The sequence below is a fragment of the Cricetulus griseus genome, chromosome 3 (genome assembly GCF_003668045.3).
Source record: "Cricetulus griseus strain 17A/GY chromosome 3, alternate assembly CriGri-PICRH-1.0, whole genome shotgun sequence".
NCBI classification, from domain to species: Eukaryota; Metazoa; Chordata; class Mammalia; order Rodentia; family Cricetidae; genus Cricetulus; species Cricetulus griseus.
In genome coordinates this window covers 131,730,151-131,802,239 of record NC_048596.1, presented here as the reverse complement: position 1 = coordinate 131,802,239, position 72,089 = coordinate 131,730,151, and the positions used below count along the sequence as shown (strand labels likewise).

At 43.4% G+C, this 72,089-nt stretch overlaps 1 pseudogene; it reads right to left on the bottom strand.

Annotated features, from left to right (window-relative positions):
- Positions 1-63,130: 63,130 nt before the first annotated feature.
- Positions 63,131-63,681, bottom strand: LOC100772821 (annotated as a pseudogene).
- Between the last annotated feature and the right edge of the window lie 8,408 nt (positions 63,682-72,089).

Genomic DNA, 72,089 nt, shown 5'->3' with positions numbered 1-72,089 from the left:
CTCCTAAACAAAACCTATGTAATGACAAACGTAGCTGGTGTGCCAATGTTGATGGGGGAGTGTCCAGGTAGGAGGATGTCTCTGTCAATTCTCTGTCTCTGTGGTCTTTGATGGAGTTGAAGACAGATAATTATGGTTATAGTTTTCTTCAGTTATTATAATAGATAAGTTACCCTTCTTTTTATTTAGACAGAAAAGAGGAGATGATGGGGGAAGTGCTTCTGTGTATGTTTGTATTATTGGATGATAAATAAAGTACTGTTTGGCCAATGAGGCAGCAAGTTAGGTGGGACTAAGAGTCAAGGAGGATTCTGGGAAATGTAGTAAAGAAGTGGTGATCCAGGCAGGAAGTGACATAGCAGGGAGACTCATATATAAGCAAGGACAAGAAGGAAGTCGCCCCTTCTCTCTTCCTCCTGGTCTCTGCTCTGAGCTGCCTTGTGATCCTGGGATGAGAAAGCCAGTGGAAGGCATCCTACATAAGATAAGTCTTATAAAATATACAGATTTATGATATTTAAGACTGAGCTAGCAGATGCGAAATCCTAGTCATTGGCCAAGCAGCATTTGTACCTAATATAAGTCTCTCTGTGTTACTTGGGACCTTAATGTGGCAGCGGGTGGGACTCAGGCGGCCTGGCAGAAAGTACCCACATGGAAGCAAGGCTTGGGCAGCTTTGGAGTAAAGACTTACTGTTACAGGGACATCCTTCTGTATATGTTTGTCATATTGGTTGATAAATAAAGTACTGTTGGCCAATAGGGAATCAAGTTAGGCAGGACTAGGAGTTGAGGAGGATTCTGGGAAATGTAGTAAAGAGAAGTCTTGTGATCCAGGCAGGAAGTGACATAGAAGGCAGACTCAGAATATAAGCAAGGACATCGTTTTCTTCCTCTTCCTCCTCCTCTCTTCTCTAGGAGCTGCTATGTGAGCCCGACAAGAGAGGACGCATGCCACCAGCATCCTCGATCAGATAAGTCTTAATAAAATATATAAATTAATAATTATGGTTGATACTTAAGACAGAGATAGCAGATAAGAAATCCTAGTCATTGGCCAGCAGCATTGTACCTAATAAAAGTCTCTGTGTGTTATTTTGGGCGCCCACGTGGTGGCGGGGCTCGGGTGGCTTGGCGGAAAGACTTACTGTTACAGAGGAGATCTCACAAAGCACCACAACTGGATGAAGAGCAATTAATGGCTACTAAGAGAGGGAGAATCAACCTTGTCCAAGGTGATTGTATGTCTCATCAAGCTGACAATGAAGATAATCTATTGCCCTGAACTAACACCTGAAATGAAAAATGTACTTGAAAACAGTTTACACTAACATCAACTTCTTTGCAATAACTTTAAGTAGGCTCATCACATTCTCTCCCCAGTTGAACTCACCATCAGTAAAAGGAATGTCACTGGACACGGGTTTTGTAACTAGCACCAGTTACACACAGTGAGGTAAGATGAAAGTAGGAGATTGCTGAAGTATGAGCTATGAGAAAAACAAAAAGAAAACACACTCTATCGGAGTAAAAGCTACAACTGACACCATGGATAACTTTGTTGTGGTCACTGGCTGGCACTTTTAGCTTCACAAGGCCTTGAAGAGAATGTGGGTCAAAGAAGAAGTGGTGAAGATCAAACTATTACCTACTCCCAATAAATTTATTGCAGTGGTAGCTCATGGAACCTTTTTGTACACATCAAACATCAAATCAGCTGTGTCCTACTACCACTGAGAGTCTGAACCAATGTCTTAGCTTCTCAGCTTACATAAAACACACAGTACACAGGTCTAAGTGCTTAAATCAGAGGGTCTCAACCTGTGGGTCTCCACCCCCTGGTGGGTCAAATGGCCCTTTCACAGGGGTTGTATATCACATATCCTACATATTAGATAACATTGCAGTTCATAACAGTAGCAAAATTACAGTTATGAAGTAGCAATGAAATCATTTTATGGTTGGGGCCGGGGGTTCATCACAACATGAAGAATTGTATTAAAGGGTCCCAACATTTGAAAAGTTGAGAACCACTGTCCCAAGTGAACGCAGAGCCCCAGAGTCTGATGTGGCTGAGCTTTATATTCTATCAGGACTGTTAGGAAAAGACTAGAAGGAGCCTGAGAGAGGTTGAAGCTCATAATTAAAGCAAACCACTAACCGTGCATTCATCTGTTGACCCAAAGAAGACTCAGGTTCTGGGCACATGAGCTGCACCTGGCTTCATGCTACCAACTATGGGAAAGATACAGGTACGAAGGATGGTTTAAATTCTTGAGATTATCATCAAATGAGAAGTGGCAAAAGGTTACTGGGGTGGCTGTAACGGGATGCAAACATGGGTGTCCCTCAAGTCCAGAGGCCAGAAGGCCAAGGCTCTGGCGGATGGGCTCCTGATGAGGGCCTGATTCTGGTACTGACAATGACCTTCTTGGTTGTTTCTCACTTATTGGAGAGGGCCAGGGGCTTCTGGATGGTTTTCCTTTTCTCTCAAGGATACCAACCCCTTCAGAAGTGTTCCACCTTCATGAGCCAATTTCCTATCAAAGAACCCACTTCCCATCACACGGGGGTGTATGTGTGAGGATTTCCACATAATTAGACCACAATCAACAGTTTGAATTAAGTATTAGGTCAGCCATACAAAATTGCATTTTTTTTTTTTTTTGCTCAAAACATATTACGGGGTATATAGCATGACAGGCTTGTAGAGGTGATGGAACTGTTTGGTAGCTTCCATTTTGGTGGTGTTTGACACTCATGTCAAACCTCTCTGAACCGTATGCCCAAGAAGAGTGACTTCCACTGATGGTAACCTAAAGGGCAGGTTTCAAAAGCAGCTGAATGTAATTGTGTATGGTTAAGTGCTTCGACCGAGACAGCCTATGGGAGAACAGGAAACAGAGATGAGCAGAGATGGACAGTGCCATAAACCAAACCATTTCATCAAAGCCTTGAAAAAACAAAGACTCTTCTCACAGTTACAGCAAAGGTGGGCAAGCAGGTGAGCGCGCTTAGGTCTTGGAGCAGTGGAAGCAGCAGTTATGTAAACTCATAGCATGAAAGTAGCTGGGAGGAGCGGGGGAGGTGGGGTCAGTCCAGAGGACCTAAAAGACTGAAGTAGGTGAGGTTCATTCTCTAGTAACGGCAAGCCGGTAAAGTATTTAAATAGAGGAGTGACATAACTAAACCTATTTTGGAAAGACAGCCTTCGTAAAAGTATAGAAGGGTTAGAACTGGAGAGATGGCTCAGCAGTTAAGAGTGGAGTGTGTATGCTCTTACAGAGCACCCAGCTTGTTTCCCAGCACCCACGAGGCAGCTCATGACCACATGTAACTCCAGCTCTATGGGATCTGATGTTCTTTTCTGCCTGGCCTCCAGCCTACACTTAAAGGCCATATCCACACACCTCCACTCACCCCTCGCCACACAAATATGCATATAATCTTTAAAAAATATTTTCAAAATGTGTTTTTTGGGGTTTGATATGGAAGATACCGGGCTTGAGAAAAATCTGATGAAGGGATCATTATCCATGAGTCTTGATGGGAATGTCCAAAAAAAACTATGGGTGCACCTGTGTACACACACACACACACACACGCACGCACGCACGCACGCACGCACGCACGCACGCACGCACACACACACACACACACACATTTGTTTGAGACTGTGGTCTACGGTACCCATTAGACATACTGAAGGAATATATAACACTCAAAGGCAAGAGGTGAGGCAAGAACATCAACCACACAGTGAGCAGAATTCATTCATAATGTATTTTATGAAACGTGCCTTCATGGACTTGCAGTGAACTGCTGAGTGACTGAGACTAGAGGGGAAATCTAACGAGGCCCAGCCATTTCCAGCATAGCAAGCTGGAAACATTGCATGAGAGAAAGGCGAGAGGGAGAGAGTGGTATCATTATGCTCTGAAAAACAACAACAACAACAAAAAAACCATTTTACTTCAAAGAGTTGAATATTTAACCTCTGCACCTGAGTTCCTCTAGATGGAGACTAGTTTCTATTTTCACGGGCCAAAATATTTCTGGCTAAAGACAGAGAGATAAGGTGAACTACAGAGGACCCTGCTTGCATATAAAAATAAAAAGGAGATGAGAAAACAGTCTTCAAAGCTTTTCTTGGAGTGACTTCACTCTCTAGGCAGGCCTGGCTTTCCATCTCTCATGATGGCCGGAAACTGCCGGAGGCTGGTCTTTCTCTGACACATAGGGAATGACTTAAGAGAGGAATAAAGTTAGTTAAATACACAAACCAAACAGTGATGACTTTTCTAATGTAAAATTTCTTAGCTGGGCAGTGGTGGCACAAGCCTTTGATCCCAGTACTCAGTAGATAGAGGCAAGTGGATGGATCTCTGTTAGTTGAAGGCTAGCCTGATCTACAGAGAGAGAGAGTTCCAGGCAAGGAGAGCTATTCAGAGAAACCCTGTCTCAAAAAAAAAAAAAAAACCCAAAAGAAAATAAAATTTTCCTTCCTTCCTTCCTTCCTTTTTAAACAAGCTAGGAATTTGACTCGAGTGTGGATCACCCTTAAATGAATAGTTTCTCCCTTGTGTCTTCATGGGTCAAGACACTAATGGTTCTTCTGGATTTCTGCTTCCCCCTATTCCCATCTAGTAGTGACCAACAATGAGCATGGGTTAAGGTCAGATCTCCAGCAAAGTGAGTGCAAGTTTCCAGCACGAAGGCTCAGAGGTAAAAGTGCTTGCCATCATTTCTAGCCATCAATTTCTATGGGAGAAACTTTCCCCTATGGATGTAAAGAGCATTACTATCTTCTTCTACTGCATAAGGAACGCACAACAGAGCTCCCAAAGTGGCTCAAACGAGAATGTGTGCCTTCTATTCAACCACAGCACCTGTGTGTCCTGGTGTGCTTGCTAGGAATGCAGATTCCTGGGTCCCATCCAGACTTACTCCATCTGAGACACTGCAGTGGTTTGAGTCTGTGCTTGAACAGCGAGCACAGGTGGCTCTGCTTACACCCAAGTCTGAAAGCCACTGGTCTAGGAAATAAGTAGTAAAGAGTCAAAGAGGTAAGGATGTGGCTCAGAAAACACACAAGCAAATGTAGAAAAGATACAGAAAGACAACAAAAACACCTGTCTTCTAAGCCTGGTGGGGGGGATAGAGAATACCTTCAAACTGGGACCTGGTCTAATTTTAGAATGAATATATATATATATATATATTCTCTTCCATTTTGGTGGTGTTTATACACACACACATGTCAAACCTCTCTGAACCATATGCCCAAGAAGAGTGACTTCCGCTGCTGATATATATATGTATATATATATATATATTTCCATATATACATTATATTAAAGTCTCTGTATCTGTCATATATTATACTAAAAATGTATATACACACACAATTTGTGTGTGTGTGAGAGAGAGAGAGAAAGAGAGAGAGAGAGAGAGAGAGAGAGAGAGAGAGAGAGAGAAGTTGTTCAGAGAACCATTTGCAGGAGTCCACTATGTGGGTCCTAGGGATTGAATTCAAGTCATCAGGCTTGGCAGTCAGAGCCTTTACCTCCTGAGCCATCTTGGCAGCCCTTGTTTCCTATTGTTCTTAAATTTTTTTCTTTCTTTTTAAGATAGTATCTCATGCATCCTCAATGGACTATGAAGCTGTGCAGTTGAGAAGGACCTTGACCTTCTGATCTTCCTGCCTCCTCCTCCTGAGTGCTATAATTACAGGTGTGTGTCACCATGCCCGTTTTATGCGATGCAGGTGACAAAACCCTTCGTGCACATAGTTGAACACTGTAACAACTAAGCTGCATCCCCAGCTCTGAATAGGACTTTCTCTGGTCCCATTAACTCTCCAATGGTTCCAGGGTTTAGAAACTTGGGAATTGAATACTGTGCAGGAAGAAGCAGGAATAACTGCCACACTCTCCAGTGGAGGTGTTGTATTCGCCTGACCCCCACCCCTGCATACAAGGAGGACAGGGGCAACGGTGACCTTAGTTCTCCTAGTGCTGTTCTCAGGACCAGAGACCGAGGTAAATCTTGGAGAAGGCACTTTCTGTTACTGCATGCTGGTTCCACAGTGTGTCTGGAGGGCCCGAGGGGCTGCAGTCTGGCTGGGAAGGGGCTTGCAGAAGGCTTTACAAACATCGGGGACCATTCACTGAAGCTGGGGACCAGCAGTCTGGCATCCTGCACAGGCATCCTGAATGGCCCTCACACTTCTGCCTCCAGGTCCCCTGGAGATGAGCATCACCCTGAAGCTCCTGTCCTGAAGCAGCAAGACAGGAGTGGCTGAGAGCTGACATTTCTGACAGGTCCCCAGGGTCACTGCTGCCTGTGGTCCAGGGCCAGCACTCTAAGGGCTGCTGTACTACACATTATCATCTCTGCTCAAGTCCCTTCTTCACCACCAACCAGCCAGATTAATTGGCACTTTCTTGGCACAGGCTAAGGAAAACTGAGATCTAAAGCCAAAAGACATGCCAACCTGGAGTGCTCATGAGTAAGCTGGATTCAAGCCAAATGTCTCCCAGTAAGACCAAAGACCAAGGAGAAAAAGACAGGTGGAGGGCAGGTGGGTGGTCTGGAGGTGAATGTGGGAAGAGAAAGGTCCCAGGAGTGCAGAAAGCCACAGGGTGATACTCTATCTCACTGCTATGAGTCTGAGCTCCCTGAAATTGGATGAAGAACCAGGGCTATAGGGGTGAAACCCACTCGGTAGAGTACTTACCAGCAATGCAGGGAACTGTGGGGCAGTTCCCAGCACAGTATAAACTGTGCTCAAGGCAAAAGGATCAGGAGTTCAAGGTCATCTTTGACCCCAATTCCAGCACTCAGGCATGAGGTGGGGCAGCGTGGGAACCTCCCACCTTCACCTCCCACCCCCTGCCAGACATCTATACCTTTCTTCCAATTCCCAAGGGTCTATGATTGAAGAATGGTCCATACTCTTCTAATTCAAACCAAGTTTATCCAACATGGAGAAGAGCATGTCAGAGCTGACCAGGCACCAAGCACCAAGCCACCCTGAAGCCTGCTCCTGCTCTAGGGTTTCCAGGGACTCAGGTTGTAGGTCTGATTTAGTTGTTCTGGTCATCTGTATTTTTAAGCACTCCACTCACTCAGTTTCAGCACCTGGCAGTGAACAGCTCACTCCACAGAGAACCCCCACCTGCTCTGCCCATCCCTACGACTATCTCCAGAAGCCCCAGGACCTAGAGCTGTAACCCCACCTTGGGAGGCAGTAGCAGGATTCTATAAATCCATGCTCCCAGTGGCCACCAGTGATGGCTGTCAGAAAATACAAGAGGGGCTGTGCAATTGCTGGTGACATGGCAGCTAGGTCAAGTTCAGTCATGCTGGAGCAGACCCACAAAAGTCAGGGAAGGAGGCACCTGGGAGAAGAACACCCAGAAAAGGGAACCATGATGAAGAGCACTTAGGTCTCCAGACCACTCACGATCTTAACTAACCAACAGAGCTCACTCGGATTCTACCCAGAGCACTGTGGAGCCAAACCCTAACTACACACACGGCACTTGGGGGCCAACCACTGTGGGCCTCTTTATGGGGTGAACACAGCTGCTGAAGTCTTGGGCTCATGAAGGGACATCAGCTTCTCCCTAATACACATACACAGACTCACAGAGATACACACAGATACACATCTCTCACACACAGAGAGACACACATACATGAACATTCACATTCACACATACCCTCACTCACAGACACACAATACTCTCACACACACTCACACAAACACACACCTCACACAAGCACCACCATATCTGCTCTCACCACGAGGGTTCCATGAGCACTAATACCTTTGTCAGCTGTCCTGCTTGCTCTGCTTGTTATCTTTTGTAACCTTAAGTGAGGGCTGGAAGGATGACTGTCTACTGAGTGGTTCAGAAATAGCTAATGGGGAATCATTGGCCTACACGCCATGCTGACAAGTGAAGTGTGTTAGAGATTAACTCCACAAAGGAGAAGAGAAATGGCTAAAAATCAAGGTCTTCTATTAGACTCTCCAGGAGGCATGATATTGTTCCACCTTAAGAAACCAGTGGGCACCTGGCAGTGATGGGGCAAACCTTTAATCCCAGCACTTGAGAGGCAGAGGTAGGTAGAAATCTGTGAGTTCAAGGCCAGCCTGGTCTATATAATGAGTTACAGGACAGCCAGGGCTACATAATAGAAAGGAGAGAGAAAGAGAGAACAAAAGAAACCAGTGGACTAACTACCTAGCAGTTCTTTACTTCTTTCTCAACACGAATCTACCTCAAATAGGTATTAGCCAGCCCCATTACCTCATGCCCCCCTGTAACCACCTGCACTCCCTGTCATCTGGAAAACTCCAGGAGTTACCAAGCTGCATCAAGATAATGCCAAAACATAGCTTCATTTATCATGATTATCATGATAGAGATTTAGCAGGACTTGTTAGGAAGGACTCTACATTAAGATTCAAGCCTTATCTGCTGCCCACTCCTCCTTCACAACTCAGTAAGAGTTTACACAATCCAGAAAGGAACTCAGCAACCAAACACACACACTAAAGTTGCGCTCTAGGTAAAGCACATCCTAAAACATCTCTCTGATCAATAGCACGATTTTAGGTACTAATGATTGTTTCCAAAACAGTCATAAAATTAACTGTGAATGTAAGGTGAGTGCTTGCTCTGTGTGGGCATATTCCAATTTAAGACATTATGTGGTGTTTGAAAGATTTAATTTGTAATCACGGATGTTAAATTTAGTAAGAAAACTATCACCCATGGAAAACTGCCTTGTGCACAATTTTTGAAGCATTTATTTGGTTGGAGGGACTTTTCTACTCTCAAATCTGTGTATAAAACAGTACTGGTAAATTCCAAGTATTTGGAAAGCCTCACTATATTGTAAAATACCAACAAATCATTGTTCAATATATCCCTAGCATTTTGGAAGGTCTCAGAAGGGCAATGGAGTGACCAGCGAGTACATGTTATCCCTGCCCCCATCCCCTACCCCACCCCCACATGAGCACACACAGGATTTAGTGTAACAGTGTAATTGGGGAAGACAACACTGTATTTCCTCAATGGGCAATGAGCAGGCTCACATCTAATCCACCAGAGGCTGACTAACTTCATCCCTAATTAAAAAAAGAAAAAAGATGGTATTATGAAAGTCACATTTACTTCCCATGATGGCAGCTAAGGGGAAACCACCAGATCGTGGGTGCATTTAAAATCCCTACACAAGCACTGTCACACACATGCACTGTCCTCTAGTCCCTGTTGTTTCCCTCGTCTCATGGCTCAGCTCCTGAGCCCACTCAATGTTTGGAGTCATTCAAAAATGGGATTCCTTTTCACAGACCTCACCTTCAACAGATGTAGCCAATAACATATGAGCACCATAAATTAGGTTTAAAAACAACTTATTTCTTTCTTTGAGTACCATGTACAAAGCTAAACTACAAAACCAGGACGAAGTATTACCAGTGAATTCTGATATTATATGGCCCTTTCTTTCCAGGTCCCTCCATAGTCATTTTCTACCTGCCAACACACACACACACACACACACACACACACACACACACGCGCGCGCGCGCGCGCGCGCACACACACACACACACACACACACACACACACACACACACACACACGGCATGCACTCATAAAGAGACATACATGCACACACAGACACTCCCCACATACACAGGCACACATATACACACAACACACCATCTCTACCAAGGCATCTATATAATCCAGAAGGATTATATTTAATCAAAACAATGATATATTTTTTTAATATTTTGTAGGGCTAATTAAACCCCCTTTGGAGAACTCACAAAGGTGCGACACTTAGGATTTGGTCCTTGAAGCTGTCATGGGTGCTACTGTTGACTTCTGTTTCAAGAAATGCCTCATCTTTGAAACGCTGTCTTCGGGACTTGACACGGCCATTGCACTGGTGAACATACCACAGCCGTGGCTACCTGCACTAAGCTGCTGCAAGACAGAGCGGGTCAGCATTCCTGCACAGATGGAAGAGAGGCCCAGAAGGCCCCACCCTGCCTTGAGGAGCAATCAGTAGTGAATGGTAGCTGAAGAGGCAGGGGTCATTTTCCTCAGTGACAAAGTAGGCACTGGCTAAGTACCCAATAAATAACCCCCACACCATGTCCATGCAAACAACTCAGTTCAACTCAGTGGGTCACAAAAACCCAAACAACAAATAGACATAAGGTAGGGTGGGAGGATCTGTAGGAGGAAGGGCTAACGAAGGATGGGGGTGGGATGAAAGAGGATAATGGGAGGTAAAAATGATCAAAATACATTCACATGTGTAAAGTTATCAAAGAGGAAAATTAATTTAAATTTTAAAACTGCGGTGGGGAAGAGGGAAGGAGGAATGAAAGAAAAAAGCTCTTGTCCCTTTAGGACAGAGGATGCCAGCTCAGCTGGCACAATGCCTTGCAGTTGTCACCTGAAGCTCAGTGGGTTTATTACAGTGGGGGAGGTACCCGCCAGTGTGCTAGTGGAGGTCAGAAAGCAACTTCCGGGAGTCAGTTCTCTCTTTCCTTTATCTAGGGGTCAGGGATGGGACTCAGGTTGTCAGGCTTGGTGGCAAACTTTTACACACTGAGGCGTCTCGCCACCGCTGGGTGGCTTAAGATTCTGACTTGGCTTTTTGATGATGTGAACAAAATAAAATGAACTGATTAAAAAAAAAAACATCTTGAATTTTCCTTTGGGTGTGAGTAGATTAAAAGATTATTATGTCTATAATTATATAAATACTACTATTAAAAATACCCACGCCAACTTCTAATTAAGAGAAACAGCTACATGTTATCACTTCTCTCTCTTGAATCCCTGCCCACACCACCACCAACAAAAAAGCCATAAATCAAGTGAAAAACAACCCAAGAGACACAGAGGTAGCAACACTTTCTTAGAAGATGGAAACTGGGCAGAGCAGCGGGGACAGGATGGGGAAGCGGCGGCTGGCAAGGGCACTGGCAGAGAGGTCTCTGCTCCAAGCCTCAGGCTGCAGGTGGGAAGCAGGACTCTCAGTCAGAGACCAAGGCAGGGAAGATACAGGGATGCACAAGGGAGTCTATCGGTGTGTGGCCCCAGGGCCTCCTCAGACCCTGTGCAGGAGCTTCTCTCAGAGCAGGCTTTCGAGTGACATCATGCTTAGCAGTGACAGATTCATACTTTTTTTATGATAAAATGTACCACCCTCACCATTGGAAGTTTACAGGTCCAGTTTGGTATATTCACACTGTGCAGCCGTCATCACCAGGCATCATGGAGATGTCATCTTCCCAAGATTAAATGCTGTTGCCACCGAACACTATCCCCCTTGTCTGTCCCTACATCCCCAGCCTTGGCAATTATTGTTCTATTTTCTAGATTTGTGAATGTGAGAACTCTAGATACCTCATGTAAGTGGACCCACAATTACCTGCTGCCTGTGACACCTGCCTTATTTCACCAATGTTATTTCTTCCAGGTTCATCTCTATTGTGGTATATTTTTCAGAACTGCACCCCCCCTTGCAAAGGTAATATTCCATCACACCAATGGCTTAGTCTGTGTTTATGTATTCATCTGTCACTGAACATTTGCTTGCTCCTACCCGTCAGATACCCTGAATAATGTTGCTGTGAACTTGGGTGTGTCCATAGCTCTTCATGTTCCTGTTTTCTAGTGACTCATGAATGAACAGATAACAGAGGGTCAGAGGTCATTTTAGAAACACTTTACAGCCTTCTATACAGAAACCAACATAAGAAGGAAGGACTCTTGAAAATTACAAACAAAATACCATTAAGTAAAATGTTAGATGGGCTGGAAAATAAAGCCATAGAACTCTTTAGGCAAATAGCATAAAAAGATATATCAGGGCTAAGATATAGTTCAGTTGGCTTGCCTAGTATGCCCCAAGCCCTGGGCTCATTCCCCCAGCATTACATAAGCCAGGAGTGGTGGCTCAGATGTGCACTCCCAGCTCTTTGATGGCGGAGGCAGGAAGAGCAGATGTTTAAGGTCAGCCTGAGTTACACAGCTGAGTCTGAGGTCAGTCTGGGCTACAGGAGACACGGTCTTAAACAGTAAGAATTGATGTAGATGTTCCAAGTTAACTGATTGCCCTAGAAAGAGAAAGAAGGGATTTAATGAAAGAAACCAAGCCATCCACCATGATGGAGGCAAACCAGGTCCACTCTCCCAACCCCAATCCATGGGATCAGTGGAGAAGTCTCGGGCACAGGGCTTCGGGTTGTTGGAAGCGAAGGGTTGAGGCTTCTGACCTTGCATTAGGCCTGTGACTCACTCATCGTACTGAAAGTCTGCTGTGTGCCAGGCACTGTTCTTTTCTGGGTGCTGGTGACACAGAGGTGATAAAACTGGGTGTGGTGGCACATGCCTACAATGCCAGCACTTGGAAGGCAAAGGCAGGAGGATCTGGAGTTGAAGATTACAAAATGAATCTGAGCTCAACCTGGGGTACAGGAGACCCTGCCTCCCCCCGCCTCCAAAAAAAAGTTCCTACCCTCATGGAGTTTTCATTCTAAAGGGAAGGGACAATGAACAAAGATATCATTAGGTAAAACCAGGAGGAAAATGAGCAAGGTGAGAAGGGGAGTGTGTGACCCCAGCTGGCCGTGCGCTAGATGGTGTGTTAGAGCAGAGGTACTTGCTGGGACCAGGGGCAGTGACAACACCAGCCTGGCTGACTGGGCTGGGCTGGGCTACAGAGGGGGAAAGAGAATAGTTGTGAGGACTTTAGAACCAGACCTCCTCACCCAGTTAGCCTGGGGACAAGTGTTTCCTGAGGAGTCCTCATTTGTTCTCGGCCCTCTGGTAGGTGGATTCTTCCCAGAGCTCCCCCAACAACACCTCCAGCCCCAGCAGGACTAAGCAGTTGATTACTATGTGACCAGGCCTATTAGGCCTCTCTCTTCCCTCTGTACTGAGGAGTCAATGCGGTCTGCCAGGGAGTCAAGACTCCAGACAGTGCCCTATTAAGTGTACTGTTCTTTAATGTGGATTTTCATAAGCCAGACAGGCAGAGAAGGCCCCATTATCTTCATGTATGGATGGAGAAACCGAGGCACAGATCACAAGGGCTGCCATGCACACACTGACTGGGTCTGCTTCTGGAGTGGGCACTGGGTCCTTTCTTTTTTGACTCTTCCACACAGGTAGAAGCGAAGCAAATGCTCTTTTTCCTTTAGCACTTAATAACATGTAACTGTCTTGGACTTCTCCATATGCAAAATAGCAGACAGATGCAGGAACTATTAAGGCAGTCCGCATCAGCTCAGAGCAACCAGGGGAGGGCAGGAAACAGAAGCTAAAGGCTGGAATCAGGTCCACCTAGATGTTTTGATGGAATTACTCAATGGCTGCTCGTTTCCTCCCAGAACATACCACTTCAGCCTTTCCTTGCAAACAGGAACTTCCTTTCCTTTGCTGCCTTTAGGTCCCAGCTGTGTCCCAGGTACAAAGGAATGTTTGCCTTGCTGGGCAGAGCCCTGTGATGGTGCAAGATTGGAGGGGTGGCGCATGCCAGCCTGAGGAGTCAGCAGCCAAGGCCTGCTGCTCCTGCTGAGCCAGGGCAGGAGGGTGGCTCCTGAAGCTGGCTCAAAAACTGAGTCATCTTTCGTTTGAATCTAAAGTCAGGCAACTTCCTGCCAGACTTAAACACTATTAGTTTTTTGATGGCTCTTAAATTCCTAAAATTCTCAGAAGAGAGAAGCAGACCGACATCTTCCATTCACTTGAAATGAATCAGATAAAATGTAAAAAATGGAAGATGAATGGACAGACAGGAATGTAAATAAGACAGACTGGTCGCGGTAGAATCCAGGTATTCCAGGTCGGAGCATTTATTGAAAAAGCCTTTCAGCTTCCTTGGGTTTTGACAAAACACTAGGGGCAGCAGAGAAAGGCTTCTCTTGTTGCCTGGGATAATTTCAGTATTCATGTGAGTGATTCATTCAACAACCCTCCTTCAGCTGAACACCCAGGACGCTCCCCTCACCCACATCTTTGAACCAGGATGTCATGATGTCACTCATTGTTTCCTTGGACTAAATTATTTTCATCCTGAATGCCGCCCTCCTCAACTTCAGGAAGATGTGGAATGCTGAAGCTATTTCTTTGTTCCTGACTGCACTGCTTCTCTCTAGCAGAGACACCAAGAGGCATCAACAAACCACCTCTTCCTCTCTCATCAGCCCCTATGGCACCTACTGACACACAAGGCCAAGCATTATGAGGGGCCGGAATAGACAGGTAGAAAACAACTGGAGCTGAGGTCAGTGTCCTGGCAGGCTGTGTGGTGACATATGAGATGCAAGGCCACACCTCTACCAGGAGCCCTCCCATAGCCTGTTTGCTGGCTGGAGCTCCACTGTCTCATGGCCCTAATCTTCCAAAATGCTTTAGTTTATTGTCTTTGTTGTTGTTGTTGTTGTTTGGTTTTTCAAGACAGGTTTTTCTGTGGTTTTGGAGGCTGTCCTGGAACTAGCTCTTGTGGACCAGGCTGGTCTCGAACTCACAGAGATCTGCCTGCCTCTGCCTCTGCCTCCCAAGTGCTGGGATTAAAGGCGTGCGCCACCAATGCCCAGCAGAACATATCTCTTTTAACTGAAATTTTTTGTTTTGTTTTGAGACAGGGTTTTTCTGTGTAGCTCTGGATGTCCTGGAACTTGCTCTGTAGACCAGGTTGGCCTCAAACTCAGAGTCCACCTGCCTCTGCTTCCCAAGTGCTAGGATTAAAGGCATGAGCCACCTGGCAACAGTGTAATTTAAAAAATACATATTACTATGAAATATTTTGATTATATTTTATCCCCAGACTCAAGTATCAAGATTTTTGTTGATTGTCTTACTGTTATGGTTTGAATAAGAAATGCTCCTATAAATTCATGTTTTATACTCTGGGTCCCCAGTTTGTGGCACTATTTGGGGAAATTATATACTTTGGGGGAAGCATATTAAAGGCACAGGCCACGGAGGGCAAGGTTTTGAAAGTTCCCAGTCCCCTCTTCCCTCCCTGCTTCCTGCTGGCTGAGAAGTAGATAACAGCACTCCTCCATCACACCTCTGCCCGCCATGATGTTCCACCATGCAGCCACAGATACCTGCCCCCCCCCATTGCTTCTGATTGAAGAGCTAGGTATGTAGATCAATGATAAACTTCTTTTTTTAGATCAATTTATTTTATGTGTGTGAATGCTCTACCTGCATGTATGCCTTCACTCCAGAAGAGGGCACTAGATCTCATTATAGATGGTTATGAGCTACCATGTGGATGCTGGGAATTGAACTCAGGACCTCTGAAAGATCAGCCAGTGCTCTTAACCGATGAGCCATCTCTCCAGCCCCCCAATGGTAAAGTTCTTGCACAAAGTGTTCGAGACTCTGGGTCCTATATCCCAGCATCCAAACACACATACTGCTGCTGGGGGTGGGGTGCTGAGGATGTGGCCCAGTGGTAGAGAACTCAATTAGCAAGAGTTATGTACTGTAGGGTATGTAGGTGCACGCTTTAGTCCCAGTATTCCGGAGGCAGAGGTAGTTGGATCTCTGAGTTCAAGGCCAGCTTGGTCTATAGAGCGAGTTCCAGGACAGCTTGGACTACACAGAGAAACCCTGTCTCAAAAAACAAACAAACAACTACAACAAAAGTTTGATCCATAGCACCATAAAAAAACAAAACCAGTTGTGAACCCACAACGGCCTCAGCAGGCTCTAATGAACACTTCCAATCCAATGGGCACACAGATGGCTCCAGCTAAACTAAAAGGGTCAGAAAACAAAACTAAGTAAGGAACCTAGGAGAGGGACTGGTAGGGAGGAAAGAGGTTTATAGGGATGGGAGGGAGAGAAGTGAGTATACTCAAAGTACATTATATATGTATAACATTATCAAACAACAAAAATCAATTTTTAAAAAGAAATTGTATTAATGGATTGCACTAGAATTCTGGAAATAGCCTAGGCCCTATCCCAAAGGATACGATAGACTCTGATGACACCCTATGGAAGGCCTCACCCCTCAGGGGGAGGAGAAAGGATTTGTGATAGGTAGGGTTTTAGTTGGGAGGGGTGGTAGGGGAGGAGGGGAGGGAGAGGGAACTGGGATTGTCATGTAAAACAATCTTGTTTCTAATTCAAATAAAAAAAATCTGCAAAAAAATAAAAAAAATTAAATAAATAGATTTCTGAAAATAAGCCTACTTGATAAATATTTACTACACCATTGAATTCTATTAATTAACATTTTACTTAAAACTTGCACTGATGTTGGTAAGTAAAATTGTTCTTTAGTTTCCCTGTTTTTTTGTGAAGTATCAGATTTTAGTATTAATGTTATGATCACTTCATTGGAAGATGCCAGAATTTGCCTTCTCTCTGAGCTCTGGGAGGAAGTCCTGGTTTATCTGAGCTGTATGGACTGGGAGCAGTCTCCTGGGGGAAGCTCTTCTGTGTGTTGCTCTTGTGTAGTTGGGCTCAGGCTTCCTTCCTGTCTCTGCTGATAGCATTTGAGTAAGTCACATTTTCACAGGAAGTTCCCTTTATACCTTTTAGATTTCTTCTGTTTTAATAGTTATTTCCCCTGTTGTATCTTATTTTGATACATTTATATATCTGTCCTAGATTTCTTCCTATTGTTGTGACTAAAAACAATGGAGAAAAGACTTCCTTGGCATTTCCTTCTAGGTCATAGTCCACCACTGAGGGCAGTCAAGGTGGGACTCAAGCAGGAACTTGAAGCGGCAAACATGGAGAATGATGATTCCTGGCTCACTCAGATTTATACTTAGGTAGCTACTTTACACAACCCAGGACCACATGCCCAGGGGATGCTGCCACCTATAGTGGGCTGGGCCCGGCTGCACCAGGTAACAATGAAAGTGATACCCACAAACATGGCCACAGGCCAGTCTGATCCAGTCCCTGTTAACAGATGACTCTTGGCTGTGTTTAGCTGATAATTACAGCTAACTAGGGCGCTTTCCTGTTCCTATTCTGTAGGGAGCCGTCCCTGCATTCTCCATTACAAGATGGCGCCTGCATCCGGCAGGCACCGAATGTAAACAAGATTATTGCGCAGGCGCTGGGTAAATTTCCATTCCTTGATCTCTGCCTATTCCGTGGCGTCATATGGCCGGATGAGCTGCAGCCAATCATGGGGTGACATGTCCAAGGCGGCGGTTGCCCTCCTTTATTAGGGGACGGGCTTCTTGGTTCAGGGTCTCCGCTCTGGTAAGCTTATGCTCTCCTCTCAAGACGCATTAAAGCTTTCCTGCAGAAGGATCCGAGTGTCCCACGTATGATTTCTTGCTGGCGAGAAATACAGAGCACGCGCGGGACATATGGTGCCGAAACCCGGGAACATGTGAACATTTCCAGCACCTCGGAGACCCCTCTAACGAGGCGGATTCAGAACTGCAGGGTGGTAAATTCGGAGAGGTATGATTTTTCTGGACTTTGGCTTGGGAATGTTGCTATTGTGGGAGGTTAATATAGAGGCTTCTATGCTTTTACTAGGAGCTATTTTGACTTTTCTCACTGTTGTAGCAATCTTAAAGAAGTCCAGAATTACATATCAGAAACCGAATGTGGTGAGAGATGGGGCGCGCCTAACAATAAAATATAAGAAAAAAGGACCTCCCGGGATGTCTAGTGACAAGGGAGTGAATAATTTGTTAAGAGAAACAGCAATAAATAAGAAAAAAGGACCTCCTGGAATGTCTACTGACAAGGGAGTGAATAATTTGTTAGATGATTCTGTAAATAAGTTTAAAGCTTTAAATCTTGATAGCTCTAATGACTCTAAAAGCTCAAGAGATGGGGTTTTGGAAGGAACAGCTCAGCTGGATGAGGGAGAGACAGAGAAGGAGGGAGAGAAAATAGGGAATAACCGGTCACACCCCGGTAAATTTAAGAGAAATAAAGACTCAAAACCTAGCCTCTGCCCTACAACGAAACTGGAAGCCTTGGAGCTGAGCAGCTCAGACTCTGAGATTTTAGACTCTAGCAAGGAAGCAGAGCTAGAGAAAGAAGCAGCACGATACCACCCCGATAGATATCGGCTGCCAAAAATGCCAGCGGGTGTGCTTCCATCAGCACCCCCACTATTTGGTACCGACTCCTTTTTACCATCAGAGGAGCGGAGAAAATTACAGATGGCTTTCCCAGTCTTTGATAGGGGAAAAGGCTATGCATGTTATTCAACACTGCTTAGAGGCCTGGGGTGCCTGGGAAAAGCCTCATATCCTAAAGATGCTCAAGTAATTTATGTATGCTTGTTTTAAAATGTTCTATTTCCTGGTACGGCCATTTTGTAGCTGGTCACATGACTGACGGTAGCCATTTTGCTAAAGTTAAAAAAAGGATACTTAGACCGCCATCTTGACTAAGGTGACCACATGAAAATTAGAAATACCATCTTAGAAACAAGTTTTTCAGTTAAGATTTAAAATGTTAATGCTTCTATATATTACAAAAAGACCTTAAGGGAATTTAAATTTCTTTTTAAAACCAGTTTTTCAAATGTTTGATTTTATTAATGTTTGTACTTAAAGAGCTTCAATTTAAAATTTTTAAACAAAGCCTGACAATGTAAAGTTCTTGTTTTTATAAAAGATACTAATCTATTATGTTGGTAGCACACACCTTTAAGCTCAGGGTGTTGATGACACACGCCTTTAAGTTTTGGGCGTTGGCGGCATACGCCTTTAATCCCAGCACTAGGGAGTAAGAGACAGATGGATCTTTATGAGTTCAAGGCCTGCCTGGTCCGGCAGATCGAATTCCAGGACAGGCTCCAAAGTCAGAGAAAAACCCTGCCTCAGAAAGAAGTTAAGCTACTGTTTAAGGAAGTTCAGCTGTATTACAGAAATAAGACTTTACCTAGCCACCTGTGTGCTTCTTAAAAACAGATAATGGGCCGGCTTATACCTCTCAAAAGTTCCAGCACTTCTACAGACAGATGGAAATTACCCATCCAACTGGCCTACCTTATACAAGGCATTGTGGAACGTGCCCATCGCACACTTAAGTCTTATTTAATCAAACAAAAGGAGGGAATGGGAGCATCCTTACCCTCGGTGCCAAGAGTTGCAATATCCATGGCACTCTTTACCCTTAATTTTCTAAACACCGACGTTCAGGGCCATACAGCGGCCAAGCGTCATACCTCAGAACCTGATAGATCTAAGGAGATGGTAAAATGGAAAGATGTCTTAACTGGTCTTTGGAGAGGCCCGGATCCTATTCTCATAAGATCCAGGGGAGCGATATGTGTTTTTCCACAGGATGAAGAGAATCCCCTGTGGATCCCGGAAAGACTCACCCGAAGAGCCCCTTTGGACCCTCAAAAGTCGGAACTCCACCCTCTCCCCGGGAGTTGAGAGCCGCTATTATCCAGATTAACTCCTGTCCTTGACGGAGGGACTGTCATCATGGATTGCTTCAGCTGTCTCCTATTTTAAGGAAATGGGTAGAGGTGGGATTGTTTGGTGCAGCCGTTTGCTGCGGATTGATGTTGCTTCTCTGGCTGGTCTGTAAGCTCAGGGCTCAAACTAAGAGAGACAAGGTGGTTATCGCCCAAGCGCTTGTAGCTTTGGAACAAGGAAGCAATAGGCCGCTGGCCAGACAGCTCTTGCACACCCGGAGCCTAGGCTCATTGCACAGGGTAGAGTGCCTGGCTTGAGCAGCCCATGAGGGATGTCGAGCAAGGCATCGCACAGAGAGTTGCCCAATATGCAGGCTTCTCTGGGAGGCATGTTGTCCTGCATAAGGGTTGCCTGCCCTAGTCTCCCTTTCCCAGAAAAACGGCAGAGGACAGGTCGAGAGTGCTTCGGGTCAAGCTAACAGCCTAGTTGCGACTCCCGTACACAGTCTTAATGTTTGATTTTGGGAAGGTTCAACCTCTGCCTCTATCCCTCAACATATGGGTGACCTATTTGCTTGTAAAAATATAAAGCCTTATCATTAATTAATAAAAAAAGGGGGATCTGTAGGGAGCCGTCCCTGCATTCTCCATTACAAGATGGCGCCTGCATCCGGCAGGCACCGAATGTAAACAAGATTATTGCGCAGGCGCTGGGTAAATTTCCATTCCTTGATCTCTGCCTATTCCGTGGCGTCATATGGCCGGATGAGCTGCAGCCAATCATGGGGTGACATGTCCAAGGCGGCGGTTGCCCTCCTTTATTAGGGGACGGGCTTCTTGGTTCAGGGTCTCCGCTCTGGTAAGCTTATGCTCTCCTCTCAAGACGCATTAAAGCTTTCCTGCAGAAGGATCCGAGTGTCCCACGTATGATTTCTTGCTGGCGAGAAATACAGAGCACGCGCGGGACACTATTCACTAAGCAGTTTCTTGCATTTATTAGTCCCATCTAATTTTGGCTCATTTTTTTTTTTTCTTCTGAGAGTTCTGAGTTTGATGCTAGGTTCATTGTTTCACTTTATTTATTTTTATTTTGTTCCCATAGATATTTATGCTATGAATCTTCCTAAGCATTATTTCAACTATATTCCATAGACCCTGACATCTAATGGTTTTACTATTGTTATTTTCTCAGAATTCTATATTTTATTCCTATTTATTTTCTTGATCCAAAAATTGTTTTGAGTTAACATATTTCTGGGAAATAAAGTGCTATAGTTCGTGTGTATCTCTTCAAAACCCATATGCTAAAACCTTAGGTAATAGTAGTACAAGGCTTGTTTAGCTTAGTGGTACAGCACTTGTATAGCAGTCTGGAGGTACCAGCATTGGGATGAACAACAATATTAACAGCAGGAGCAGCAACAACAACACCCCTCATATGTATATATAAATATTCATTCTGTGGGAAGCCACTATGTGTGAGGGCAAAAACTCCTAAAATGAGATTAAAATAAACCCCACAGAGCTGTCATGACCAGGAGAACACAAAAGGCTCTCCCCAATACCAAACATGCTCCCTTGATTATAGGCTTTCTAGCTGCTAGAACCATAATACATAAATTTCTGTTATTTATAAACCACCAAGTTTATGGGATTTTTGTTACAATGACTCAACAGATGAAGACAAAGGGTCTTTAAAAATGAATTAATAACCTATTTACTACTTTGAACCTTGAGGTAAATGTACTTTTTTAAATATTATATTTTATTTACATCTATGTGGGTGCCCAAAAATGCCAGAATTCCTGGGGCTGGAGTTATACTGACTTACATGGGTCCTGGCAACTAAACTGGATCCTTTGGAAGACCTGCAAGTGCCCGCAACAGCTGAACCATCTCTCCAGCCTCAAGAAAGTGAATCTTGTTGTTTTGAGACAGGGTCTCACTACATAGCCCTGGCTGTCCTGGAACTCACTCTGTAGACCAGGCTGGCCTTGAACTCACAGAGATCGGCCTGCCTCTGCCTCCCAAGTGCTGGGATTAAAGACATGTGCCACTACACTTAAGAAAGTGAATTTTAAAGGAAACTTTTTTCTAGTTCTCAAGACAGGGGGAGCTGTGTGACTTGCACCCAGGTCTGTAGGGCAACAGGTCTGTCCCCTCTCGTTCTATTAGCTCAGAAACAGGTTCGACTGTGCATTCTTCCTGATGTCTTTAGGTAACTGCTTTGCTTTTGCTGATGTGTCATTGTCGTCCTCCTCCTCTATCCCTGACTGGCCTGTAAATCACTCCATAGCCAAGGACAGACTTGGACTCTGCACAGCTCCCCCACCTTGGCCTACACTAGAATGCAGGCATGAGCCACTACACCCTTCCTGAAAGTTATTTTGTTTATTAGTATAATGGTCAATTTAACATAAGCTCAAATAGCATAAGTGGGTCACAGACACTTGAAATCAAGGTACAGCTGTATTGTTCAGATTTGGAGTCCAGCACTTATAGATCTCTTTGTTGATTGTTTAGTTAGACCATATATAGTCTTATTTCATGTGGCCTGTATAAATAGTAGTGAAGTACATCAAATCTCCCCATATTTAAATCTTAATTTGCTTACTAGTGTGTGTGTCTGAGTGTATTAGAAAGATATGCATATTTGTGGTGTGTGTGTGTGTGTGTGTGTGTGTGTGTGTGTGTGTGTGTGTATGGGAGAGATATGCATATTTGTGGTATGTGTGTATATATGGTATGTGTGTGTGTATGACATAAGTGTGTGGTATGTTCTGCATTATATGTGGTGTGCTGAGTGTATGTGTGTACTATGGTATGCTCTGTGTGTGAGATTTCAGTGTGTGTGTGTGTGTGTGTGTGTGTGTGTGTGTGTGTGTGTGTGAGAGAGAGAGAGAGAGAGAGACAGAGACAGAGAAGGAGAGAGAGAGAGAGAGAGAGAGAGAGAGAGAGAGAGAGAGAGAGAGAGAGAGAGAGAAAGGTGTATGTGTCTTTACATTCACAGATGGAGGTCAGAGGATAACTCAGAGGATAACTTGGAATCTGTTCTTGTTCTTTTTTCCCACATTTATGTGGGTTCTGGGGATTGAATTCAAGTTGTTCAGTCTACAAGAGTTTTACCCACTGAGCTAACCCCCAGCCCTCAAATTGCCCAATTATCAGTGTGAATCAACTTCTCTCATCTGCAGACTCCACTTCAGGAAAGCTGCTACTGGGTTATTTAGAGCGGACAGCTAACACTGCACATCTCAATTAATTTTAAATGTGTGTCTGTACTGCACCGCCTTTTTCCCTTTAAAGATTTATTATTTACTCGTGTATGTCTTCATATATGATGTATGTATAGGTATGGATACATGCATGCCGGTGACCGCAGAGGCCAGAAGAAAGAGGTGGATCCCCTGGAGCTAGAGTTATAGACAGTTATGAGTTGGCCCACATGGATGCTGGGAACTGAACTTGGGTCTTCTGCAAGAGCAGCAAGTGCAGTTGACCACTGAGTCATCCCCAGCCAGCAGGGTTAAGGTTTAACTTTCCCGACTAGTGCAGGGATCCTCACATTTTATCTCTGTTGTTAGATGCTGGAGATTGAAGTCAAGGCCTCACACAGTGTAAACACATCCTCCACCCTTTAAGGATGCCAGCTCTAAGAACATTTAGTTGTTCCTGGTAATGCAAGCCTGCTTATGTTCAACAAAATGATTTGTATAATACAGAATGGAAACTGCTTTCTTTGCCCTTTTTTTCATCTTTTGCTATTTCTCTTGGCACACAGAAGTTTATTGTTGTTGTTGTAATATCTCCTCCTTCTTAAGACAGGATATCACATGACCTTTGGCTGGGCTCTGTAAGTGGTGGTGGATGACCGTGAATCCCTGGCTGTCCTGTCTTCACCTCTCAAGTGCTAGGATTACAGATGTGCTACATACCAGGTTTATATGGTGCTAAAGATCAAAGACAGAACCTCCCAATATGAGGCAAGCACTGGACCAACTCAAAAATATCCTTAACACTTGTAATGGCTTCTTTAAAAAATATTATTTTAGCTGGACAGTGGTGGTGTATATCTTTAATCCCAGCACTCAGGAGGCAGAGGCAGGTGGAGCTTGGTGAGTTTGAGCCCAGCCTGGTCTACAAACTGAGTTCTAGGATAGCTAGAGCTACACAGAGAAATTCTGTCTTGAAAAAACAAACAAACAAAAAGCCGGGTGTTGGTGGCACACGCCTTTAATCCCAGCACTTGGGAGGCAGAGGCAGGTGGATCTCTGTGAGATGGAGGCCAGCCTGGTCTTCAGAGAGAGTGCCAGGATAGGCTCCAAAAGCTACACAGAGAAACCCTGTCTCAGAAAAAAAAAAAAAAAAAACAAAAAAAAAAAAACAGAAAAACCAGAAAAACCAAAAAAACTTTATTTTATGTTTATAAGTGTTTTTCCTGAATGTGTATATGTGTGTCACAGAGTCACCTGCCTGGTGTCCCTGGAGTCCAGAACAGGCTGTTAGGCCCCCCTGCAACTACAGTTACAGATGTCCATGTGGATGATGGGACTGGAACACAGTTTCTCTACAAGAGCAGCCAGAGGCCTTTAACTGCTGAGTCATTTCTGTAGCTCTGAAATGACCTCTTCTTCATTTTCTTTTTTGTTTATTTTTCAAGATAGGGTTTCTCCATGTAGCCCTAGCTATATGCTAGAGCTTGCTCTGTAGACCAACCTGGCCTCAAACTCACAGAGATCCACCTGCCTCTGCCTCCTGATTGCTGGGATTAAAGGCGCACGCTACTGCCTAGTCTATAATGACTTCTATATAACACTTCTAATATTCTAATACTACTTCTATATAATATTCTTAGCCATGTCTTAGTGTGTGAAATATACCTTTATTCTGTGCCAATATATGTCTCTGTGATTGGTTTAACAAAGAAGCTGACTGGCCTATAGCTGGACAGGGTAAAGTTAGGCAGAAGAACACTGGAAAGTACACTGGAAAGAAGAAGGGTCGAGTCAGAGGAGTCACCAGCCAGACGCAGAGGGAGCAGGACATGTACAAGATGAGGTAAGAAGCCATTAGCCACAGGCAGCACATAGTTTAACAGAAATGGATTGATTTAAATGTTAAGAGTTAGCTAGTAAAAAGCCTGAACTATTGGCTGAGTATCTATAATTAATATTAAGTCTCCATGTCAGTTATTTGGGTACTGGCAGGTGGGAAAGAAAAGTCCACTGTAGATGCTATTTGCTGGGAATAGATGTAGATGCTATTCACAACTGGGAATGTTCTAGAATTAATGTTCAGAGATAGAGTCCCCTCTTAGTCCCAAGATGGCTTCTTGGGACTGTATATGGTGACATAAGGCATGGAATAAAAACAAAGGTCTTAAACCTGGCATGTTGGTACATGCCTTTAATCCCAACTCTTGGGAGACAAAGGCAGGAAGATCTCTGTGAGTTCTAGGTCAGCCTGGTCTATAGAGCAAGTTCCAGAACAGTCAGGACTACACAGAGAAACCATGTCTTGAAAAACAAAAAACAAACAACAATAACAAGAAAAAAAAGTCTTGGCCAGGTAGAATTTTTTTTTTATGTAGCTTTTATCTCTTTCCACATTAGAGAAAGAAAAAAAAATGAAGACTTGGGTAAATTAAAAGATAAACCATTTAGAAATACAGAAATGAAGTGTATAAGTCAGCAAGCACCAGTCTAAATTAATCTGAAAACTAGTAGTTTTCTTTTGTAGGTTAACCCTTGGGCTACACACAAACACATTTACAAAGGGCTACATTGTTTAAGCTTCTAAGGGAATCTTTACTTAGCAGTTTAGAATCTTCTTAGTTAAAGTGAAAAGAAATAATTGGTGTGAAAATGCAAGGGTTAGTTGTGTGGGAAAATGTCTAATTGAGGGTTTAAGTTTCTCAATGCTGCAGAAGAATAAATATTTTGAAGAGTAACACTGAAGGTGGCATTTTAAGAGAAATTAAATGGTTACTAGAAGCCACAGGAAAGTGCGTGGAAAGGAAACAATAGAAATGGAATTGTAGACAGGTTAACAGTGGATAAAGCCAATTAACAGCAATGGTATTATCACCAGCACTGCAACTCACCATAAAGCAGCGGGAAACGCTGAAGATCTGAAATACCTGACTGTATAAAATCTAAATTTTTCTACTTGAAAACTTTATATAAGTCCCAAAGAACAAAGACAAAACAAAACCAAAGATAAACTCGGCCAGTAGTGTGGCACACACCTTTAACCCCAGCATTCCAGAGGCAGATCTTGGTGAGTTCCAGACCAGCCTGGTCTACAGAGTGAGATCCAGGATAGCCAGGCCTACACAACACAGTGTTTCTACACAGATAAATCCTGTCTTAAAAAAAAAAAAAAAAAAAAAACAAGATCAAAAATATACAAAAAAAAAAAATGTTCACCAAAAAAGTGGCTCAAAACGGCACAGAAACAAGGACCTTGAAGAACAATCTTTCACACACCAAATCAATTACATACTAAGAAGTCACCCATAAGGGGCAAGCCTGCATGTGTGCGCACACACCTTGAAGATGTAGGACCCTTGGGGGCAGCGCTATTTCCCTCTACTTTTGTGTAAGGAAGGACCAGTGCATCAAAATGTAAATAGGTTTCTGGAAATGTAGCTCAGTGGCAGAGTGCTAGTTTACTTGCCCAAGTCCCATCCCTAGAACTGTGGGAAAAATTAAATTGCCCCTACCTTATATATCAAATGCACATTGAGAAATTTACTCATGGAAGACAATAATATGAATATTCAAAGCCATACACACTGAAGCTGTGTTCAACAGAATGTCCAAATGTCACAGATAGGGTAAATACATGTTGGCACATTCACACAAAAGGCTACTGTGATGATCACTAAATATAAGAAGAAATCTAGGAAGATACCTAGCAAAGGAAATTGGTGCAGGCATCACTGAAAGTCTTCATCAATACCTCCAGTCCAGTTCTCAGCTCGCTTTCTCTAACCCAAACAATACAGGCCTTTCTGGTGATGTGGAAACCTCTGCTATGTGTGGATTTGCCATGGCCTCCAGAGGCACCTGTTAAGGGCTCTACCCACTGTACTGCTACTGGGAGATGGTGGGACCGACCTTTGGAGGTTGGGGCTTAGTGGCAGATCTTGGGTCACTGGAGGCATGGCCTCCAAAGGAATTGTGGGAATTTAGTTTCTTCCTCTTTCTTTCAATGCTGGGTCATGAGTTAACTGCACCTCCTACCATGATGCACTGGGTGGCACAGAACCGATGTAGTAAGTTCAGACTGAAAGACCACAGTCTGTGAGCCAGGATACACGTCTCCTCTTTTAAGCTGGTTATCTCAGATGGTTTGTTACAGGAAAAGAAAGCTAACCACCACACTGCTGTCAGCAATAAAAAGGAGTGGAACACTAATGCTTGCTACAAAGGTAGATAAGCTTAAAAATATTATATTGTGCGAAAGAGTCATGCAGATACAAAAGACTGTATATTGCATGATTACATTTTTATAAAATATCCAGAATGGCCACATAGACAAAAAGTAGATTCATGATAGGGTGATAGAGACTACTGGCTGCTAACTAGCATACTAGCATGAATTTTTTTTTATGGAGTCTTGAACAGTGTAGAATTAGAGAATAGCCATGCTTACATAACTCCATGAACATTCTAAAGACCTCCAATTGTATACTTTGTTTTAAAAGTGGGCTGTGTGGTATATGGATTATACCCCAATAGATCAATAAAAAGCAAAGCTCTCCCATGTGCTAAAACACTTCTGGCCCTCTGCCCTCAAGTATTCTCATTCTGACACTTAAACACACCTTCATATCCCCTATCTGTGTACAACAAGCCAACTCTAACTCATTACTGGCCTTGCTAGAAAGACTCTAGCAAGCACTCCAGCAGTGAAAACACAAACTTTGATTCAGGGGTATCTTTTTTTTTTCTTTTTTCTTTTTTGGTTTTTCGATACAGGGTTTCTCTGTGTAGCTTTGGGGCCTATCCTGGCACTCGATCTGGAGACCAGATCTGCCTGCATCTGCCTCCCAACTGCTGGGATTAAAGGCATGCGCCACCAACGCTTGTCTCAGGGGTTATCTTTTTTTTTTATATCATAGACAGTATAAAAATTTACACTAAAACAATGATTGGGAAAAATTGCAAACAAGTTAAATGCTTTAAATATTTTATTTTTATTCACAAATAATATCTGTACCTATAGTTCAATATGATGCTTTGCTTGTGTGTACATCTGGGTGGCAACCAAGCCAGGATACTTAGCACATCCATGCCCAAGGTTTCATCACTTTTTTATTTTGAAGACACCCCAAATTTTCTCTTCTGACTAATTGAGGACATGGTGTATTACTGTTAAGCCTGCTATTGTGCTATGGAATACCAGAACTTACTCATATAAATGGTGACCTTGTACCTACCTTACCCAGTCCGCTCTTCCCCTTTTCCCCCAGTCTCTGCTAGCTACTATTCTACTCTTCATGTATGTGCAACCAGCTACTTCAGACCCCAAGGTCAGCAGGATTAATTACACAGTGTTTGTTGTTTTCTGACTGGCTTAGAGAATGGGTTTTGCTCTTTTTACAGCTGAATGTTAAACTATAACTTTTAAATTCACAGCTTCTTTATCCATTCCTCCACAAGTGGACATTTAAGTTGGTTCCATATTCTGGCTATTGTGCATGCTGCTGTAATAAAAGTGGGAGGGTGAGTATCGTCTACACTAAGGCACTGGATTACTGGATCGTGTGGTAGTTGTATTTTTTCTGTTGCAGGGAATTTCCATACTGTTTCTTATACTAGCTATACTTGTTCACATTCCACCAAACATACATGAGAGTTCCTTCACTCTGTGTCCCTCTCAACAGATTTTTTAAAAAATTTTATCTTTTGCTATGTGATAATAGCTATTCTAATTGGGGTAAAGTGGTTTCTCACTGTTGTCTAAGCATCTTTCTTTTCTTCATCTCCCAGAGACAATGTGTCAGTGAGGAGTGCAAACTGGCCCGGAACTCACTGTGCGGCTCAGTTTGGCCTGGAACTCATCTTCATCCTGCCCTGCTTCCCAATGCTGGGATGATAGGAGTGTGCCACCACACCCAGCTGGATGAAATAACAAAAAGGAATAATGCAGCATAATATGACCAGGCAAAGGGTAGACAAGTATTGTTTTCAAAGGCTGTGAGATAAAGAAATGATTATCTGTGAAAAGAGCAGAACACAAATCAGCACTTGCTCTCTCTTTCCCTCCCTCCCTAACCTCCATAGTGACCTCCGATTTATAAATTCTACAACACAGCACATTCTTGCTTTCTCTGAACACCATGCCCTTCCCTAACAGCCCCCGTACTGGTGTAACATGACCACATCCCATAACCTGAGAATCAGGGACCGACCAGAGGACGTGAGGGTGGCCAATCTCAGGCCCTTCTCAAGAAATTTGATTCTGAAATCACATTCCATACCCAGTATCCTAGTCTTCAGTGGGCTGTTATCCAAGGAATGCTATAGGGTACAGGCCACTGCCAGCCATGACTGCTACCTGACAGGCACCACTCTGAAATGCCAGTGTTCTTAGCTCCGTGGAATGCAGGGGCTGAACCAGCACACACTGGCTGTAAACAGCGAGGCTAATCCATGGGAATGCTGGCAGTGCCCAGCCTTTGCCAGCAGCTTCCTGCAGCGTTGCTTTGTTTAACAGCCACCAGTCATACTAAACAATCCAAGGGTGGACTCTGCTGTACAGCCAAAGGTCTATGGCGTTCCAAACTTCCATGTCACTTGTCTAGAGTGTTTTGCTTTTCTTTTTAGACAGGGTTTCTCTGTGTAGCCCTGACTGTCCTGGAACCCATTTTGTACACCAGGCTGGCCTCAAACTCACCTGCCTCTGCCTCCCGAGTGCTGGGATTAAAGGTGTTCGCCATTTTGCCTGGTTCTAGAGTGTGGTTTATAAGTATAGCAACTGACCTGGATCCTCAAATGCCGTGCTTTGTCCCCTTCCACTGAGGTATGTTGGGAGGTGGGGCCCTTTAAGAAGTGCTGAGTGAATCCATTCAAGGGTTAATGGATGACTGTAGGAGGGGCTTTGCTAATCTCACCACATGATGCAGCAAGACACACACACACACACACACACACACACACACACACACACACACACACACACACACACACCACCAGGAGCTGGGGTCATGCCCTGGGATTTCCCAGCCTCCAGGACTGTACGCCAGATAGACTTCTGTTCTTTATACATTACTCAGTCTCCAGGATTTTGTTATAGTAACAAGAAACAGAGAATATATGACACTTAACACTATTTTCTTTCTGCTGCTGAGGACACACAATTCATTTGTTTTCTGGAATACTCTGTATAATTGTACACAGATGCCTTACTCTCTCCCACTGTGATGTCCAGTTGATCATCAAGCAAGAGCTAACATTCTCAGAACAGTGTCTGACACACAACCTCTCAACACCGAAGGGCTTTGGTCTCTATTCAGCAACCCTGATCCCAGCACACAAAGCACCCCTGATGGTGCACTACATCGGGAAATCCTCTCATGTTGAAACTTGGCCTCCCCTGAGCCAGTACTCTTCTGATGGCACCCAAAATCTGTCAGAGCAGAGAGGCACCCTCGTGCTCTATGACACCGGCAGTGGTGAAGTAATGATGCAGTTGTCTAGGTTCTTAGACACTAGGTCTGTTTCTCTTCTGCCCTGATTACTAAAGATGTCCCACATTTACACATCTGTATGTTCTCATCTTCAGAAGGTGTGTGGTGACAGCATCTACCTACTGGTGAGTGTCTGGTCCATCCAAAGTAGCACATGTTCCTTCTTAGACACTGCCTTTTAAAAACCAAAACAAGAGAGTTGTCTGTTTGCGCTGTGAATACAATGATGGCAAGCTCCAAGGCACAGGATCCACCAAGAGTCATTCTCAAACATCCAGAGGCACATTCCTGAATGGTACCTATAAGTACCCGTCTCCCTGTCAATCACCTCTCCATCATAGTAGCTTTAAAATTGGGCAGAATGGTTTGCTTGTGGGTTCAGTGGTGTCTGTCCATGCTCCCTGGCCCTGCTGCTTTTGCACCTGTGACAGCACATGGTGCATCGTGATGGGACCCACGCGGTCAGGCTGCTCACCTCACCTCAGCTGAGAAACAGAAAGAGACAGAGAATGCCTGGAGGTCATAGTCCCCTTCAAGGACCAAGTCCCACTGGCCTCCACCTCTTGAAGGTTGTCACCAACCTGCAGCAGCTTGCCAAGGACCAAGTCTCCAACATGTGGGTTTTGAGGGACCTTCCATTTGAGGTTACAGCACACACTGAGCTGGCAGGCCTCGAGGATCCATGTCAACACAACAGGCTCTGATATGTTCTCCTTCCACTCTTCTGATAGGAAAGATTATCTTTTTTACAGTTTTATTGAGGTATACTTCACAGATCATAAAACTCACCCATCGAAAGGGTAAAGTTCAGTGGTTTTTATTATGGGCAGGTAGACCTTGACCATAACAGAAAAGAGGGCAAAATATTAAGTTAACGCCTTTCTCCTGTGGCCAGCTCCTCTCTTCTCTAGCCACTGTTTTGCTTTTGCTGGGTGTGGGCCCTAGACAGCACCCCCTGGTGACCAGCAAGTCTGGGAAAAAGGAAGGAGAGTTGAGTCAGGAGATAACTGGTGTAATTCAGTGCAGCTTAAAACCATACTTCCCACAGCAGAGGAGGCATTTATATTATATTATATTATATTATATTATGCGTATAGGTGTTTTGCCTGCATGGGTATCTGTGCACTCATGAAGTGACCTTAGGGCTGGAAGACAGTACTGGACCCCCTAGAATTACAGTTACAGATGGTTTGTGAGCTGTCATGTGGGTGCTAGGAATTGAAACCTGGGTCTTCTGGAAGAGCAGTCAGTGTTCTTAATGTAGGGCTATTTTCTCCAGCCTTGAGACGATCTGTCTTATTGAAAAACTACAGAAGTGGGCTGGAGAGATGGATCAGAGGTTAAGAGCACTGGCTGATCTTCCAGAGGTCCCAAGTTCAAATCCCAGCAACCACATGGTGGCTCACAGCCATCTATAATGAGATCTGATGCCCTCTACTGGCATGCATGCAGACAAAATACATAATACAAAAATACATAAATAAATAAATCTAAAAGAAAAGAAAAACTAAAGAAGTCTGAACAAAAACAAGGTCAAAAGATGGAAGTATTTTTGCATACTTTTAAGATATAGGCAGGAAGGTTAGAGTTAACCAGCAAAAACTGAGGGCATTTTATTTTCCTTTTTGTTTTTAAACTTTGCTGTGTGTTCTTTGCCCTAGTCCCACATACAGTGTAAGTCCCACAAATAACCACATGGAACTAACTGATCAAATAATGATTTGGGAGCAAAGAATAAGTCCATGTGTGTGGTAGATAATGATTTAACATCTAGCATTTTTGATTTGGTTTCTAGTTTTAGTCAGGTCCTGCCATCTTAAGGAGTACTTTTCATGGGTCAGATTAGCAACCATGTCTAACTATGGCCTCAAGCTTGAATGTGAACAGTGAATGGGTAAACATGGTTGGGATGGATGTTTAAGTATGCATCTTGCCTGAAAATCATCCTAATAGAAATTACAGAAATTCGAAAGCATTCTAAATAATAGTCATTTCTGTAAAGAAAAGGCTTTTAAAAAAATTATTAAGAACCCCAGGAAATAAAACTCTCAGAAACAGGAACTGGGTAAATACAAAGCATAGAAGAATACAACAGAAACACAGCCAAACATACCACAAAGAGCATCAGAAGTGAGCACAAAGAAATGGCACGTCCACTTGGCTGAACCGAAGTTTAAACTGCACAAAAAGTAAGCCCCATAAACTCCACAAAAGACGCAGTCATAGAGAGGTCAAGAGGAAAATGTCTATCTACTGAGGGAACACAGACTTGGGGGTGGGTGGGTGAGGTAATTCAGACCAGTCCTCCCTATGAAAGCAGAAATATAAAGGGCGAGCTCTTGAAGGCATCAAAGATCTGGCAGGTGGCCAAGAGTGCCATCGAGGTTCTGGGAATGAGGGGGGGGAGTGGTGATCTGAGAAGCTGAGTCAGCTGCAGCCACCTTTCACTGGGAGTGGCTCTCTAGCTCAGGGAATGTGGCTGAGCCAACAGTGGGATTCCATCCAATTCACAGTCCAGACAGTGAGTCCGGGCCCCTCCAGAGCTGAGCGCATTCTCTCTTCTCTAGACTGGGAGCCCAAAGCAAGAGCCAGAAATTGGCAGGTGCCCACAGGGATTCGTGGGCTTTGAGTCACTTTAGTCCTTGACTGTGGACTGATGTGGTCCTATGCTGCTGCTGCCAAGTACCTAGAACAAGAACAGACCCACTCGAAGATGTATCATCGTAGGCAACTACAAACTACAGTAGCAACCACTTAGAATCTTAGGTGAGAAGCACCGAAAACCAGTTGTTTACATATGTGACTCAAAAAGAGAAAAAACAAAACAATAGAACATGAGAAAACTGGAACCAGGCTGGTGTGACTGTGGCACAGGTAAGACCAGCCTGATGACCAGAATTCAATCCCCCAACCCACCTGGTGGAAGGAGAGAACTGACTCCCTCCAGTAGTCCTAGGACTTCCTATGTCAAACTAAGAAATGTAAAAGTAAATTTCAAGATGATAGGAAAATAAGTTAATGGAACTGAAAACAAAAGTAACGGTTTTTCATAGCGAAGGCATAAACAATACCAAGAGCAGGAAAACAACAACAATAACAATAAAAAACCCCAGATACACCCAATTTATTTTCTACCAGTGAGGATGTGGCCCAGTGGTAGAGCCAGGCTATTTGATATGGGTAAGGTCTTCAGTTCAACAGGAAAAAAATTAAACCCTACAAGAAATTCTATGTAATATGACTGAAAACTACAGCTTTTAAGTTGTTTAATATTTGAAGGTCAGTATAATCTGAACAAAGTTCATAAAAACTACTGCAACACAAAACAGAGAGAATGTGACAAGCGCCTAGGGTAGTTCTGTTTGTGTCTGTGCCAATCAAAGCAGCATGACCGCTGGAAATGAAGCCACTCTTGGTAAAGGTCTCTGCACTTTGGTTGCTAGTTGGTGCTGTGCCGTTTTTGTTCTAAAGTTGTATAAATAACTATGTAATGTGGCTCTGTAGGTAATAATTGTTTCAGTTTACCTTATAAGTAAGGGACCACTAAGAGGAAAATGAGTCAAGAAAGAAAACTTGAAGAAGACATTGAATCAGAAACTTTTATTCTATCCCTCCAAACAAATAAAACCTGAGTACCAGCCCCGAGTCATATAACTGGCTAGCACCAGCACTGACCATATGGTTGGCCAACACCAGTGCTGACCATATGACTGGCCAGCACCAGCCCTGACTACATGACTGGCCACCATCAGATTCGACCATGTAACTGACCACCATCAACACTGACCATGTAAGTGGACAGCTGTACAACCCTTTAAAATGCAGCAATTCCACACAAACACTACAGAAAACAGAAAAAGAAATTCTTCCTAGTTGATAAAACAAAGCTGAGAAAACACAGAAACCAAGTCAGACAAATACATGTGAATGTCTTCCGAAGATGCATGTAAAATTTTAAGTAAGATATCAGAAAGCCCAATTTTGTAGTCTTAACAGTACTGCCAAGTGCAATTTATCCAAGTAGCATAAAAGAGTATTGAGTCACATAAAACAGTATTGTGCCAGAAAATTGATTAGTGCGATTACATAATTCACCACACTGACAGGATGGCGAGAAAGGGGCCTTATGGTCTCAGCGGGATACAGAACACACTATAACATCCAGCACTCATTAACAACAGGCACTTAGCAAAACTGGAATCAGAGGCAGCTTCTCCCACTTGATCAAGGCTAATGAAGCACACAGCACACATCACATTTGGTGATAGGTCATTGAAAACAGTTCCCTCTATGCCGGGTGGTGGTGTACACCTTCAATCCCAGCATTCAACAAGCAGAGGCAGGTGGATCTTTGAGAGATTGAGGGCAGCCTGGTCTACAGAGTAAGTTCCAGGGTAACCAGGGCTACACAGAGAAATGGTATCTCAAGTCATTTAGACAGCAAACTTTCATATAACAAGTCTAGTTATATAAAACAAAACTTTACTGAAAGTCAGTTTACAAGAAGAGAAAGGTGCATCCCTGGGTAACAAGAATTCAAATCATCACAGAGAAACCCTGTCTCCAAAAAATTTTTTTTCAATTCATAAACATAGGAATTCTTCCTGTCCTGATGCTAATCATTCATTGCAACCTCACTTGAACTTCTGGTGGGTTTGTGTGGGGTAGAAAACCTGACAGTGGCTTTAAGATTCCGGAGGAAGTTCAAGGGGTCAAGTATGGTCAAGGCAACTGAAGAGAACCAAAGCACACTGGGAAGCATTTGTCCTGCCAGGCTTTAGGATTTGTTAAGGGGTAGTGTGGCAGCTTGAATGTAATTGGTTTGTAGGGAGTGGCACTATTGAGAGAAGTGGTCCTGTTGAAACAGGTGTGGCCTTGTTGAAGGAAGTGTGTCACTGTGGAGCCAGGCTTTGAAGTCTCTTTTGCTGAAGCTTTGCTCAGTGTCACAGACCATGTCCTGCTGCCTTCTGATTAAGATGTAGCCAGCACCATGTCTGCGTGCCACCATGCTTCCCACCATGATGATAATAGATTAAACTTCTTCAGTATAATTTAGCCCAATTAAATATTTTCCTTATAAGAGTTGCTGTGGTCATGGTGTCTCTTCCCAGCAATAGGAACCTTAACTGAGACAGGTAGTAAAAAGGACAGCATGGCTTCTACACATGAACAAACAGATCCATACCTATACAGAAACTAACATTTGATAGATAAGGTATATATGTTGGCATGAAACACTTGATAAAAGGTCAAGATAACTGGTTATTTAAACAGAAAACAGCAAAGCAGAGGTAGTGACACACATGTGATCCTAACACTAGGAAAGTAGAGGCAGGAGGATCAGCAGTTCAAGGTCATCCTTGGCTACCTAATAAGTCTTGACTAGCCTGGGCTACATGAGACCTTGTTCTAACTATGCCTTCCCCAAAAGGAGCAAGATGCAGAAAGTGAAAGATGAACTACCAAGAAGGAGAAAATACTTGTAACTCATTCTACCATCAATGGACATGGGTCCATAATGCAAAGAATGCCTATAAACCAATGGCCCATCTCTTGAAATGATTTCACTGTTTTATAACCGTTACTGCGTTTGTTCTTTGACATGTTCATGTACATCTAAAGTGAATTCTGATTACTGTAATCCTCTCGCCCATCTAATCTTCCCACACTCATTACCCACTCCTCCCTTCAAGCCCACTTCCCAGGTCTCCATGGTTTTTCTTTGGTTGGATTGGGGAACAGCCTCCAAAGCCACAGAGAAATCCTGTCTTGAAAAAAACCAAAAAAAAATTTTTTTATAAAGTTAGTAAATTACATACTTGAAATAATTGACAATTGAAATGTTAAAATGAAAAAGGAACAAATATAGAAAAAAACAAGTCACTCATATATGTACACACATATGCGCACACGGTTGCATGCATGCTCGAGCACACACACACACACACACACACACACACACACACACACACACACACACTCACACACACACACACACACACACACACACCACACACACACACACACACACACTCACACACACACACACACACACACACACACACACACACACACACACACACACACACTTGTCAGTATTTTGGAGTTTTTCTATACTTTGCTTCTTGTGATAAATACACACAAGTGGGTGGGAGGAGGCAACGGCTTGTTCAAGTGATGGGCATCTGTCAGCCACCAGAAGATGCAAGCTAACATTTAGAAATGAGGTTGAGTCTGGAAATGCTCACTTGGGAAGTCTTTCTTAGAACAAGACTCAAGAGAGCATAGAAGGAAAATAAGAGCGAGTACTATATGTGAGGCAGAGAACTGTATTAAGATGTTAGAAACAAAGGGAAGGCATTATAGAGGTCTGGGAGATACAGGGATATTGGGGATCTCAAGAAGAGGCTACTAATCCAGGGTAAGTCCTATAAAAAAGTTAGGGAGAATGAGGTAGGAGGCAAGTTTGATACAGGGCCATAGCACAGGAAGATACACCTGTGATGGGAACGGGGAAGATCAGAAATGCAAGGACAACCTGAACTTATCAGCCTTCTTTCCAACAAAAGTAAACAGCAGACAGCACATCAGAAAGATGTCAGATTACTGGGCCGGGGCGATTGTTAAACTGGTACAGTGCCTGGTGTGTAGGCATGAGGACTTGAGTTTGAGTTGATATCACCCATGTAAAAGTCAAGGGTGGTGGCTTGTGCCTGGAATTCTAGTGCTGGGGAGGCTGGGACAGGAGGATTTGTGAGGGCTACAGTTATGTTTTAAGTTTAAATTACTGTGTTTAAGAGATCTATAGAACAAAAATGCCACCGGGCATTGGTGGCACACACTTTTAATCCCAGCACTAGAGAGGCAGAGGCAGGCAGATCTCTGTGAGTTCGAGGCCAGTGTGGTCTAAAGAGTAAGTGCCAGGACAGGCTCCAAAGCTACACAGAAAAACCCTGTCTCGAAAAACCAACCAACCAAACAAACAAAAAAACACAGAAAACAAAAAACAAAAATGCCTCTAACCTGCCAGCCCGACTTGGCCAAGGACAGGTAACTTCCTGGAATGCAGGGGGCTGTTGCTCATGTAAAATAACTAGTCACGTGTTTTCACTTCTGTAAACAAGCTTGGTTGCCTCAACTGCATAGGATATGCTTGATCACATGTAGGCAGGAAGGACATATGTTAGTCCCTGATTAGACAAAGGCAAGAAATACATAGCCGTGTGTGTTTTGCCTTCTAAGCATCTGACTAATGTAATTTGATGCCATTCCTGGAAATTCCAGGTATGGATCTGGCCAGTATTTAATGAAGCTTGCTTCAAATTTGGCTCAAAAAATGGAATAGTGATCTTATTCTCACCTGGTGGGAGTAACAGATTCCTGGAGCTTGCTTGCTGGCCAGCCAGTCCTGCCCAACCATGAAAGAAAGAAAGATGGTGAATCAATCACATAAAAGTATTTTTAAAGATAGTGAGATTCAGTCAGCAAGAGAACAGCATAAATCCTTGGAAGACTGAAGATGCTGGAAGAGAAGAAAAAAGGGTACAGTCCCTGAAGGCAGGGCAGGGTGGATGAGGAAAAGACCTGAGGTCCCAACACAGACACTTCAAGGCGACAGGGAAAGGACTTCCCCAGGGCTATGGGTAAATTCAGTAACTTAAGTTCTAAGGCATGCTAAAATTCACCTTAAATCAGTTAACAGCCACACTGTAGCAGTATCCAAAGACTTGCTGGAAAGAGCAAAATCCTTCTACATCTGTGCTTCTCCTGCAGCAACTAAACAGGTGCTCCAGTCAAATTTAAAATTAGTGAACCATGACACAAGGGGCTGGCAAGGCCTTGTTTTCTCACAATCAAGATACTAATTTATTCTAAAATATTTTATTTTGGTTGCTACGAGTGTCCATTCACAGCACAGGGCAGGTAAATGCTGTCACCCATAACAGTGTCTTTGTACTGTAAGGTCGAGTACGTAATTACTAGCGTCAGATACAGAATTAAAAGCAAAACAAACCAACATGAAGTGACCCAACCCAGGTCTCCATTCACATCTTGCTAAACAAGGCCTATGGGGAGTCAGTGCTTTATGTGACACTGAGGTTGCTTCTCTGGGACAGAGAGGCGAGGCTGGGCTCTCCCTGATTCTCCAACCCATCCCACATCCAAAACACTAATAGCAACATCCTTGTGTCACCAACTCAACAAGCAGGGGAAACAAGAATGACCTCTAGCCATAATTACTCCTCAAAAAGGATCTAAAATGTATGAGGAATAACAATAAAAAAGGACATTTACCTTCTAAGCACATTCATAACCAAAGTCCATTACTGAAATATTTGTAACTTCTAAGTGGTTTTTCAACTTCAAATACAAACATGGGTTGCAGGCAAAAGCTAATTATGAACTTGGTTATTAGTAGGGTGTGAAAAGATGATAGGATGGGAGGAAGGAATGCTTGCAAAGGCTTTTATTTGACAGTGGATTTCAAAATATTCAACGCATTTAGTTTCTGAAATAGCTGTGAGCTTCCTGTACATTAAAATAAATGAGGGCATTAAGGGCAGAAGTCTTTGAGGTGCTCCTCAAGGCAATGCCTTCCAAGGGGAACCGGCCTCACCTCATCTCTTGCAGGTATCCAGAGCGCGACAATCAGAAACGAAGTCACGGAACAACCCCTTCACAGGCATCACTCCACATTCCACAGATGTTTCTGCTCTTCGCTCAAATGAACCTTCTTTGTTTTTATACCCACCAGCAACACTTGTAGATGTCTTAGGTCACTTTAGCATTTAACTGTCTAATCACTTCAAACTGCACCCACAATCATCTTGTTTTCTTCCCAAAGGTTCTTTATCCTTAAGTTTCTCCTGATACTCTAACTGAATTTGCAGTCTTTATGTTTACCTTGCAGACCTTTAACTGGAGTTATCAGTAGAGACTTTGTTTGCATCTAGTTTCTCTGTCCCTCCTCTGTTTCAGGGATCAGTCATTACTTCCTAAATCCTTGTAATTATCAGGAAGGGGGAGGGAGAGAGAGAGAGAGAGAGAGAGAGAGAGAGAGAGAGAGAGAGAGAGAGAGAGAAGAGAGAGAGAGAGAGAGAGAAAGGAATAAGGAGGAAGGAAGGAAAAAGAAAGAAAGAAAAGAAAGAAGGAAGGAAGAAAGGAAGGAAGGAAGGGAAAACCCTCAAACCAAACCAAACCAAAAAAGCCCTTAGCATTCTCCCTGACTTTCTAGTTAACCTCTGGGGCAACACTAAAGACAGTGAGGTAAATGCCAATGCTTATTGAACCATTATTTATGGCCACTCGAAAGGACTCCAAAACTCCTGGCTGTACCATCCACTCAGTAATCTTGACCCAGTCATTCCCTTCTGCACACCTGGTCTTCTAGGCTTTTCTTATATTTCATACAGAACCCACACTGCTGTGTTCCCTTCTGATTCACCTACCTGTCTAGTTCCACCTGGGCCATGCTTCACCCCCCTCATCTAGAACCTCAGCTCACCATTCCCCTTATCTTTTGCTACACACCTCTTCAAAACCTGCCAAGCCAGCACCCCACTGCTGATCCAGAAGAAGGGCTTGACAGGATCACCCCTGTCCCCTCCACAACCATTCTTGGCAGTCCCAAGGCACTGCCCCCTCCTTTGCTCCCTCAGCAGCAATCTGTACTTTTTAGAACCTCCACCCCCCCTTTCCAGCAGCAATCCACTTAGAAAGTGAAGCCACCTCCCCAGCCCCCCACAAACTCACTCCTCTCTGGGGCATTCTCCACTCTTCTCTTCTGGAGGACTTACTGTAGTCTCCCCATCTGTCCTTACCCAGAAGCACCTGAGTTCTCCATCCATGAGTATCAAATATTAGTTTTCAAAGATCAAAAAAATCAAGTCATTTGAAAGTCCAGTGTGTCTGTATGTATATATGTATTTTTCCCCTCCAGATTGAAATAATAAATGTTCATCAACTGCTAAACAAAACCAGAAAAGCCTGATAGTTTACTGATAGCAGAGAAGGCTTCAAAGAAACACTGCAGTGCTTCACCCCGAAGACTACACAGGAGTCACTGACAGTCTATTACTGTCCCCATTTACCACAGTTCTTGGTGTATTATCTACCTTTAGACAAGCACAGGTCAATAGAATCCCCGCTTGCCCATTGATGTCGGCAATTCAAACGGACAAAGGTGCGCTGCTCTTTACATCTCCATTCAAGCCCACCTGTCACAATTCACAGAAAGCTGTGATGGATGAGAAACAGGAACAACAAAATCCAGCATCTTAGCTAAGCTGTTTCAGCAGCTGCAGATCCACACATGCTGGAGAGCGCTGCCCCCCTGTGGCTGCCCGAAAGGCCACTGCGACTGGCCAGCCTGCCCCTGGGGCACACTTCTAACAATGACCACATTAAATGAAAGGCTGGGGTTTGGGCTCCATGGCAGAAGAATCTTTCCCAGGCTCACTGTCCATACAACCTGGATATCTGCTGGAGTGTGGCTATACCAGCTTGCCTCTACAGTCCCTTATGTAAGGCTCTCCATGGGGCTACAGCAAAAACTGGAGTAGTCAAGTTCTCAGCCCACTCTGAGGACCAAATTAAATGGTGTCTTTCCACTCCACAATTATATCATGCTGCTGCTGCTTCACTGTATGAAAGCATTTAGTTAATATTAAAGGTGAAGTATGAGTGTCCTTGATACTAACAGCCCAGGAGGCATCTGGGCACTTGGGGTACTCCTTGTTCTCTTTACATTGAACCCACTCTGTAGTCCGAAGCCTCCCATCATCTGTCTTGGGGGTGGGGCTTGTCTGCTCTGGAATGTTTGCACACTCTCTGGTTCTAATGCAAAGCTCTTGCTCACCCTACCCCAGAGAGTTGATAGACACAGCACTGTTCCTGCCAGGAGCCATTTCAAAAGCTTGTACCCATTTCTCATCAGGCCCCAGAACTGGCCCTCAGCACACCAGAGCTGAAAGCAGGTTCTGATGCTAGTGAGTCACATTTGAAGGCAGGAAAAATGCCACCCTGGCTACATAAGCGCTTTGGCCTGATGTCTGTCCCGTGCATTTCATGTATGTTGAAATCCTACCCCAAAGTGATAGTAGCAGGTGGCATCAGAAGATGGGGCCTTTGGAGGTGACCAGGTTATGAGAGTGGAAGTCACATGAATGGGACCGGTGCCCTGATAAAGAGGCTTAAGGAAGCTTTTTGTTTCTTCTGCCACTTGAGGATACAGTGAGATGCCTGTGGGCCTTATGGAGACCTGCTTAGTGGCAGGGCACTTGCCCAGTATGCACATCTTGTTATAGTAGCCTGCAGACCCAGATACTACACATTCGAGCATCAGCCTGTGGCAATAGAGGCCTGCTGGTGATTCTAAAGCTGGAAAGCTGGAACTTCACGACAAACAGGCAGAAAGATTGCCAACAAGATCGAATCCTATGGCGATACCCAATAAGCCTTCCTGTCACCCGTTAAGTCATAGCTAGGTTGAACTTAACATTTGACCACCCCACCACCAATTGCTGGAGGAAAGAAAATGACTGCTAGTTTGCCTTCTCAGACCCTAATCGTATAGAAAGAGCTGGGGCTTCACAGCATGTGACACTCTCGGAACTCATGCCTCTCCACCAGGTAGTCAGTCAGACTCCTTGAAAGGTCAGCTGCAGGCCGGGCGTTGGTGGCGCACGCCTTTAATCCCAGCACTCGGGAGGCAGAGGCAGGCGGATCTCTGTGAGTTCGAGGCCAGCCTGGTCTCCAAAGCGAGTGCCAGGATAGGCTCCAAAGCTACACAGAGAAACCCTGTCTCGAAAAACCAAAAAAAAAAAAAAAAAAAGTCAGCTGCAAAAAGTATGGGACTTTCCACAACTCCCCCTATCCCCCCCAAAAAACAAAACTTTGTTTAAATCCAAGCAAGGTGATGCATTCCTGTCATCCTAAGTACCAGGAAGCTGAGGCAGGAGGATGGTGAATTTGAGGCCAGCCTGAACCAGAGTTACTTAGTTACTTTTCCACTGCTGTGATAAAATATACCTAGACAACTTCTAGAAGGAAACGGTTAATTTGTGTTACAGTTTTGGAGGGCGAGTCCATGATCATTATGACAGGAAACACGGCAGTCGGCAAGCATGGCACTGGAGCAGTAGCTGAGAGCTTACACCCTTATCCACAAGCAGGAGGCAGAGAGCACTAACTGGGAATGGTTTTGAAACCTCAGAGTCCACCCTCAGTGACACACCTCCTCCAACAAGGTCACACCTCCTAAGCCTTCCCAAACAGTTTCACCAAGGACCAATTATTCAAATATATGTGCTTATGGGTCCATTTTCATTAAAACCACCACAGAGATGTTGACCAAAAAACAGAGGCTGGGAATGTAGCTCAACGTGACAGCATTTTCTTAGTGTGTGCAAGGCCCTGGGCTCAGCCCCTAGCACCCCAAACAAACAACCATGTTTAGAGACAGAATACAACAAACATATCCTAAAACCTCCACATTTCTCTCTCATGCTAGAAGTCACACAGAGTTCAATTGTTCTGGTTACATTAGCGGGATAAAATATGTTTTAAAGATAAATGCAACTGTATACTTTCTGTATGTACTCAAAGTCGTCCCCCCCCGCCCGTGTGTGTGTGTGTGTGTGTGTGTGTGTGTGTGTGTGTGTGTGTGTGTGTGTGTGTGTGTGTGTGCACCCGAGCATGTGCGAATGCATTTGTAAACAGCAGTACATTACTTGCTATGCTTCTTAGGGATTATTTAGTCTGTTCAATAATAAATGTGGAAATCAAGTGATCCTGCTCATCGAGTAAGAAATAACAGAATAGCATCACCTTCAAATAGTCAAACAGCTTCATATTACACAACAAAGAATTTCCACAAGTCAACTCATTCAATAACACACAGATACTCTTCTCATTTCTATATTTTAAATCTCCTCTGGCCTAGCTGCCACCTCAGCCAGCCCCACCAGTCACCTCCAGATGTCCCCACACTCTCCAGGAGGCTGTGTGCTACCAGAATGGCATCAAGTCTAGGTTTCAGTTTGCAGACTCTGAAGCAGCCTCAGCTCTCTGTTCTGAGAATATAGGAAAAATAACATCTCTCTTCTAAGAGAAAACAAATATCAAAGACAAATTCTCCTCTGCCTCCAAGATGACCGCCTCTGATGCCTGTTGCTCTCACAATGCCTCTGCCCTACTCCATTCTGAGGATAAGGTCTCTGTGGCTCACTTGCTCCCTCCCAGGAAACCCCCACACCACACACCATCAGCTTCTTCCTGTTCTCCCCATGCATGCCCTCTGCTTCTGGCCTGTCTGTGGCTCTTCCATTAGCCTTCTAAGTTCACAAAACTATCTCAGCAGCAAAAGGTCTGCCTCCTTCTCCTGCCAGCAGAACAGAAAAAGCAAGAGCTATGACTGTGACTGGAGGCAAAGATGGGGCTCAAAACACTGCCCACATCCTCCATACCATCAACCCAGCCTGGCGAATCTTTTGAGAGCTCTGCAGCTCAGAGCACCCAATAGGATCCTTCCACTGTTTCCTCAGCCTGAGAGGCACTTCTGCATTTCTGTCCCAACAGTCACATGGGACCTTCCAATTCTGTTCAGAGACTGTCTTCTCTTTGATGCTTTCTACACCAAGCCACTTTGAGTGTCTGGGTTTCTCCTGAAGTACCTCACACCGCTTTCAGTTGTTATGCTCAACATCTGTTTATATTCTACTAGACGGCAGCCAAATGAAAGGCAGGCATATGGTAATGATGAGGGATGTGTGTGAGGTGTAGGACGGGAGCCCCAGCTCAACTAAATAGGGGATGCTTGCACGTATTATGACTACGAGGCTGGTCCCTTGATCTACACGCAGGAGCTGGATCAGGCAAGCTGGGTAGAGAAATGGAGAAGTAAGCACAGCAGCTGGTCTCCAGCACAGACAAGAAAACTGAACCAGGGCACAGGGTCTATCAAAATCTGGTGTGTTTATCAGCTTGCTATTACTGTGACAGAATAACTGAGATAACCTACGTAATAATGGAAAAGATTTAGTGTGGTTCATGGTTTCAGTCCACAGTTATTTGGGGCCTGTGGCAGTCTAAACCCTGTAACAGAGTGATGGGGAAGGAAGCCTGTCTATATCACGGTGGCTAAAACTAAACAGCCATGCAGAAAGTGGCCTGGGGCAAAGTAACACTTCAAGGTCCCGTTCCCTAAAGACTAACTCTCTCTCTAGGTCCCACATCCTAAGGATTCTATCCCATCCTAAGAGTGCCACAGGCTGGGGACCAAGCCTTTGTGGGGGACATTCATGATTCAAAGGCCAGAATCCAGGAACTGCTTCCTTGAGAGACTCATGAAGTATAAGATAAGGTAGATTAGCGAAGCCCTAGATGCCTCCTCTTTGAGCTCCTATTTCCTCTACTCATTAACTAATTTCTAAAAAGACCCATGCTTCGCAATTGATTCTGGTGAATAAAATCTAGCCTAAAATCAGAATCAATAAACTCCCCACTAGCAGCTGCTTTTGACGAGGAATTCTAAGCAGGTATGAGATGCAGGCACTGGTCTAAGCCAGAGACAAATGCTGAGCCACAGAACTGACCCAGAGCCCGCTAGACTGAGATGGAGGCCTCTACTCAGAAGGGTACTCAGTACTTAGAAGTTCGTCTTTGAAAAAAAAGTCTTGGAGAGGTCTGGCCGGCTATGAGAATGCCTCGGAAATATCTTGGGTGACTGCAGCTGCTTAATGAAGAGGGCAAAAATCTGCCACTAATGGGTCGTCAACTCACAAACTGCAATCAGACTGGTCTCTGGAATTCCTACAGTGACATGAATAGCCAGATTTCTTGTACTGTATAGCCCCAGATCCTCTGGCTCGTCTCATGCTGGAAATTAATGACAGTGATAATCCCGGTAGAGTCTTCATGCTCCAGGAATGCAACTCCTGTCCCCAGGGTTGACAGTCACACTCCAGTATCGTTTCCAGTTTCCAATACAGGGCCAGCATTTCAGGCCAAATGCTTGCCTAATGAACAGGGCTTAGGGAGGTTAACCAGCAAGGACAAGTCCCCCACCCCCACCCCAGGACCACATGTGTGAGCACCTGAAGATTCACATGTTATTTTCTTAAGCAAATACTCTTTATTTGGATTAATCAACACAGTTTAGTATTTATGTGGGCAAAATAATAAAATAGGAAGAGAATGTGAACAAGACACTGCAGCCTCAGCCTTGACCAAGCTTACTTTACAGATAAGTAAAAAAAAAAAAAAAAAAAAAAAAAAAAAGCCCACTGACAGCTGTGATAAGACACAGGCAAAACCAGGTTCTTGGGGGTGGGGGTGGGGAGACTGTGGAAGACAGAGGCAGGGGATTTCATGAGGGAGCAGACCTCTCTTAACAAGAAGGATTGCTGACATAAGAATTACTCTCCCACTGTGATTTTACTTAGAGTTCAACTAGAACTATTTTACTGTTAGAGAAATCACCCAAGTATTTTGCAGCCAAAAGCATTGGCCTCTTTTTAACACACAGTAACACAAGAGTAAAGGTGCTTGCTGCCAAGGCTGACCTGAGTTCTATCCCAGGAACCCACAGGGTGGAAGCAGAGAACTGACTCTCCCAAGCTGTCTGTCTTCTTACTTCCACATGAATGCCATGCAAAATGCCTCTCTCTCTCTCTCTCTCTCTCTCTCTCTCTCTCTCTCTCTCTCTCTCTCTCTCTCACACACACACACACACACACACACACTGAAATCTGGCACTAGGGAAATGCCCAGAGATCTACAAGGTTGACCCCAACTAACAATCCAAGCAATAGTTGAGATGCTACCTTAAATGCCCTTCTCCAATAATGAGATTAATGACTACTTTATATGCCATCCTAGAGATCTGTCCAGTAGCTGATGGAAGCAGACATAGACACCCACAGCTAAACACTGAGCTGAACTCTGGAATCCAGTTGCAGAGAAGGAGGAGTGATAAGCAAAGGGGTCAAGACAAGGCTGGAGAAACCCACAGAAACAGCTGACCTGAACAAGGGAGTTCTCCTGGATCCCAGGCTGATAGCTGGGAAACCAGCATAGGACTTTTCCAAACCCCCTGAACGTGGGTGTTAGTGAGGAGGCCTGGACAATCTATGGGGCCTCTGGCAGTGGATCAGTATTTATCCCTAGTATACAAATGGGCTCTGGGAGCCCATTCCACATAGAGGGTTACTCTCTCAGCCTAGACACTCGTGGGAGGGCCTAGGCCCTGCTCCAAATGATATGACAGACTTTTAAGATGCCCCATAGAAGGCATCACCTTCCCTGCAGAGCAGAAAGGGGATGGGATAGGGGTTAGGTGGAGGGCAGAGGAGGAGGGAAGGGAGAGGGAACTGGGATTGACATGTAAAACAAGCTTATTTCTAATTCAAACAAAATCTGAAAAAAATCGTATTGAAAATACAAAGCAACACTAAAATAAGTCTTCTATCCTGTAAGGCATTTAAAAGAAATATTTGGGTCAGGTGTGGTAGTGCACACCTTTAATCCCAGCACTCAGGAGGCAGAGTTAGAGGCAGAAGCAGGAGGATCTCTGTGTTTGAGGCCAGCTGGTATACATAGAGTTTCAGGACTGCCAGGACTACATAGTGTGACTATTTCAAAAAACAAGTAAAAGAAATATTTATAAGCAAAAATTGGAAGTTATTAGGAAACAGGTATTGTACCTCTTAATACCATATTTACTGAGTGATTACTGTAATCAGCTTTTGGAGAAGCACTGAGTCTTTTTCTCACCCCATTGTTTATGGATAAAAATGTAAGAACCAAAATCATACCAACACAGGTAACTTCTCAGCAAAAAACCAAAACCAAAAACTAATTTCCTAAAAAACAACATAATTCTACTTTTCTGTAAAAAGTATGAAATTGTTCCTGATCTTTCATTTTTATTGGATTTTTCTGAAAATTATTTTTATTCAGGTCAATTCATTTTACCCACAGTGATGTGTGTGGATTATAGTTTCAGTCCTGTGGATTCTCTATTGGCTACTCTTTGGTTTTACCAACTCCACCATCTTGGATCCAGATCTGACGGTTGCACACATATCATGAAGATTTTATTCTTTTTTTAATGTTTTTTCTTTTTTTCTTTGAGTTACAAACACGACTGAATTACATGACAATCCCAGTTCCCTTCTCCCTTCCCTCTTCCCCTACCACCCCCCCAACTAAAACCCTACCTATCACATATCCTTTCTTCTAATCTATACCTGACTCAACCTTTCTGCTCCCTCATGACCTCTGTATCCTTCCTCTTCTTCCCTTCTCATTCTCGTAACTCCCTCTGCCCTCTTCCTATGCTCTCAATTTGCTCAGGGGATCGTGACCCTTTCCCCTTCTCCAGGGGACAAAGTTTGTCTCTTTTAGGGTCCTCCTTGTTTACTAGTTTCTCTGGCAGTGTGGATTGCAGACTGGTAATCCCTTACTCTATGTTTAAAATCCACATATGAGTGAGTACATATCATGTTTATCTTTTTGTGATTGGGTTACCTCGCTCAGAATGGTTTCTTCAAGTTCCATCCATTTTCCTGCATATTTCAAGATTCCATTGTTTTTTTCTGCTGAGTAGTACTCCAATGTGTACCACATTTTCTCTATCCATTCTTCAGTTGAGGGGCATCTAGGATGCTTCCAGTTTCTGGCTATTACAAATAGTGCTACTATGAACATTGTTGAACAGATGTCCTTGTTGTATAAATGTGCTTCTTTTGGGTATATGCCTAAGAGTGGAATTGCTGGATCTTGTGGTAGACTGAGTCCCATTTTCTTGAGGAGTCGCCATACTGATTTCCACAGTGGCTGTACAAGTTGGCACTCCCACCAGCAGTGGAGGAGTGTTCCTCTTTCTCCACATCCTCTCCAGCATAAACTGTCATTGGTGTTTTTTATTTTAGCCATTCTAACAGGAGTAAGATGGTATCTCAGAGTTGTTTTGATTTGCATTTCCCTGATGGCTAAGGATGTTGAACACTTTCTTAGGTGTCTTTCAGCCATTTTAGATTCCTCTATTGAGAATTTTCTATTTAGTTCTGTACCCCACTTTTTAATTTGATTGTTTGGTGTTTTGGAGACTAGCTTCTTGAGTTCTTTGTATATTTTGGAGATCAGTCCTCTGTCAGATGTGGGGTTGGTGAATAACTTTTCCCAGTCTGTGGACTGCCGTTTTTGTCTTGCTGACTGTGTCCTTTGCCTTACAGAAGCTTCTCAGTTTCAGGAGATCCCATTTATTAATTGTTGATCTCAGTGTCTATGCTACTGGTGTTATGTTCAGGAAGCGGTCTCCTGTACCAATTAATTCAAGGGTATTTCCCACTTTATCTTCTAATAGGTTCAGTGTGGCTGGGTTTATGTTGAGGTCTTTGATCCATTTTGACTTAAGTTTTGTGCAGGGAGAAAGGCTTGGGTCTATCTGTAGTCTTCTACATGTTTGTATGCCAGCACCATTTGTTGAAGATGTTCTCTTTGTTCCAGTGTATATATTTGGATTGTTTGTCAAAAATCAGGTGTTCGTAGGTGTGTGTGTTAATATCGGGTTTTCAACTCTATTCCATTGGTCTACCTGTCTATTTTTGTGCCAATACCAAGCTGTTTTTAGGACTATAGCTCTGTAATAGAGCTTGAAGTCAGGGATGGTGATGCCTCCAGAAGTTCCTCTATTGTACAGGGTTGTTTTGGCTATCCTGGATCTTTTGTTTCTCCATATAAAGTTAAGATTGTTCTTTCAAGGTCAGTGAAGAATTGTGTTGGGATTTGGATGGGGATTGCATTGAATCTGTAGATTGCTTTTGGCAAGATTGCCATTTTTACTATGTTGATCCTGCCTATTGAAGAGCATGAGAGATCTTTCCATTTTCTGTTATCTTCTTTTATTTCTTTCTTTAGAGACTCAAAATTCTTACGGTACAGGTCTTTCACTTTTTTGTTTAGTGTTACCCCAAGGTATTTTATGTTGTTTGTGGCAATTGTAAAGGGTGATGTTTCTTTGATTTCTTTCTCCACCAATGTGTTATCTGATACCTAAGCCACACAAAGACACAACTAAGAAAGAGAACTATAGACCAATATCCCTCATGAACATTGATGCAAAAATTCTCAATAAAATACTGGCAAATCGAATCCAAGAACACATCAGAGAAATCATCCATCATGATCAAGTAAGCTTCATCCCAGGGATGCAAGGATGGTTCAACATACGAAAAATCCATCAATGTAATCCACCATATAAACAGACTGAGGAAAAAAAAAACCACATGATCATCTAACTAGATGCCGAAAAAGCCGAAAAACATAATAAAAGCAATATACAGCAAGCCGACAGCCTACATCAAATTAAATAGAGAGAGGCTCAATGCAATTCCTCTAAAGTCAGGAACAAGACAAGGCTGTCCACTCTCTCCATACCTCTTCAATATTGTCCTTGAAGTTCTAGTTAGAGCAATAAGACAACAAAAGGAGATCAAGGGAATACAAATCGGAAAGGAAGAACTCAAACTCTATTTGCAGATGATATGATAGTCTACATAAGTGACCCAAAAAACTCAACCAGGGAACTCCTACAGCTGATAAACACCTTCAGCAAAGTGTCAGGATACAAGATTAACTCGAAGATTTTATTCTTTTGTTGATCTGAATTCAAAAGCCAGATTTATACATACAATGTCAGCAAATATCATCCTGTTTCTTCAGCTACTGAACCATATGCCACATATGTCTTTCTCAGGCTTGTCTGGTGTTATTTCTTGTGGGCATGTCACTATAAAACAATGCAGGGCTGGTGTTGTAGAATACTAGTTAAAGATGTGTTACATTTGTTTATGTTGTGGAACATTTGTTTGATGATGCAAAGATATATTACATTCTCTTTCTTTCTTTCTTTCTTTCTTTCTTTTTTTCTTTCTTTCTTTCTTTCTTCCTTTCTTCCTTTCTTTCTTTTTGAGACAGGGTTTCTCTGAGTAGCTTTGGAACCTGTCCTGGAACTCACTCTGTAGACCAGGCTGGCCTCGAATTCACAGAGATCCACCTGCTTCTGCCTCCTGAGTGCTGGGATTAAGGGTGTGCACCACCACCACCACCACCACCATCACCACCACCACCCAGTTTATGTGTTGTATTTGTTTAACTCTGTGAAGCTGTGTTACTTTGCCTGTCTAAAACACCTGATTGGTCTAATAAGGAGATGCACAGCCAATAGCAAGGTAGGAGAAAGGATAGGCAGGGCTGGCAGACAGAGATAATAAATAGGACAAAATTGGGGAGGAAAAGATCAAGGAATGAGAAAAGGAGAAAGAGTGAGAAAAGGAAGAGCAAGAAAAGAAGGGGCCAGTCACCCAGAGACACAGCCAGCCACAGAGTAAGAAGGAAAGAAAAGATATACAGAAATAGAGAAAGGTAAAAGTCCAGAGACAAAAGGTAGGTGGAATAAATTAAGAGAAGCTAGATAGAAACAAGGCGGGGCATTCATATGAAAGAAAGAGCCTCTATGTGTATATTTATTTGGGAGCTGGGTGGTGGGCCCCCAAAGAGCAAAGAGCCAAAAGAATAAGAGTTAAAAAAACACACACAAAATAAAAGACAACTACAGATTGGTCTATTTTTATATGAACTCAACCCTCCCATTTATGTGTCATCCATACAGTGATCATTGAAGAACAACTATAGCCTTCCTCACCATTAAGCAATCCCTGCTGGTGTTCTTAGTGCCGGATCAAGGATTTGGGGGTACAAGGTTGTGGTAGAGTTAGGACAGGCCCTGGGTTCCACAATCCCCAACACTCACAAGAAGAGTCATGGGCAAAATCAAAATGTCCCCAAGACCACTTCTAGGTTCTCCTGACTCTCGAAAGTCCAGGGCATGACCACACAGCATAAAACACACACACACACACACACACACACACACACACACACACACACACACACACACACACAATCTCGACTGACTTCTGAAACAATGATTATCCAAACCTGTTTGTTAAACTCAACATAGGCAGAAAATCAAGATAAAACTGCTCCACAGCCTTCAGTCCTTCAAACTATTATATTTGAAAGACATGAACTTATTCTACCCTTTCTGCACAAACACTTCTCTTGTCAAATATTTTTTACCAAGCCATGCAGGTCATATGAACTGCCTTCAACTCTACACAGGACACCAGCCCTGGTGAGCAGAGTAGGTGCAACTGGGAGACTGGTTACACAGAGCACAGAGAGGACTGGGTGACATGAAAGGATCCAAGGGTGGTGAGGGTCAGATTCCTCCTCCTGGAAACCAGAGAGTTAAGAGAGCTAGGAAGGGAGCCTGAGGTGAAGAACTGATGTGAGAACATCAGGTCATCAAGTGCATGCACACACATGTACACCCTGTCACACACTGGCACACACACAGATACAGAAACACACACACACACAAACACACACGAACACATGTACACACACATTCACACACACAGGCCCACACATACACACATACACACACATGTATACACACATTCACACACACACACAGGCACACATACACACATAAACCCTCTCACACATAGGCACACACACACATACACACACATTCACACACAGGCACACACACATACACCCTCTCACACACTGGCACACACACATAAATACACGCACACAAACATGTATACACACATTCACACAGAGGCACACACACGTACACACACACACACATACACAAACACAGCCTCACATATACAAAGTACACACTCAGACACTGCATATACACATGCATATACACAGAAACACACACACACACACACACACACACACACACACACACACACACATGCACACACATAGAGCTGGAGATGACTCCACTTGTGTGTCTGCATCTTTGTATGTTAACTGTTTGTTAAGAGAGCAAATTACATTGAAGCAGTGAGCACAGCAAACCTCCACATCTTGGCTTCAAGTGTCATCCTCCGTTACAAGGGACTGGAGCCTGCTTGAGCCAGGTGGTATTCATGACTGAGCACTAAAAGCCCAGACTGGGCCTGGGGCACCTTATGCAGAAGACAGAGGGTATTCAAAGATGGAGGAGGCATGACAAAAAAAAAAGCAGGGGAACGAGTCTGCAGGAGCTCCTACAAACTAAGCCCAGTAAAAATCTAAGCACTCGGGAGGCAGAGGCAGGAAGATCTCTGTGAGTTTGAGGTCAGCCTGGTCTACAAAGCAAGTTCCAGGACATCCACGGCTACACAGAGAAACCCAGTCTTAAGGCACCAAAAAGGGAAAATATAATGATAGCAATAGTTTGTTACTCACTAAACAAGGCATGGCTCTACAGAGCCATAAAGAAATGGATGGATGGGAACCCACAAACACGGGCAATTTTATGTATCAGTTTTAAAATAAATTTAGTGAAAGAGAGAGACAAATGAGAGCTGAGGAGACAGCTCACTGGGTAAAATGCTTGTTGTACAAACTTGAAGACCTGAATTTGAATCCCTGTCACACACATAAAAACCCAGGCATTAGGTATTGTACCTGTAATCCCAGAGGTGGAGAAGTAGAGTCCGGAGGATCCCAGGGGCTAACTAGACAGTCTAACCAGTGAGTTCTGGGGCCAGTGAGAGACCCTGTCTCAAAAATAAGGTGAAAAGCAAAGAAAAAGATACTTGATGCTAACTTCTGGACTCCACAGGTAACTACACAGGTGTGAGCACCTGCTCACACTTGCACACATACACAAAACAAAATCAGTCAATTAATATATACATTCATAAATGAAGGTAAAATAATCAAATGAGGGCATTTCTTCTTTTCCACACACAGTGGTGGCAGAAGGAAAGAAATGGAGGCAAAGTCGTGATTTTGGGAACCACCTCTATGTGTTGACAGAGGCAGCAGCATCTCAGAGGCTGAGACTGGAGGGTGGAAATCGAGTGAGAAATACAGGCATTGTCTTAGACTCTCTCTCTATGAAATTTTCCTCAGTTACAAGAGGAAGAATGGTGAACTAAAGGGGGAAAGGTGTAGAGAGGGGGCATAACACAGCATGACCAGCTAGCAAGTACAGTGAAATCCGCTTGGTGGATCCGGGACTTCATGCACTTCCTGGCCTGGTGTTAGGAAACCAGGCTCTTTGTCTGCTGAGGAATACTGGCAGACACAATAAGACTCTTTCAGATGCTCAAGACAGGAAGAACAGTGAAACGATGATCACTGGGGATGGCTCAGCAGAAAATGGTGTCTGCCACCAAGCCTGCTGACATGAGTTCAATCCTTGAATCACATAGTGGAAGGAGAGAACTGACTCCCAAAAGTTGTCCTTTGGCTTCAACCTGGGCACTGTGGCATGTGCAAACCACCCCCCACCCCCAGCACAGATAAATGACTCACTGTCATTTTTGAAACAGCTGACTTTTATTTCCATCCTCAGTGCCCTTCAAAGCCTATTGCCAAGAGGCCATTTAGTAACTTAACTACATCTTTGATGGACAAACATTTACACTGAGTGAGCCCTATTGAGCCCTTAACACTACATCAGCTACTACAAAGCAATCTAGTTTTATGACACATCATCAGTCTTGGAGATGGCAGAGGAAAGTGTACTCAAAAGTTGTAATAGTAGACACACTGGAAGCCTGGATGATTAAACAAGGACACCCAGGAATGAGGGAGGACTTGGGACAAATCTGTCCTGAGCAGACACAGGCTCACAGAGCTAAAGGAAAACCTACTGCAGCCAGTGAGGAGGCCTTGGCAATCTATGGGGCCTCGGGTAGTATATCAGTATTTATTCCTGGCTCACAAGTGGACTTTGGGAGCCCATTCCACATGGAGGGATGCTCTCTCAGCATAGACACACGGAGGAGGGCCTAGGCCCTGCCTGGGATGATATGACAGACTTTCGAGATCTCCCATGGAGGGCCTCACCTTCCCTGGGGAGTAGAGCAGGGATGGGGTAGGGGCTTGGGAGGGGTTGGAGGGGAGGGGAGGGAGAGGAAGCTGGGATTGACATGTGAAGGAAGTTTGTTACTAATTTAAATACAAAAATAAATTGAAAAAATAACTCTTTGGCCGGGCGTTGGTGGCGCACGCCTTTAATCCCAGCACTCGGTAGGCAGAGGCAGGTGGATCCCTGTGAGTTTGAGACCAGCCTGGTCTACAAGAGCTAGTTCCAGGACAGCCTCCAAAGCCACAGAGGAACCCTGTCTAGAAAAACCAAAAAAAAAAAAAAAAAAAACCAAAACAAACAAACAACAACAACAAAAAACCCACCTCTTTGTATTAAGGCTAGCTGGCCATACTTACCCTGAAGTATATTTCATACTTTTTTGACTTTTCAAACTGAACACAATATGGTCATATTCTCAAAACTTTTTAATTATATATATTAAACTCATGCAATATAAAAATTTAATAAAGGCATATTTTGTGAGCAAGTCTGAATTTATAAGGGCTTTTGAGATTAAAAAGTATCAAGAACATCCTAATTTCTACCCCGAAGACTGAGTGAACATCCATACTACTCATGACTCAGCAACACTACTCGCCCATGCTTTCTGACTCCTATAGGAGAATCAGTCTCACAATGACATGGATCTGGACATATGCAGAGGCCTCAGAAATGTGTCTATTTCATGAAGTGGCATGACACAAATTACAGTTTATCCCTTTTAGGATTTAGCTTTTATGGTCTGGTCCATATGAGTCAAATTCATAGGTGGACCAGTGACGATTCTGTGTCCTTCTTGAGTGCTACCTCAGCCAAAAGCAATATTCATTTGTCCCTATCCAAACAGCCTGGCTTAAAGAGTACTGTAGCGATTATTCTCCGATTTCCAGGCCTTTCTTTTGGTCAAAGGACCCATCTAAGCAAAATACATCAGCAGCCACAAGCTGGTCCAGAAAATAACCACTGAGACAGAGCTGGGAAGGAGACCTTTCCGTGATGTGAGGCCTGGACTGCTGTGAAGACTTCCTATGGAACCTAAGCAGATAGAGCTGTGTCAAGTGCTGTAAGAAAATGAACATGGCCCACCAGACTGAGTGAGCTCTGAAGATCGCCCACCACTAACCTCCTAGAATGTGGGATACTAAGCGTCCTTATTATTGAGAAGGCTTGGGTCAGTCTTCTGCTACTTGGAAGCAGAGGCATTCTTGCTACCTTGAAATGTGAAAAGCCTGGTCCACTGTGAGGACAGAAGCTAGCCTAACCACATCTACTACACCCACCTACCCCGGAAAATGATCCCACCATCACTACCTCCACCTCAGATTAACTGGATTGTTGCTTTCATTTAGAAGACTCTCTCTCTCTCTCTCTCTCTCTCTCTCTCTCTCTCTCCTCTCTCTCTCTCTCTCTCTCTCTCTGTGTGTGTGTGTGTGTGTGTGTGTGTGTGTGTGTGTGTGCATGTGTGCATGTGTGTGTTTTGTTGGTAGAAAACTGGAGGGGGAAATCTAGTGTTACAAAGGAAGAAGAACATGGCCTAAGCTTATGCCCAGAGTAGCTTCCACACGAATAGAATGAACATCATCCAATGGCTCTGTTCCCTATTTGAGATTTTAGGGAGGAAATATGATCAAGAAGAGATGGGAAGTTTCAAGCAAAGTGCCCCCCTTTAAATTCTTCACATATTTAGAATCCAAGAGAAAGCAGAAGGTGCAGAAGTGAAAATGCAGCCTGGTCCCTTTGAATAGGCAATGACTCCAGAGAGAATGGAGTAGCTAAGGATGTAAGCAATCCAAAAGCAAATACTCACTACTCATACTGTGTCCCTCCATGCCCTCAACTACAGCATCCACGAGCCTATGGATGCAGGAGAGCAAGGATACATGAGTCTTTATAAAAACTGGCATAGCATATATCCTACATATACCTTTCTGTATGCACCTGTATGTAGCCAGGTATGGTGGCACACACCTTTTAACTTCCTAAAACCCTCTGCTTTTAGGAAGCAGAGGCAGGTGGATATCTATGAATTTGAGACTAGCCTAGTATACACAGCAATTTCCAGGCCAGACAAGGTTGTATAGTGAGATACTGTTGAAAAAGAAATAGAAAAAAAAGAAGAAAATGTACACAAATTTTTTTTTTTCAAATACTTCTGACCTACAGTTGACTGAATTAGAGGAAACCAAATACACAGACAAAAGGGATATTCATCACTCTAGCATCCCAGGGGAGAAAAAACAGGTCTTCTAGGAAAATACATCTACAGAATACACTTGTTCAGTTCTAGTCTGGCCTGGCAAAATTGTACCAAATATCTCCAGACACAGTGTCAATAACCATGAAGACTGGGTGGACTCAGGACACTAGGATGCTGATCAATTATGCCACAGGGTTTACAGAATGAACTAGAATGCCAGTCCCATTTAATCCCCACAGAGAAAGCTGAGACAATTGTTTCTCCCCAGGAGTGGAATGGCACCAATCAGATTCTGGGATGAAGGCCAGGTCTCAGCTGGGTCCCAAGGCTTCTGGGCCAGGAACCAGACCTTGAGACTTGGTAATGGGGCCCCCATTCTAGCTGCACTTGACGTGTTTTCTGAGCGCAGTGTAAGATGCAATTCTTCCTATACAGATTTGGAGACGCTAGCAGTCAAATGTAAAAATAAGGTAAACTATGAACTAAATTTTTCTATTTCTTGTTTGTTTATTTTGGTTTCTCTGTGTAGCCCTATTGGTCCTGGATTGCTTTGTAGACCAGGCTGGCCTGGAACTCAGAGATCCTTGGGCCTCTGACTCCCAAGTGCTGTGATTGAAGGTGTGTACCACCACACCTAGCTTCTGTTTAACCTCAACAGGTACATCATGCCGTATATTTAGCATTTTTATAAATCTTAAAAAACGGTATCTAGCTGGATAGTGGTGGCGCACAATTTTAATCCCAGCACTCAGGAGACAGAGGCAGGTGGATCTCTGTGGGTTTGAGGGCAGCCTGGTCTACAAATTGAGCTCCACAAGAGCCAGAGCTACACAGTGAAAACCTGTGTTGAAAAACCAAAAGAAAAAAAAAAAAAAAAAACACGACAAAACCTTTGGCTTTTGTGCATTTAGAACACTGACAACAAAATACTTATAATTGTTTACTGGAATAAGGCTTATCTGCTCCTATCCAACTGTCCAACTGGCATTCTCAGAGGTCCTTAGCAGGCACGGCCCCTTCAGGCTTTGTGGCTCAGAGCTGAGCAGTTCCTCTGAGATAAAGTCTTCCACCTCAGAGGGATGGTCAATAAGACAAAAGATGTGCTAATGGGGGTTAAAACATTCCATCCTGCGGTAACTTCATCAAGCTCTCTGGAAGTAAACAACTACACAGCTTCAGGAAAGTCCCTGAAACTCACCAGATGCACTAAGCTCCTCCCTCCCCAAGCATATATAAGCTGTAAGATCCTGTGAGAGACACTCTCACAATACAAGCTGCCTGGAAGAGGCCAGACCTGCCTGAAAGAGACATTCTCCAACCTGTTGAGCTGCCTGCAAGCTGTGCAGGGACGATTATATTTTAGCTCCATGCCAAAGACGCCATGTACTTAGACATTATAGTATTAAGTTCCAAGTGTTATGATAGAAAGTGAAAGCAGCCAAGCTATTAAACACTTGGTTTATTTTTAAAAAATATATTTGTTGATTTCCTACAAATGGAAAAAAATTACTATAAGGCATGTAACAATCAACAAATGTTTAAAGAATGATAGAAGTCACGGCTCATGAATATGAAAAGAAAGAAAATGAATTCAAACTGTGAGAGACTCCAACTTATTGCAGTCACAAGCCTTTGTTACTCCATTCCCACATGGGAAAAAGAGATGGAACCACATGAGTCAAAGTCTGCCGTCCTTCAGCACAAAGTTAGAGAAGCACAAAGCCCAGCGCACACACTATGACATTGCCATTCACAGGACAGTCTTTTCTGGCCTTGTAACATCAGTGCCACAATGCTTGATCTTCTGGGAGGCTCTGCTCTTTCACTTCTAATGTGAAATCACATAACAAAGATTTTCCAGAAGAAGGAAACTTGTAGAGGACAACTAACTACTTAGGGGTGGTGCTATTTTCTTCCTCTCTTGACCATCGGAAGGCAAGGGTAAATTAGTAACTTAAAACATCATTAATAATTACAGGGGAAAGCTAACTATATTTGGAGCCAGCTTTCCTGTTCATTCAAATATGCATCTCTATTTGTGGGAAACAGCCTCAACATGAAAACCCGAGGCTTTGTGAGCATTGGCATAATATCCTAACGCAGTGTTTCTCAGCCTTCCTAACTCTGTGACCTTTTTATACAGTTCCTCATGCTGTGGTGATCCCCAACCATGAAATCATTTTGGTTGCTGCTTCCTTGTGATTTTGCTACTGTTATGAATCGTAACATAAATATTTTGAGAGATAGAGGCTTGCCAAAGGAGTCACTACCCACAGGTTGAGAACCACTGTTCTAAGGGGTAAACCTGAAATTTGACCTCACAGGACAAGTTATAACCAGAATATAAATTCACTACAATATTAAATATAATCACCTTCAAACTCTGCGAAAAATGTGTTTATGAAGCATAAATGAATGATGTATTTAGACTTGGTGCCAATTCCCAGGGTATCTCATTATGGATATGTAAATATGCCAAGATCCAAAAACCATGCCCAGTCCAACCCACACTGGATCCTGAGCACGTCAGGGAAAAGATGAGCAGCCTAAGGAATCCCCGGCCCCGACCCTGTCACATTTTAAGAAAGAGCAACCTCTTTCCCAACCAGAATGATTGCTTAAGAGAGGAAACGGAGTTTACCACATGCCAAATGCATTGGCTAACGGATCACACACCGGCAGCAATGATGCTGAACACAGGAAAGAGCCAGCATCATCGCAATTCTCCTCTTAAGCGCCAGCATGCAATTCAAATCTGTTTCTCAGTGTCGTCTCCGTTACCCTCCTGAGAGCAAAGCACTGCATGCTAAAGCACATTTACATTTTCTGCAATCTCCCCCACTGTTAGAATAACTGGTGTTATTTCCCAGTTATTTAGTAATGTTTTCTTACCAGCTACATTTCACCTTAGTATGTCTTGAGTCATAGAAAGGGTTCACGAGCAATTTTAAGTAAGATAAATGAAACAACAGTATATGAAAAATAATTACTAGAAATAAACACATCTTTAAACAAGATTTTTTATTTATTCTATGTGTATGAGTGTCCTATCTGCATGTAGGACTTTATGACAGGAAAGAACACCAGATAACATCAAGGATGGTTGTGAGCCACCATGTGGGTGCTGAGGATTGAATTTAGGACCTCTGGACAAGCAGCCAGTGCTCTTAACTGCTGAGCCATCTCTCCAGCCCCAAAACTAAACAAATTTTAAAAGTATAAAATAAACACAGCATTCATGTTTACTTAGCACATGGTTCCATCAATGCCACATACCCCCAAATACAGGGTTCAGTGCCACAGGCACAACTCTAATTTCCATTTTTATAAACTTTATGGAACTACAGTCAATGGCATTTTTACGATTGGGTACTTTTCCAATCAGAACCCAAAAGGAAGAAGTGGCACCTCTATCACAGTCCTAAATATCCAAGAGCCTGCCAATGAATTCTCTGACACAGAATATTCTAGTATTTCCTTTTAGCGTTATAGCATCTCTTTTAGTTGAATGGAGCCTAATAATGCTAGTGTTCCTCCAAAACCACAAGGGAGTTTACAAGGTGAAAAATCTGTCACATGTTTGGAAAGAGATGTGACCATCAATGTTGGTTCCTTAAAACAGAAAGCAACTGAACTGAGATTCATGTCTGCCTCTATCAGGAAATTGGGTGTTAGGAGTTAATCGGACGCTCAATGCTGCCATTCAACCAAACACAAACTTGTGATTGTCATAGAAATTTACATTGGTATTCTATTCCACCTTCCCCCCTTTCCATTTGTGTGATGTGTGGGTGTGTGTTTGTATGCTTTTTCTGCATTTGTGTGGGCATACCTGTGTGTGGTGGGCATGCACATGTGGGGTCCCTGGTTGACATCAGGAGTCCTGAGTCATGAATGAGTCTTCCACCTCATTCAGTGAGGCAGTCTCTAAATAAGCTCTAGAACTTGCTGATATGGCTGGTCATGCCAGCCAGGTTGCTCTGGGGTCCCCTGTCTCACTCTTCTGAGGCTGAGGATGATACAGCATTGACATGTGTCCCAGGGATCTGAATTCTGGGTTTCAGGCTTGTGTGGCAAGCACATTAACCACTGAGCCATTCTCCCAGCCCCTCAATTTAATTTTTTTTTGAGTGTTCAGGACTTTTGTCTTTACACTGGAATCTTCATCATGAACCATTTATTATAAAGGTATCAGACACATACTAGTTAGAAAAGCATTCTCACTGGTAACCTGTCAGGTATGCCATTTTAAGAGTAGAACACCATGGAACAAGCTTGTTGCAGTTTTATGAAAATACAACAAAATTTTCATCTTTCTTGAGAAGTAAAAGCATACGCAGTCCACTTACAGTGAGTTCACAGAAATCGATACTGTCAAGGCTCTTGCTTCGATGTAGTCTCCCTTTAATTCGTCTTAGAGAGGGTTTCCCTTGGCTCACACCAGAAGTAGCACCATTAGGGTTTTCAGAGGATGGAGTTACCCTGCAAGAAAGGGGGGATGCTTAAAGAGACAGGTTTACAGGCGAACACGTTTCTACTCCCAGGTTGTTATGGAAACACCACTTTCTCCCCAAGATGCACATTCTATCAAATACTATTTCTGAACATTTCTTACCAGCTGTCTAGTTGAGAAATTTTCTTGACAGAGTTCAAATATTGCAGAATTAAGATTCAAGAGAAGTTGACTCTACAACCACCCAAGAAACCGCTCAGAGCAGGCTGATGTTTCCTGGGCAACTCGCAGGCATCTGCTTCCCCCTGCAGTGATTTATGGAGCACTTAGTCCAGTGCCTGGCACATTTGGGACGAGTCAGCTGTCACTGAACACATGTGCAGACAATGCTTAGCAGGAGCTTGCTAAGCACAGACAAGACTTATTTGCACATACCTATGCGTTTAAACATGAGAGTCAATACTTAATTCAGTATGATCCCAGGGTTAGAAAAACAGAGACTTTAAAAACAGCAAAAAACCCAAAACCAAAACCTAAGTGTCCACAGAATGTACCCTGGGATCTATGTTCATATGTGAAAATGCAGGACCGCCAGGTATGAGCAAACTGGTTAGAGAAGCTGCCCAACCTGCAGGGACATGGCCCCCCAGTGTCAGACACAGCAATGGGACTATGGGTTATGGAAGCCATTTTCCTTAGTTTATGATGGCATCTCCTATTGTAATACAGCCCAAATTCACACACTACTAACCTTTGTGACATACTTAAGTTTTTATACTTCAAGTGCTGTTGGAAAGGACATGTCTTCAATGTGTCTCTTCTTAAAAAGACACACAGGCTGGAGTGTTAGCAAATATTTAAATAGTTTCAATTTGCTACATAGCTTAGGCTGGCCCCAAACTCAGCCTCCTTGTGCCTGAGCATCTTTTTTCTGGGGCTGGTATTATAGTCATGCACCACCCTGTCTGATTCTACTAGCAAAATAAATTTGCTTTCTTTCTTAGTAAGACAGTGAATATTGAAAAGCAGTCCAAGAACACATGTAATTTAGAATGAAGGGAATACACACATATGGATATTTGAAAAGTGCAGAACGATGTGAAAATGGGAAGTGTGAGCTGCTCTTTCCCCTTATCTCAAACCTCCACCTCTCTCTCTCTCTCTCTCTCTCTCTCTCTCTCTCTCTCTCTCTCAGTTTTTCAAGACTGGGCTTCTCTGTGTTAGCAATCCTGGCTGTCCTGTAACTGGCTTTATAGACCAGGCTGGTCTTGAACTCAGAGATCCACCTGTCTCTGCCTCCCAAGTGCTCAGATTCAAGACATGTGCCACCACACCCAGCTGTGTGTTATTTCTTTTTAAAGTGTTATCAATAAGGTGACCAAATTGTATTTTTCTCTACCATATCTTTTTACTTAACAGACCTCGAAGCTACTCCCTTAATAAACCATACAAAACTATTCTCATAACAGCTAAACAGTATTTCATCTATAGATTAGCATTATTTATTAAACCATTCCCCTGTGGATGGGAAGTCATTTTCCAAACACTTCCTATCAAACTGTAAGAGAATGACTCTCTTTGACATTTGCATACAAAGGCAATCTTACTAACTTATCTTTGGAGTGGAATGCAGGTGCAGGATGGGAGCTTACTAAATGGTAACAGCTGTAGCTCCCAAAATGCCTTACATATGGGCGTGTCCATCCTTGGTGCAGGAAAGCGTCCACCCACTGGAAACCTTTAAGGAGCACAGCAACTCTCACTTCTTTGGCTTAAAGCCCAACTTCTCTATGTTCCTTGTGATTTTTTATTGTTGAACTACTGACTTCTGCAAAACTTCCCACCATGAATTTCAATAGATCTTTATGCAACTGCTAGCTTTTGCTTACCTATTTCAAGGACTTTTATTGTCTCAATGTCTGTGACTTGGATTTTTTTTAATTTAAAATTTTATTATTATTATTAATTTTGTTTTTCAAGACAGGTTTTCTCTGTGTAGCCTTAGGTGTCCTGGAACTCGATCTGTAGACCAGGCTGGCCTGGAATGAACTCACAGAAATTTGCCTGCCTCTGCCTCCCAAGTGCAGGGATTAAAGGTATTAGCCACCACTGCCCTTGTGACTTGAATTTTAGGGACTTGAACTACAGAAAGTCTCTATGCCAATGACAACTTTTACTTTAGTGATATTTTTTATGACAATTTCTCCCATTCATGTTTTTTTTTTGTTGTTGTTGTTGTTTTTGTTTTTGTTTTGGTACCAAAATCCATTATTTGAAGAAACGGCACAAATTAAAGAATTTAAACAGATGTTTTGTTGACTTATAGAAAAGGTAACGGCAGCCAACAAGCAAGCACGCCTCAGTGATGGGTGACGTCACTGGTGGCTTCCGGAAGTCAATTTAGCTCTCACTATGTCCCAGGGTGTGCTTGTCAAAGAGATATTCTGCCATGCCGCACAAGTTGGTCACGTGGTCACCCAGCTCTTTGATGGATTTCACCTGCTCATTCAGGTAATGGGTCTCAATGAAGTCACACAAGTGGGGGTCATTTCTGTCAGTAGTCAGTTTGTGCAGTTCCAGTAGTGACTGATTCACACTCTTTTCCAAGTGCAGTGCACACTCCATTGCGTTCAGCCTGCTCTCCCAGTCATCACCGTCTGGTTTCTTGATGTCCTGCAGGAAGATTCGGCCACCTCCTTGGTTCTGCAGCTTCATCAGTTTCTCAGCGTGTTCCCTCTCCTCATGAGATTGGTGGAGAAAGTATTTGGCAAAGTTCTTCAGAGCCACATCATCCTGGTCAAAGTAGCAAGACATAGACAGACGTAGGAGGCATACAGTTCCAGGTTGATCTGGCGGTTGATGGCAGCCTCCGAGTCCTGGTGGTAGTTCTGGTGCACTTGCCAGGGAGACGCGGTCGTCAGGGCTGTGATGGTCATGGCAGCGGTGGGCGCGGTGGCAACGCTGGAGCGGAGCGGCCGGCTGGGGTCGGGGTCGGGGTTGGAGGGGTCGAGTGCCGGTTCCGCTCAAGCACTGTTAAAGCAGGAAACCGAGGCGACTCTGGGCAAGAACCCAGTTTAGCTTCTTCTAAGGCCTAAGCAGAGCCTGGTGAAACAAGCTTTTAATCCTCCCCATGTTTCAATATTTACGTTTTTTCTATTATCTTTTTTGTGCCTATATTTTCAATCTTCGAAAGTCTTTTTTTCTTTTTCTTAGGTTGTACCTCTAACTCCTGGCATAAAGTAATGTGTGTTTCTTTTTTACCCATTCTGAGAGCACGTGTCTTCTGAGATGGTATGAGTCCATTTGAACTTATAGTGGGTACTAACATATTTAGATGCATTCCAGCCACCTTGTCTTAGGGGTTTTCATGTAAATATTTTCTTCTTTACTTTTCTGCTTAGTTAGTGTCATTGGATTTCTTCTGGTCCCACCTTCCTTGGGATTTCATTCTGTTTCCAAGTAGTAGTAGTTTAAAGTTACATTAGGGAGACTGCTATGGAATAACCCTTCTGAACACTGGGAAGATGTGTTGTTATCTCTGTTAATAAAAAGCTGATTGGCATGAGGGAGCACAAAGGTTGAGTCAGGGGAAGAATAGAAGTTAACAAGAAAGGAGATACCATAATAGAGGGAGACATTTCAGGTTTACATAGAAATCAGGCACTAGGGAAATGTCTGGAGATCTACAAAGGTGACACCAGCTAACATTCTAAGCAACAGAGGAGAGGCTACCTTAAATGCCCTCCCCTGATAATGAGATTGATGACTGATTCATATGCCACCTGATAGCCCTCATCCAGCAGCTGGTGGAAGTAGAAGCAACTAATCACTGAACTGAACTGGAATCCAGATACAGAGAAGGACGAGTGATGAGCAAAGGGGTCTAGACCAGGCTGGTGAAAACCACAGAAACAGCTGACCTGAACAATGGGGAACTCTTGCTCCCCAGACTGATAGCTGGGATACCAGCATGGGACTGATCCAGACCCCAGGAACATGGGTTTCTGTGAAGAAACCTCAGAAATCTACCTCCTGTAGTAGTTCAGTTCTTATCCCTAGCATAGGTGTGGACTTTGGAAGCCCATTCCACATAGAGGAATACTCCTTTAGCCAAGACACACGGGTGGTGGGTCTAGGCCCTATCCGAAAGGATACGCTAGACTATGATGACACCCTATGGAAAGCCTCACCATCCAGGGGGAGCAGAAAGGATATGTGATAGGTAGGGTTTTAGTTGGGGTGGTGGTGGTAGGGGAGGAGGGGAGGGAGAGGGAACTGGGATTGTCATGTAAAACAATCTTGTTTCTAATTCAAAAAAAAATCTGCAAAAAAAAAAAAAAAAAAAAAAAAAAGCTGATTGGCCAGTAGCTAGGCAGGATTTTTGGCACAGAGAGGTTGCTGGGAAGAAGGAGGGTGGAGTCGAGGAAGTCAAGAACCAGATGCAGAAGAGGCAACATGGGAAGTTCATAAATGAGGTAAATGAACCTTGGGCAACACAAAGAGTAATAGAAATGGGTTAATTTATCAGAGCTGGCTTGAGACAAGCCTAAGCTCTCTGTGTGATTGTTTGGGGAGCCACTGGCAGGATGGAGCTGATCCTCAGTCTAGACTGAAAACTCTGCCTGCAGGCAACTCTTAACACTAGTTAGTTAACTGTAAACACACATGCATGAACATACTCACATATGCACATACATGGAACTGGAGTCCCTGGAGACATTACAGTCTGCACTCAATCCCTTATACAAAATGGTGAAATATTTGCACATAATTTGCGTGCACTTTCCATGCATTTGAAATCATTCTACATTACTTATAACACTGGGTACAATGCAAATGTCATGCAAAGAATTATAATGCTGTGTTCTTTGAGAACCTGAGAGTATGAAACCGGGTGTTTTAAGGGCTGACTGTAAATAGTTAAACTCATCCTTTCTACCAACAGCAGGTTCGCCAGTAGTCTCCAATCCTCCTCTGCGGTAAGTGGCCTTACACCTCCTCACTCTCTTCTTAGTGTTTCCACACCCCAGAGCTCTACCCACTCAGAGAGGCCGGCAGGTTTCCAAACCGATAGGCCCTTCTTCAGTCTCTTTAGCTTACTCCTCCAGTATTTGTTCTGTCAATTCCTTTGTCAGTTTGTTTTGCATTCTCTTTCCTATTGATGAACAAGTGTCAAGACCTAATTACTGCAATGCCCTTTTTTTTTTTTTTTTTGCACTTTCTCCAAATCACCATGTCCATCCAATGTCTTCTCTTTCCTGGAGGACTAGACAATCCCGGGACTCCTGGGACACTTCTATTTGTACCAGGGCCTACTGGCCTGCTATAGTATTCACACTGTGCCTGCCTTTGGTGACTCTGACAGAGACACAGAAGTGCTGCTGGGAGGTCTGTGAAAACATTTTGGGTAAAGAGATTTGGCAGAGCCCTCAGAGACAGCCGCATCTCTCCGGCACAGCACCCGTGGACTGCTTTAGGAAGGAAGGGAGCGGCACCTCTGTTTCCTACTGTCACAGAGAAGGGAAAGAGCCACCAACCCAGGACATCATGTTAACTAACTCCGAAGTGCTCCAGATCTCCCCCAACTCTGCCCCTGGGTTCCCCCTGAAGCTCAACACCCCAGAGGTGCCCTGGACAATGGTTCTACAAGCCTTTCTTCTTGGTACAGCTACCTCATTTTCTAAGCACATGTCACAATTCTCAGAAATGCTATTCACAGAGGTTGTTCTTTACTAAAGTTTACCCAGATTGTCATTAATTTGGTTTTAATAAACATTTAAATTTTTGATGAATTTCCAGTAAGCCCTTCTTTTTTCTTTTTCTTTTTTTTTTTTTTCCGAGACAGGGTTTCTCTGTGTAGCTTTGGAGCCTATCCTGGCACTCACTTTGGAGACCAGGTTGGCCTAGAACTCACAGCGATCCGCCTGCCTCTGCCTCCTGAGTGGTGGGATTAAAGGCCTGCGCCACCAATGCCCAGCAAGCCCTTCTTCCAGTTCATTGCCCAAAGCACAAATTCAATGATGTCACATTCAGGATTCTGGACATGTAAAGAAGCACATCGTACAGCTCCATTATCTTCTCTGCAGTCAAAGTCCTTCCCAGAACAATGAAGAGCTTTACTCACAGGGAAATATTTCAGGACATTGGGATGGGCAAGGACTTTCTTGGACCAAACCTCAAAAGCACAGGAAATAAAACAAAACATAAATAGATGGGATTACATCAAACTAAACCTGTGTACAAGAACGGAAACAACCAATGGCAAAGGAGCAGCCTACAGAAGGGAGAAAAGAGCTACCACCCAAAGTATATGAGAAGCCCCCAAAACTCAATAGCAAATGAGAAAATAGTCTAAAAAATAGCCAGTTGCATGCGATGAGTGACTATATCTCACAGCTTCGTAAACTGTGGATCAGAATCCACATGGGGTCATATGACTGAATGTGTGGGTCATGGAAAACTTGACAACAATAGAAAGTTTCTGTTCAGGCAATAGCCAAAACTTAATGCAGAATTGCAAGTAATGTCTGAGGCAGCACTTGCCTGGGTTGTATTGTGACTTCACTACAGTGTTGTGAACGCTGTGTGTTCTGAGCGCACAGCATACAAACTTTGACAGCTGTGCCATGGCGTGAGGTAACACTGGTGAGGGCTGCTGGCACAGCAGCTCAGATTCAAGGCCACCACACTGTTCATTGCACATTTTACTAGATATATGTCTTCATTACAGAAATCAAAGACAGTATTTTCCTGCTGTCAATCTTTAACTTGTAAACATCAAATTACCATCTCTTTGGATTGTATGGTGTTAGACTGTTTGGTTTTAAAAATGGCAGTATGAACAGGTATGGTGGTTCACGTCTTTAATCTCAGCACTCAGGAGACAGAGGCAGGCAGATCTCTGTGAGTTCGAGGCCAGCCTGGCCTACAGAGTGAGTTAGTTCCAGGACAACCAGGGCTACGTACAGAGACTCTGTCTCAAAAATAAATAAATAAATAAATAAATAAATAAAATTGTTTTTAAGTTGCTGAGTTGAGTTTAATTAAAAATGTTAAATAAGTTTTGGCTTGGGACCAAGACAGAAAATTTAAAAATTTCTGGCATGGCCCTAAACATACTTGTATCATTTTATATTCCATATTTATTCTCAGGATTGATGTCTGATTATCAAGATTCTGACAGCTCCGAAACATGGTGAAGGTGATGTGTCATGCAGTATGAATTTTCAGCCAAGATTGAATTCTTTGTGTAAAATAAGCAAGCATATCCCTCTCACTAGTATGCAAACTGGCTTCAGTCTAATGAATAACAAAATTATATGGATATCAAGTAATTGTTTTAAGATTACTTTTACATGATTTATTATTGTCTTAGTTAGGGTTTCTATTGCTGCAACAAACACCATGACCAAAAAGCAAGTTGGGGAGAAAAGGGTTTATTCAGCTTACACTTCAACATTGTTTGTATCATCAAAGGAAGTCAAGGCAGGAACTCAAACAGGGCAGGAACCTGGAGGAAGGAGCTGATGCAGAGGCCATGGAGGGGAGCTACTTACTGTCTGACTCCCCATGACTTGCTCAGTCTGCTTTCTTATTGAACCCAGGACCACCAGCCCAGTGATGGCACCACCAACAATGGTCTGGACCTTCCCTACTGATCACTAAATGAGAAAATGCCCACAGCTGGATCTCATGGAGGCATTTCCTCAATTGAGACTCCTTCCTCTCTGGATGACTCTATCCTGTGTCAAATTGACACAAAACCAACCTGTATAATTATCATTGAAATATTATATGTATACCTATTTTATATGGCTGCATAGCTGAGGCTACTTAAAATTATTTTGTTAAAAAGGAAATAGCAGAAAACATTTGAGATGCTCTACCAAGAAAAACAATGTACTTTATATTTCATAACAACTAGAAGAAAGGATATTGAATGTTTTTTGTTGTTCTTGTGTTTTTCCCAAGATGGGGTTACTGGAACTTTCTCTGTAGACAAGGCTGGCCTTGAACTCGTAGAGATTCATCTGCCTCTTCCTCCTGGCAGGGGCCACCACTGCCTGGCTAGGATATTGAATGCTTTTATCATAAGGAAATGAATGATATATTTGGGGGGAGACGTGTATATATAGATTTAACCCAATTTAATAATATACAATGTATATGTGTACTAAATGGCATATGAAACTTCATAAACATGTGCAATTTTAATTTTACATTCCAATTAAAAATAAGTTTAACTTAAACTTCAAAAGAGCTTTAGTCAAATAAGAAAATAATTTAAAAAATCTACAACCCAGCTTTTTTATTTCTTTTCTGCTAGTTACATGATTTTACTGTATTTTAGGAAGTTAATATAAATATAATACCAGCTAATATAATACCAGTTAATATAAATATAATACCGGGCAAAGAAATTTAAGATTTTTCCCAAGGTTTTCTGACATCTCTCTTAGACATCTATACGATTTTCTCTTTTCCTGAAAACTTGTAAGCCTAAACTTAAAACCTGCCATGAAATTTATATCCACAGTTACAAGTGGCTAGGGTGTACCATGCTTATCAGAGATGATTCAATGAAATATGAAATCCAATCATGAGGCAAAAAAAAACAGTAATACATATAATGAGAGGAATGGAGCCCCTCAGGCCCACCAGGGCCATAATACAAATATTTAATGGTCAGATGAGTAGGACAGGTGTGTATTTGGTGGTCATCGGCTCACGATCCACCTGGCTCATGGACTCCCAAGACCAAGGCATTTTGTCTGAGTTTACCTCCTGCTCAGGAGTGCCATTAACTTAAACACCTTGACCAAGTCTCTCTGAAGGCTAGACACCAGTTGCTAAAAGGCAGAGGGCTCACTATAAAGCCCCCTCTCTTTGGTGGGGAATCAGAATGAACACTGACCCAAGTAATAATAGAACATGTTAGTTCCAGGGTAAGGGGAGGTGATCGTGTACACACAGTCCATGTGAAATATTGCTTCTCTTTTCCTTCTCATCTTTTTTGTGCATGAATGTGGGTCCTGTACATGTGTTCTGTTTTCTGTTGGGCCTCACAATACCATTTAGGCTGCCTGCAATTCCTTTAGTAAATAGAAAACAAACAAACAAACAAACAAACAAACAGTGAAATCAATCTGAAAATCAATCTCCCTTCTCCGTCCTCCCTTTTTCTTTCCTTATAAAACTAAGAGTACTGTCTCAGGAAGAGTACTATACCAGACACTCAGTAATATACAGTGAGTTCAGCTACAGAGGGACAGCTGAACTCACTGTGATTAGAGACAGGAGAAAGGTGGGGATGGGATGACACCAGGGTCACATCCAGAGTTCCAAAGTAGCTGTATGACTTTGGGCAACAGTTTAAATCCCTCCATATCTCAGTTTCTTACTGGGTTTGGTGCATGGAAGGCTGAGGCAGGTGGATTGCTTTGAGTTTGAGGCCAGATTGGTCAAGACAGTGAGTTCCAGGCCAGCCTGGACTTCAGAGTAAGAGAGTAGAGTGCAGTGAGTGGGTGGGGATGGGCACTCTCTTTCCACCCTCCTCTAATTTTCTTATGCAACCACATTTTCTTCGTGGGCATAGTCCAAGTACCCCAGGATCATTTGACTTCCTGTTTCCAAATGTGACCCTATTCCTGGAATCTGGCTCCCATTGGCTGTGCTAACTGACATCATTAGGCTAGACTGTGATCTATGATGCAGGCTCCACTATCTTGGCTGCTGAGGAGGAGGAGGAAGCATGCATCCTCCTCCTCCTGGGCTTGAAGCATAAAGCATCAGCTTCCTAGAGAGGCCCTCATTTGGGGACTAGCTGGCTCCTGCCCAGACATTATCACCAGCCCAGTAAACTGTTTACCATTTCCTTCTAGTTCCTTGTGTGAGTGATCTCCTGGCTGAGGCCATCAGGGAAAAGTAAACACCAATCTTGTCCTATCAATCATGTCACACCTGAAGTCGCAAACCCCTGGCTGGCTGTTGGCTGCTGTCCAGATCTAGTCTGCTAAACTTCTGACATGGGCCAGTGAAGCTCTGTAGTCCCCCAGGATACTCACATTTCACTCTTTTAAAAGGCACAGTGATGCAACACACCTCTTTGCTATCGTTCACTGTCCCTCCCAGACTCTTCCCTCAGCTGGAATGTCTTTCTACTCCCCATCCTGGAGGCCAAATGTGTCCAGGAGACTCTGGCCTTTGTTCAGTATGTGTGCAAATTAGGAGCTCTGCTCACTGCCATTTCTGACCACACCCCACGTAGTACAAACAACTCAAGTTCTTCTGCTTCATCCCTTTCCAATTTCCAGTGTAAAAGAATTTAGTAACAACAAAGAACTGGGCCAAATAAACAAACAAGATGGTAAAAATGAAGTCCTTACATAAGAAGAAAAATTATCCACAAGGTTAATCCCTCTACAAGATAATGAATTTAGGTGTGGAAGAGAAGTCTCAGCAGTTAAGAGCATTTGCTGCTCTTGCAGAGGACCTAGGTTTGGTTACCAGCCCTCACATGGTGGTTCATAACCATCCGTATCTCCAGTTCCAGAGAATCCCAAACCTTCTGACTTCCACAGGTAGCATGCACACACACAGTACACATACATACATGCAGACAAAATACTAATCATGTAAAAAATAAATAAAGATAAAAATTAAAGATATTAATTAAAAAATATTAGCAACCAACAGCCATAATCAATTCAAGGCAACGATAATGAATGACAGTGCAGCATTGTTTGTCTCAAAGGGGAGTTGTGAACAAAGGTGTGGGAACAGGAGGCTTGGGGTGCTGAGGATAGAAGAGCATCTTTTTAAAGGGCATTATCCTGACTAGGATAGTTTACTAAAAGGTAAGAAACAACTGGTGAGATGCCTTAACCAGTAAACACAACTAGACACACTTAGGTTCAATTCCAGGGACACTGGTAGAAAGAAAGAACTGACTCCTGCAAGCTGTGCTCTGACCTCCACAAATTGTGTGTACACACATGTACACACACACACACACACACACACACACACACACAAATACATGTCATTAAAATCTTTTTTAAAGATAGTAAACTATCCTCATAGTTATCAGACTGGAGAAGCCCCAGTGACTCATGTAGTAGATTAATAGTGACTAGCTATTTGTTACATTTGTGAAAAGGACAATGTGTATAGCTTTCTTTAATTTTCTCACTTTAAAACCCTGTGAAAGTCCCTATTGCTGAAGACACAGTGCACTTTAGTCAGGGCCCAGAGACCCCCGAACTGGAACTGTCCCGAATGCCCCTCCCTGATGACTAGCTGTCATGGTATAGAAGGCGTTATGCAATTCCAAAGAGGGAGATAACCAAGAGTCCTACCC